This window comes from Cyprinus carpio, chromosome B16, assembly GCF_018340385.1.
Source record: "Cyprinus carpio isolate SPL01 chromosome B16, ASM1834038v1, whole genome shotgun sequence".
NCBI lineage: Eukaryota > Metazoa > Chordata > Actinopteri > Cypriniformes > Cyprinidae > Cyprinus > Cyprinus carpio.
The window spans coordinates 28,518,580-28,579,873 of NC_056612.1; the positions used below are offsets into that span (position 1 = coordinate 28,518,580).

At 31.7% G+C, this 61,294-nt stretch overlaps 4 protein-coding genes across 6 annotated transcripts; all 4 read left to right on the forward strand.

Moving 5' to 3' along the window:
- The first annotated feature begins 1,899 nt into the window (after nt 1-1,899).
- On the forward strand, nt 1,900-6,181 carry LOC109053976 (membrane-spanning 4-domains subfamily A member 4A). 2 transcript variants are annotated; one of them, XM_042741788.1, is made up of 10 exons: nt 1,900-2,031; nt 3,285-3,328; nt 3,551-3,733; nt 4,892-4,993; nt 5,182-5,238; nt 5,340-5,432; nt 5,524-5,550; nt 5,644-5,766; nt 5,858-5,895; nt 6,006-6,181. In XM_042741788.1, exons 3-9 carry the CDS (start codon nt 3,575-3,577, stop codon nt 5,885-5,887), a joined length of 591 nt encoding a protein of 196 aa, XP_042597722.1. In that variant the 5' UTR covers nt 1,900-2,031; nt 3,285-3,328; nt 3,551-3,574; the 3' UTR covers nt 5,888-5,895; nt 6,006-6,181. The 2 variants fall into 2 exon arrangements, with proteins under 2 accessions (XP_042597722.1, XP_042597724.1); XM_042741790.1 differs by lacking the exon at nt 3,285-3,328 and having other exon boundaries at nt 1,933-2,031.
- An 812-nt stretch (nt 6,182-6,993) lies between these two features.
- Nucleotides 6,994-22,827, forward strand: ptdss1a (phosphatidylserine synthase 1a). Its single transcript, XM_019071279.2, has 13 exons — nt 6,994-7,557; nt 9,104-9,195; nt 10,280-10,324; nt 10,476-10,600; nt 11,908-12,066; nt 13,489-13,640; nt 13,714-13,855; nt 16,442-16,554; nt 17,902-17,967; nt 19,816-19,915; nt 19,997-20,065; nt 20,413-20,476; nt 22,219-22,827. The coding sequence occupies exons 1-13, from the start codon at nt 7,379-7,381 to the stop codon at nt 22,308-22,310; spliced, it is 1,398 nt and encodes a 465-aa protein (XP_018926824.1). The 5' UTR covers nt 6,994-7,378; the 3' UTR covers nt 22,311-22,827.
- Nucleotides 22,828-27,573: 4,746 nt separating this feature from the next.
- On the forward strand, nt 27,574-29,622 carry LOC109054012 (E3 ubiquitin-protein ligase NHLRC1). The gene has a single exon (XM_019071329.2). The coding sequence runs from the start codon at nt 27,674-27,676 to the stop codon at nt 28,847-28,849; it is 1,176 nt and encodes a 391-aa protein (XP_018926874.2). The 5' UTR covers nt 27,574-27,673; the 3' UTR covers nt 28,850-29,622.
- A 2,522-nt stretch (nt 29,623-32,144) lies between these two features.
- Nucleotides 32,145-59,143, forward strand: LOC109053971 (kinesin-like protein KIF13A). 2 transcript variants are annotated; one of them, XM_042741793.1, is made up of 5 exons: nt 32,145-32,575; nt 32,765-32,855; nt 49,839-49,851; nt 55,629-55,689; nt 58,929-59,132. In XM_042741793.1, exons 1-5 carry the CDS (start codon nt 32,521-32,523, stop codon nt 59,030-59,032), a joined length of 324 nt encoding a protein of 107 aa, XP_042597727.1. In that variant the 5' UTR covers nt 32,145-32,520; the 3' UTR covers nt 59,033-59,132. The 2 variants fall into 2 exon arrangements, with proteins under 2 accessions (XP_042597727.1, XP_042597728.1); XM_042741794.1 differs by lacking the exons at nt 32,145-32,575; nt 32,765-32,855 and adding an exon at nt 34,220-35,772 and having other exon boundaries at nt 58,929-59,143.
- The last annotated feature ends 2,151 nt before the right edge of the window (nt 59,144-61,294 follow it).

A 61,294-nucleotide genomic window follows, 5' to 3' on the forward strand; every position in this document is an offset into this window, starting at 1 on the left:
TCATTGAATTACAGTAATTTTTATATGCTTATGCATTTCCTAAACCAGAACACAATGGACAGCAGAATTCAAAATACAGCTAAGAAAAATACAGCACATTGTGGTTTAAAAATGGTATTATCTATGATAACTGGTTTTACTCAAGTCAAAAATATTAATAATGCTGAATGAACCTAAATGCATTAATTTATCCCAACAAAACTAACTTTTATCAGTTATATTAAGCTCTTTAAGAATACAGTTGCAGGTCACTAGTTTACAAACTGGGTACTCTTTTTATTTCTCACCAAATATTTTTGACTGTAACAGTCAGCCTTCAGCCTGTTCTCACTTTGTGCACCTAAAATAAAACACTTTTAATGAAACCAAAGCGCCTAGCAATGCCCTAGCAGCCAATGATTGGCCAAACCTTCACTGGCTATCACTCGAGGGCTCATATAATGTCAGTGAGTGTGTGTGAGTCTCACGGCGCAGGTGGACGGTTCCTTCCTGAGGAGCCGCTGCAGAGCCGGCACGGGGCCCGGCAGAACCTCTTTGGCCCGGTAGTACTTGATGAGCGGCCCTTCATCATCGCGTCTTCCTCCCTCCGAGTCCTCGTGTCTCTGAATGTCCATCTCAATATCTGCCTTGGCCATATTCTGACAATAAACACACACACGAGCCAGAAAACACACGAGAAACCGATAATAAATACACACAACAAAATAAATCATTAAACATACTAATGAAAACATCAAAAATAAAAAAATACAACTCAAAAAAAAAAAGTTCAACTTTTTTAAGTTATCAAGATACAAGAAACAAGACGGTTGATTTTCAGTTTAATATAATTTAACGTGCACAGCCAGTTTGATTCAACTTAAAAATGTTAAAAAAGTCAATGCATTCAAAAAAATTTCTTCATACCCATATAACAAAACTTCATTATCACCTAAATATTGTAATCCAATAAAAAAAAATTAGTAACAAAAGAAATCAAATGTGGAGCAAAGGCATGAAATTAATTTAAGTTTAAGTTTTTCAGTTTAAGTTTGTTTGTAAATATGCATTAAATCCTCATTAAAATGTACTGTAAAAATTATAGAATTAATAGGTCAGCATATGTTTTACTATAACTTTAATTCATAAAATAAAATTTCAGTATAAAAAAATCAGTTTAATTTAACTTGCGGTGACCTTTTGATTCAACTTAAAAATGTGAAAAAAGTTGCACATTTTAAAAATTTTAAAAACTTTAAAAGTTATACGGTTAAAAAGTTGCAATTTTTTTTTTTTTAAATTACATACATATATTACAAGAAAAAAAAGAAAAAATTCAATTTCCAACTGCTTTCTTTTTTTAATTTAAACCAAGAAACACACATTTCCACAACACTAATAAAAAAGTTTCTGTTTAATAAAAAGTCAGTCTAATATAATGTAAGTTGTAATGACTTGTACAGCCAATTTGATTCAACTTAAATTAACCCGCAACTGATTTAATTTACAGTGCCAAAGAGATTTCACAAAATAGAAAGTAAATTTGGTTCTGCTTTTTGTTGGATATTTCATAAATACTGTAATCCAAGAAATGAAATGTTGGGCAAAAGCAAATAAAACACCATATGAATTGAATATAATAAACAAAAACCAAAATCACACTATTACAAACATATTCCCTTTAATCACCAACCAACAACAATTTTAAATAAACAAACACTTCCTTCAATAATCAGTCATTCTTATCTTTAGAACACAATCCTACGTATTCTGAATACATTCTAAAATATTTCTATAAAATATATATAAATGCAAAGTTACCGAGCGGCTTACCGAGTTGAGTCTGTCTTCCGTGTTATAGTGGAGAGTAGATCTTTTTTTTTTTGATACCCAAAACCTACTTTCATGTGGTTGGCCAAAAAAAAAGGGAACTGTGATGTGAGAAAGTGATGAAGTGAGCATTTGAGCTGCGCTTCTCAAAGAAACTTCTGCTATCTGAACAGACAAACCTGCAGAAGCTCTTCGTCTGGACTTCAGTTCACTCTCCAGCTGGTAAGACATTTTAACACTAAAAGACTCGATTTAAAACAACAGAACCTTACGCTTATAGATGAACAGAGTGAGATTCAGAGATTCAGACAGAATTTGGCTGCTGGTTCGCTATCCAGATCTCAGGATCTGCGTGTGTGTTATTAAATCTTTCAGATAAATCAGTCTCTGTTTATTTAGTGTTTTATAAGTTGCTGGATTTACCCCAGACTTCCTGTACACACAGATAAAACACTCTCTCTCTGGGCATTGTGGGTGGGATTTATACTTTTTTTAACAATATTCATACTTATTAAAAAAAAAATGACCAAAAAAATAGATTTGCACAGTCGTATGGAATAGAATGAAACAGTCAAAAAAAATTAATAGCATTTAATCATACTAATTAACATCTTTTAACCTCTTTAATGATGGTTTTTTTACTCTTTAAACGAACATTTGAACTGCAGAATATTGGGAAATTAATCAGAGAGAAATAGAGTGTTTTAAAAACATTCCCATTATTTATTAATTCTTAATGCTACATTCAAAAATCAAAAACTAAAAAAAAATGATAAATTATTAAAGTAAAAGTAAAATTTTAAAATTATAACAAAGCAAACGTTATCGCAACTCTTAAATTTGAATGTTCTCTGAACATTCCGAAACAAGTAAATAGTAACATTTGACTAACGGTAAAGTTTGAAAAAGTAGCAACATTTTAAAAAGTTAGATGAGTAAAAACATTTAAGAAAAAAGTTCCATGGATGATAATTAAATAACATTTTTATGTTGACATTTTGAGAACGTTATTAAAGGCCAGATAACTTGGAACGAACGTTTTGTTAACGTTACTGGAAGAACATTTGTTTAGAACTTTGACTTGAGCTCTTCTTTTTCATTTACAGGAAACATCTCATTAAAAATAAAAGTAGTAAATAGTAACGTTTAAAAAACATTAGAATAACGTAAAAAAAAAACATGTAAGAAAAAACATTTGCTGAATAATGTGTTTTGAGACCATAATTAACATTACTGGAAGAATGTTTGTTCATACTTTACTTTTCTTTTCTTTTCAGTTACAGACAGCATTTTCTTTCTCTTTTCTTGTTGTTCCATTTCTTCCCCTTCTCTTTTCATTTTTCTTTTTTCTGGTAAGCCTTGTTTTTCCCCTTCCCCTCCTCCCTTTTTTCTTTTCAGTTACAGACATCATTTACAGAAAAAATATTATGAAAAAAAATAATAAAAAAAAACATTAACTTTTCTTTTCTTTTCAGTTATACAGACAGCATTTGGTGAACAACTAGTAGGAAAACAAGTAGTAAGTAATAACTTTAAAAAAATGTAGCATGCGTTTAAGTAACATTTAAAAAGCGGATGAGTATACAACTTTTAAGAAAAAAAACCTTCCATGAATAATTGTAGTGTTTTTGTGCTAATGTTGAGAATGTTATTAAAGACCAGATCACTTGGATTGAACAATCTTTTCATAGCATTGAGAGAACCTTGCCGTAATGTTCTGACATGTGTGTTGTTTTGACAGACACAGACAGCGTCTGGTGGAGAGATGCGCTACACATTTAAGCCGGATGACTGTATGGTCATCAGCATTCCTCTGGGAAACCTCAGGAACACGGGAGACGGCCAGCTGATGCCCGAGAAATTCACCTGCGTCTTCAAAGACGCTTACAAGGTCTTTCTTAAAGGACGGCCAAAGGAACTCGGGGTGCGTGCAACATTTAAATGCATCATACTATCCATGTGTTGTTCAGTTTCAGTTTAATATCTGCAGAAAGAAAAGTGTCTGTAGACACACATCAAATCAGAAGGGGGATTTTTATCTGGGTCATTGGTAATATTCACCTGAATTCTTGTTCCCCAACACATTATACCATCACATGAGAATTTCTGTGTTATCATTTATCATTCTGTGATAGATTTATATCAAATATATGCATACTACTGACTCTGTTTGTTATATAAACTCAATGAGGGCCGAAAGTCCGAGAGCAGATGTGAAAATGCTTCTTTCAGTTTCAGTTTCAGATGAAAAATTTTTTTCATTCCATATTAATATTAGAATGACTGGAATAAAAAGCTGAATTTAAAATAATGAGAAGCTCTCAGTATTTAGTGTGTGTCTGCTTTTCTGCCGCTGCATGAACTAAACCTGATGATTCTGTTCTACACTCTCAGACAAAAAGGTACAAAACACTGGTAGCTACTGGTACTAAGCTAATAACAAGTATTAATATACTTCTAAAATACTTTTAAAATAATTCATATGAATTGTTAAGGTACTAATATGTGGCATTTAGGGGTAAAAAAGGTACAAAGATGAATGCATTACCACTCCACTGACTGCTTTGTACCTTTTTTTCTGAGAGTGTATGATTTGAGGAGCTTGAGTTTCAAAGGAAGATCCGAGCGTCTGTACAGAGTCACATGATCAATGACATTCATTTATTTACATTTCATTAGTCACTAATGCAGAATCAGAAATGTTTTTGTTTTACCTCATTTTTTTTTCCTGGCCAAAATCTATTTTAAAATCTATTTTAAAAAATATTCTAAATATGCGTCATGAGAAGATCAATAAAATATATTAAGTTTCAACCTTCATACACCCAAAATACATTTCATAATGTATTACTTTTTTTCTTCAAATGTGACTGAATGAATGTATTTTCTTGAGCTGACATATATGGAGGGCAATATATATATATATATTACATATAAAATACATATAAAATACACATATAAAATACATATAAAATACATATTTTTGCCATATGGAACAATTTATCCAGGTTTATCATGGAAAACATATCGTGATCTCAGACTGTTTTGTCATTACTGATATGGCTGTTATTTGTCGTTTCAGGCGGTTCAGCTCAGCATCGGAGTGTTTATCATTTGCATCGGCAGCCTCATTACTCTTGAATATGATACATCTCATCTAGTGTACACCCTACCTAGTGCCCTGGTGAGAACAGAGATTTATCACAGCTCGTTCTTCAGCTTTCATTGGTGTAAACACACACACACACACACACACACACACACACACACAGAACATTCAAGATGATACTACACACACACACACACATCTCGCAGACAGTCTCTGAACATTCAAGATGATACTATATCTGTGTTTTAACTATTTATTTTCAGTTCATTGCAAGTGGCATTCTGACATTTGCAGCTGGAAATTCTCCATTCATGCCTGTGGTGAGTGACCAAATATTGTTCATAATCTTTTTTTAATTTTTTTTTTTTATCATGACTGATACTGAATTAAATGATTTATCTTCTTGTTCTTGTTCTGAAAGGTGAAGCTATCCTTCATATTCAACATTATCAGCCTTTTCTGGTCAATCGCAGCTATAGTTCTCTGTTCATTGTTAGAAGAAGGAAGGGGTTGGGTAATTTGTGATTTTTCATAACTTCATTAACTTATTGAAGCCAGAGTTGCAGCAATGTCCATACATCTCATTCATTTATTTGATTTTACAGTATATCAGCCCAGATAACAACACAAGGGTAAGTTATAGCAAACAGGTATTTGGACACACTTCTGAACTGATGTTGTCATTGTCGATATTATTGTCGATTGATTGCCATGTTTTTCTCCAGAGAAACATGTTTGTGGGGCTGAAGGCGGTGATCGGTGTGTTGTGTGGGTTGGAGTTGATTCTGGCTCTGATTCTGATCTTCTGGGAGAGTAAAGCCGTGTGCAGATCTCACTTCAACACTCTGGTAATTTAACATTCAGTTTGAAAACAACAAAACATGCTGAACAATGTTCAAACACACTGATATCTCTTTATTTGTCTTTGTTTCAACACAGCCCTTGATCACCATTAAGCAAGAGGCTTGATGGGACAGGTGAGCTTGAAAACAAACATACCCAAACTTAAACTTAACTACAACTAAATCATTAACTTGAATGTGTATTAATGTGTATATAAATGCTTGTTTACTGCCTTTTTCTGTATCTCATCTGGTGCTGCAGTGTCAGGGCAATGGGTTTGATTCCCTGGGTGTGAATAGATCAAATGTTTAGCATGAATGTACTGTAAATTGCTGTATGTTTGCCAAATGCATAAATGTAAATGTGCCACAAGTTTTACATTTGCTCACTATTAAAGTACTGAGTTCTGTTTACCTCTCATCATCTGTTTGTGCAATACTGGATAGCAATCAGTCAAACTAAGGTATTTATATATATATATATATATATATATATATATATATATATCAAACGATTAATCGTGATTAATCGCATCCAAACTAAAGTTTTTGTTTACATAATGTGTGTTCTGTGTATATTTATTATCTGGGCTATACATAAATACAAACACATGCATGTATATATTTAAGAATGTTATGTTTATATAATAAATATAATTATATATCATTATCATAATTATATATAAACGTAAATATTTTCAAAATATATACTTTATGTGTATTTATATATACACATAATAAATGTGACAGCACTAATATATATATATATATATATATAAGAGAGAAAGAGACCAGTTAGTTTTAATTGCAAATTAATGATTTATTATTTTTGTTGGTTTAGTGATAAGTTTAACATCATCATACTGTACAAGAACACATAACATGTTGCAGTGAAACACATTTGCTGGCATGATTCCGGTTTGTGAGTTCTTTAGTAAAAACTGCAGCTGCTGCTGACCATGAAGACGTGTGATGTTCAGGAGGTGTTAAAATACAAAAACGAACCACAACGGATGAACAGTTCATTTGCAAAAACAGATTCTCATGGCATTTGAGAAAAAGATAGTTGGTTTGAAATTAGAGATATTGCTGCAACCCTTTCCGGTCAAAATAAAACACTCAAGCAACTGGAGATAATTGTAACGATATTTTTCCAAAAAGTGCTGATTTTATGTGCAAACTTTTTTAAAAATCGAGTGTCTACTTTTTGGGGCCACTGTTTGACTGAGGAAAGCGCAATACCACGTCTGTCACTGCGGGTGTAAATGACACTCAACACAACAGAGTGACCTTCAGCGCGTGAGAAACTCGAGCGCCGCTGCCCGTTTTGACCCTTTCGGCTTGCCATACCGGTTGCACGCCTAGCACTGCATGCAAACCAATGAAAATGCAGGAAATGTCTGTTTTCCCCCAAAGCGTGTGCCATCTTTACGTTCCGTGCATGCATGCATCTCTTTCCCCGAGCAGCTGATTGTGTTGTGCATGCGTTAGGAGCCAGATTGCACACATGCATGGCCGTCATCCGGGTTGCATTCGTGTCGCAGATGCCAGAGAGAGAGAGAGAGCCGCTAACATCACGGTAAATCAAAGGTGAAGCCAGGACAGAGAGAAAAAAAGAATGGCGTCCGCGCTCGGCTCCAGGACCCTGAGTAAAGATGATGTGAACTACTGGATGCATTTCCGCATGATCAACGAGCAGCAGGTGGAGGACATCACCATCGACTTCTTCTACAAGCCTCACACCATCAGCCTGCTCACATGCACCGTGCTCAGCCTCATGTACTTCGCGTTCACGCGGTGAGTGACGCACAACGCCAATGTCACACAAAAAACAACAACAATGACATCATACTACAACAACAACAAATCATCATCATACCAAAAAAACAGTTGTTGTCTGGCGTTTAGTGCGTGTTTGTTGTGCTGGGATCACCAGTGTGCTATTAGGCGTAAACTCTACGATCTTCTACGGTCTTTCACTTCCGGGAAAACGAATAAAAAATGTCGATGACGTCACCGCTTATGTAGGGGCGTGTTCAATTTTATTCGATGCAACGACCAGCGATTTCTGTAATCTAAAGTAGAGCTGGCTCGATTCCACTTTTTTTTTTTTAGAACGGATCCCGATCCGATATCATAAATTCTGAGTATCGGCCGATACCAGCGCAGTTTTTGTTTTTAAAACAGTGTAGAATTACTATACCTCAATGTGTTGACCTGGTCATCACTCTTTTGTGTGTTAAACACAATCTACCACATATAGACAACTTCACTGTAAAGAAAAACAACAAATTCATAAATATATAATCATAATCTATGATAAAAAAATACTAGGTTAGTGGATAATGCAGTAGCAAAAGTTACTCTAGAAAAATCATGAGTGCACGATAATTGTATAACATCTAAATATTTTGTGGGGGGAAAAAATAACATTATTTAGTGGGGAACAAATAAAAGTGAATAAGTATAGGTCTAAATCTGGCAAAATGTTAAACATTGCTTTTTGTATTGTTTGTAAAACACATTCATGAAAAACAGTTATCCTAATATATTTATATATTATTTAATATACTATAAAATTAAAAGGCAGTTCTTTTAAATAGTAGCACAGTAATGAGACAACAACATATGATAGATAAGACAACCAGAATGGCTTAAAAAAATCTCACATAGAAAAAAAGTTAAAACATAAAACAATAAAAGAATCCTCATACACAGACCACAATACCCGCACAACATATAAAAAAGCATCTCATTTTTTACCCATGAAGAAAAAACTAGCTTAATTTGTGTTTTTGTTTTTTTGCAGTTTCTTAAAACATTTCTCATTTCTGTTTATTTCTTTAAGTAGAAACTTTCTTATTTTCTATTTTTATCAATCAGTTTGTATCATTCTAATTTTATCGGTTTATTTTTTTCTTCTAATTTTATCGGTTTTTCATATTTAATTTTTTTCTATTTTTATTTTGTGTATATTTTTTTTTTTATTTTGCATGCACATTTGTTTTAACAATCCAGTGAAGAGCAGATATCAAGTCAGTCTTACAGTTACAGTTTAAAATACAGTAATAAAATTAGTCCATTTTATGATTATCGTCATCAGCCAATGATGTGTTTGCTTGGGTGAAAACAAAAATAGTAGTTCCCATGCTGTCACTTCCAGACTCTTACAGCATCATCGTCAATAGGAAATAAATTATTTATCTTTTGAAAATGTCAAGAACCTATTTTTGTGCTGTGCATTCATCTTCTGACTACGTCTTCTGGTCTGAGTGTGTATGTAGTGAATTGTGAAACAATTGTGCAGGGTTTTTCAGTGTGTGACCGCATGTTTCCGTTGCAGAGATGATGGAAACCCTGACAGTAACCTGTGGGTGGGTCTCATCCTGGTCATCTCCTTCTTCTTGATCATCAGCGTTCTCGCCTTCCCCAACGGTAAGAGTCTTGAAATCGTGCTGAAGATCTCAGTATCCTTTGCTTTTGGCCATATGATTTTTTTTTAACTTTTTTTTGATGATCATGGGTCACGCATGTGTTCAGATTCATAATAGGACTGCAACAAATGATTAGTTTTATAATCAGTTAATCTAATGATTATTTAAACAATTGATGGTCAATCTGTAACAGATTTCTAAATGAATGGAAATCTTAAAAACTGCGCTATGAACTCACAATTAAATTACGTATTTCAAATAAGCAACAAAATCTGAAATGAACTGCCCAATGAATATTGTTTCTTATGCTCAAATATCGCTAAAAAAGCATAGTATGTTGAAAAGAGTATGCTAAAGATTCCCGGATGGCCTACTACTTGAGATTAAAATTTCTTAATCTTATTAAAATTCGTTAATTCGATTAAAAAGTGCACTCTAACGGCTTATATTGCTCACAACACATTCCATTAGAACTACAAACACGCATGAAAAGCGTTTAAAAACTACAAACATGGCAGATATGCGAGACAGGCCGAGAAAGGGGTTTGCGTGATAAATAATCAATGTCTAATTTGTTAAAAAAAAATATGTTGTGCACATTATATTTAATCTGCAGCAACATTGTGGACTTTTATAATGAAACAACATTTCGAAAACTTATAAATACACCATTCAAAGTAAAAAATAAAATTCACCACACAAAAAAATAAAGAGAGTTCACGGCATGATAGACCTGCGACTGGCAGATCAACGTGCCTCTTAATTTCTCTCCAATATGGTTTAAATTAAACGAAATGTAGAGTTTGACGCAGTTATGACGAAGTAGTATGTACCAAAACTTGCCTACCATTCTGCTGCATACTCAAAAGTATGTAGTTTTTCTTCACAAAAAGAGTACATACTTTTAGGGCTAGTAATTGGGATGCAGCATTTGTTTACATTCAGTCTTGCTCTACAGCGCCACTCTGGTCAAACCGCGTCATTGCAGGCCCTTACATTTGGTCATATAAGATGATAAAAATACTTGTCAATGCTTTTTTTATTGTCTATGATGTCAACTGATAACCCTCTTTGTCTTTTTTCAGGTCCGTTCACAAGACCCCATCCAGCAATATGGCGTATAGTGTTCGGTGAGTGGATCTGACGCTTGTTTTGGAAGCCTGGTAATACAGATGATCTTTAAACATGAATAATAAATGATGAAAGGGCAGATCTGAGCGGTTGGGTTAGTAGGTTGGTGTTTTTCTCGTTTCTGAATTGTGTGTTTGTGTGGTTGTGCAGGGTTGAGTGTGCTGTACTTCCTCTTCCTGGTTTTTATCATCTTCCTGAACTGGGAGCAGGTCAAGTCTCTCATGTTCTGGCTGGATCCCAATCTGCGCTACGCCAAACGGGAAGCCGACATCATGGTCAGTGACGGTCAGCGAGATCTGACCCACTTCTGTTGTTAAAGGATTACCTCACGAATGCATTGTGTTAAAAAAAAACTCCTCTGCCAGAGCTCATAAATCAGGGTCAGTGTAGTTAGCTAAAAGAAAACCCCCCAAAAAACTGTGACTTAAAATAAACATTAACCGAAATAAAGTGTTTGTAAAAATGAAACTTATTTTATTTCAACTAGTTGCCATTTCTCATTTTTAACTTGATATGCTAAAATAACTCAGTTTTTAACTAAACTGTTTAATTAATTTGAATTAAATAATTTTTATTTTTAATTAATAAAAATATTTTTTTTTATTTTAAATATTTTAATTAATAAAAAAAATATTTTAAAATTAATTAAATTGAAAATTAAAACAGACTACACTTGATTAAAAAATGTATATTTCATTGTGCCTTATTGTTGAATATTAATATCTTTTATTGTTTTTTGCTAAAGGTTTATAAATTTAAAATTAAGTCAAACCATTGAAATGTTTCAGTGGATATGGGTGCAGTAATAAGACACATTTTAGAAAAATAATTTAAGATGCAGGAAAATGTTATAAAATATTTTTATAATTGAATATTTAATAAAATATTTTTACAATTTAATAAAATAATAATGTAGTCATTTTTAATAAAAGACATTGTTTTTAAAATTAAATCCTTTTTTATTTTAGTAAAATACAGAATCCAGTTAAATTAAAATATGAGAAATTTTAGAAAAATTATTTTTAGATGTAGAAAAATTAAATAAAATATTTTTAATATTGAATAAAATACGAATTTAATAAAATATTTTACAACTTAATATTTAATAAAATAATAATGTAGGAATTTTAATAAAAGACATGCTTTTTAAAATGAAATCAAACTATTTAATTTTTTTATTAAATACAGAATCCATTTAATTAATTAAAATATGGCAAATTTTAGAAAAATCATTTAAAAAATATTACATTTAAATTTTATTATTTTAAATTGATTATACGTGGTTTTTGATCATTAAAGTTACATCAAACCATTTGATTATTCAAATTAGATTAAAGGCATCAGGTCTCACTCTTGAAATGACTAAACTAAAACTGAAATCAAAATTAATAAATGCGATACAGACACATTAAATAAGACAAAAGCATGCATAATTACTAAAACTTTTAAAATGAAAACAGAAAATATAAAAATCTTGATGATACTAAAATAACGCCATCACAAATCTCAAACTGATGCACAGTGTTCAGTTTAACACTCTTATGTCCTCGTGTTAAACTCTTACTGCGCTGATGATTGACAGGAGTATGCCATCAACTGTCATGTGATCACCTGGGAGCGAATCCTCAGCCACTTCGACATCTTCGCCTTCAGTCATTTCTGGGGCTGGGGCATGAAGGCTCTGCTGATCCGCAGCTATGGGCTGTGCTGGACCATCAGCATCACCTGGGAGCTGACCGAGGTAAAGAACACACATTACCTCACCTACAGCACGAGCCCGATTACACTGAAGACTGTATCTGATGCTTCACAGCTAGTGACTATTTCATTATGTTTGCCGGAAAATAAGAGCAATTGTCACATTTCATTTGATTGCATTTAAAAAGATTTAATAAATTGTTAAACGTTTCATGCATTCTTTTGATTATACCTTTTTTTTGATAATAAATGTAAATTAAATACTAAAACACGGAATCCAGATAAATTAAAAAGACAACAAAAAATTTACTTGAAATGAAATAATTATCAAAAATACAAAAAAATTTAAATAAAATAAAAAAAATCAACTAAAATAACTAAAAACTAAAACTGAAATAAAACTGAACTGAAATAAAATAATAAAGGGAACTATATAGACATATTTAAAAAAGACAAAAACACAACAAAATTATTAAAACCTTTTAAATTAAATTAATTAAATTTATTTTTTAAATTAATTCAATTAAATATTAAAACCAACAACAGAATTTCTAAATATACATATAAATATATAAATCTAATAATCTCTCTCTCTCTATTCTAAAATAATGCATTTATTTATCACTATTATTATTATTATTATTGTAATAATAATATTACATTCTTAAAGTTCGTGAAATAAATTAAAAACGTATAAAAATTTAATCATTATTTTTGATTTTTAAAATTAAATCAAACTATTAAAACTAAATACAGAAAATGGAAATTTGGGATAAAATCAAATTTGAAATTGTTCAGCATCTGGCTCCAAATTTTTTTTAATTTAGTGTTGGTTCAAAACCTAGTTAGTTTGTCAATCCCAGAATGCACTGTGACAAAAAAAGCAAAACACACACACAAAACAATGATTTTAAAATGTAGGACAAAGTCAGAATTCATCTTTCCTTTAGATGTTTCTTTTTATATTGAGTCTGTTTTCAAATGTAGTGAGAAATATTGATAAAATAATAAACTAAATACTAATAATTCATATTAAATAAGTTATTAATTACATAAATTAAATACAGTTAAATAGTCAAAACTACTTGCGTTAACTCCTTAAAAGCTACTTTTATAAAACAGATAATTCCGACTCTATACTCATATTCTCAGACACATCTTAAGAAGCTTAAAAAACTACACAAAAAAACAAAAAAACACCTTTTACTACTTTGTTTTGCTCCTCAACAACCACTTTTTTGCAACCAAAACTGTTTCTGAGGAACTAAATTGTTTGGTGGAAGAATACTGTTTTTATTAATATCATTACATTTTATTCGCTATGTTGTTATTTTGTGAAACCTAACTACGTATGTGGAATAACCGTTTTATAAAAGCAGTAAGCCCCGGGAATTTATAACAACTAAGAGGTTTATTGCTTTAATTCCAGCGTCACATTGTTTATTAGAAACATGTCTCCTTGCAGCTGTTCTTCATGCATCTTCTTCCGAATTTCGCGGAGTGCTGGTGGGACCAGGTGATCCTGGATATCCTGCTGTGTAACGGAGGAGGGATCTGGCTGGGAATGACGGTCTGCCGCTTCCTGGAGATGCGCACGTATCACTGGGCCAGCATCAAGTAAGAAAGCCCTGGAACACTGGCTTCTGAGAGTGTGTGTCAGAGACTGAACGAGTGTGTTTGTGCTGCACAGAGACATCCACAGCACCACGGGGAAGATCAAGCGCGCCGCGCTACAGTTCACGCCGGCCAGCTGGACATACGTGCGCTGGCTCGACCCCAAGTCCTCCTTACAGAGAGTGACGGGAGTCTATCTGTTCATGATCATCTGGCAGGTCGGTCCTCCACGTCTCTAGAAATAAAACACTTCACTAGGCTTTTACTGAAAACACAAAACAGGGAATTTGGGGAAAAATAAATTGGATTTAATAGTGCAATTCCATTGGTTTTTAATGAGAGTGACCTATATAATAATTGCTCTTATTTTAGTTTTTTGGTTCAAAATCCAGTTTGTTTAGCAATCCCAGAATGCACTGTGGAAAACAAAACAGTCATAAAAAATGGCAGATAATAATAATAATACAAAAAACTTTTCATATCGAGCCTGTCTTTAAATTATAAAGTGTGAAATATTAATAAATATATTTAATTAAATACAAATTTATCAGACTTTGTCACTTCATCTTTAATATTTTTTTTAGTTTTTCTCCAAATGATATAGTAAGAAATATTAAAAATATATATTTAATTAAATACCAGTTTATCAGTATTTCTCACTTCATCTTTTTTTCCTCCAAATTCCTGTAGTAACTTTTCTCTAAAAATATATATTTAATTAAATACCAGTTTATCAGTATTTCTCACTTCATCTTTAAAAAAATTTTTCTCCAAATGATATAGTAAGAAAAATTAACAAATATATTGAATTAAATACCAATTTATCAGTATTTCTCACTTCATTTTTAATTTTTTGGTTTTTCTCCAAATGATATAGTAAGAAATATTAATAAATATATTTAATTAAATACCAATTTATCTGTATTTCTCACTTTATTATTTTTTTTCCAAAATGATATAGTAAGAAATATTAATAAATATATTTAATTAAATACCAATTTATCCGTATTTCTCACTTTATAATTTTTTTTTTTCCAAATGATATAGTAAGAAAAATAATAAATATATTTAATTAAATACCAATTTATCTGTATTTCTCACTTTATTAATTTTTTGTTTTTCTCCAAATGATATAGTAAGAAATATTAATAAATATATTTAATTAAATACTAATTTATCAGTATTCCTCACTTTGTTTCCATGAGTTAACTACATTAGTTAAAATGAACCAACAATGAAAAATACTTCTAAAGCATTTATTAATCTTAGTTAATATTAATTTCAACATTTACTAAAATGATCAAAATCAAAAGTATTATTTAATGGAACTGAACTAACATGAACTAACAATGAGCTATTTTTAATTTTTTTATTAATGACATAAACAAAGGTTAATAAATCCTGTAACACATTTGTCACTCAGTGTTAGTTAATGCATCACCTTAAATTAACTTACTATTAACCATAAAGCAAATTAATAAACAATAATAATAAAACAGTTAAAACAAAATAATTAAAAAAATTTCATACTCAATTAGCCTAAATTAATTACAAAAAATAAAATACCCCTTCGCTCATTGTCAGGATAAAAAAGTAACTAGTGCGGGTCACATGAGTTCTCCTTTGAGAATAGGCTCCGCCCCCGAGCCGTTTCCACGGCGATGAAAGGCCTTCATTCTCTATTGTGTGCAAGAGGAGGCCGGTCCCTTCACTCCCTACTGAGGGCCCTTTAAACAGTAATTAAATGTCTTTGAGATGGGAAATGGAGGAGGAGGACGAGGAGGCGCTATATATACACTGTTTTTTTTTTTTTTTAGCAAATCAGCTGACAATACTGTAACTCTCAACCAGTGTCAGTGGATTTTGAGGCAAAATATGAGATTTCACACAAACGTGGTTGAAAAAGTTGTCATATCTCCATTCTGCTTTTTAAATCATTTGGCTTATTTTAAATAGGTCAGATTATAAAAATAGAGCAACTTGCATGTGTGATGTGCAAAATATAATTTTTTTTATATTTGTTATTTTCTGAATCTCGACTGCTTGATTGTTTATATTATTGCAAAATGTGAACTATTTTATTGCACAGCTCTAATTTGATAATTGCAAGAAAGGCATGAAGATATTAATATAATAATATATTATCATGATTTTCTGTAAAGCTGTGTACTGTAAAAACCTCTAAACAAATAATATTTGTAGGTCTAAAGAGTCATTTAAAAAGGTTTTCGTTACTTGAAATTAAATAAATTGTAACTTCAATTAAAATATATATATTCTATATATTTTTTTAGTTTACCTTGATGAACTCAAATAACCAAAACCAAAACTTAAATAATAAAAAACAAATCATAAAAACATATTTATTTTAAAACTAATAAAAATGCTAAGTAAAATCCACAAAAACTACAGTAGTTAACATTTGAAGAGGATCGAAACATTTCATCAAAGCTGACCTAAAACTGAATGTTTTTCGATCCACTTCAAATGTTGACTACTGTAAAATTAATATGAAAGCAGGAAACAATAGTAAAAGTAAAATCTAATTCAACATATTATTGGTTGAACTGGTTAAACACTGGTTGAAATTGTAATAAAGTATTAAATTGTTACAGTTTTACAAATTCAGTTGATTTGTTAGAGTTTAATCAAACCATTAAAACAGAATTATCAATGTTAAAATCTCGATTTCTCAATATTTGACATGAAAGTTGCACCAAAGTGCATCAGACTTGATTAAATCAGTGTTTTATCTTGAGTGTGTTGTTCTGGTTGCCTGGTTTATTTGCTCTGTCTCTGACTGACTGACGGAGCTGAACACCTTCTTCCTGAAGCACATCTTCGTCTTCCCAGCATGCCACGCTCTCAGCTGGTGCCGGATCCTCTTCATCGGGATCATCACTGCTCCTACTGTACGGTAAGAGACCAAGTTCATCTTCCTTCCATAATCTGATGTATTTTAGAGGAAAAATGTAGGATGGGACTTGATTTTTATCCACTGGAAAGCTATATCTTCATTAAACTAGAGTTTGTGAGCTGATGAAAAGCTAATAATTAATTACATCTTAAAAATCTGATTTAAAATTGAGTAAAAAAAATGAAATATAAATGAATATAAAAACAATATATAATAAAACAAAATGTAATGCCCACACACCTGAATAATTAAATAATAAAAATATAAAATTAAAATTGATTAAATATGGAACAAAATGTATAATATGAATATAAAAACAATATATAATTAAAAAAGTAATGCCTGCTCACCTGAATCATTAATTAAATAATACAAATGTGAAATTAAGATTTAAAAATGGATACAAATAAATAATATTAATATAAAAACAATCTAATACAAATGTAACCTGATTAATTTTAATGTAAACAATCAAATAAAAATAATGTCCATACACCTGAATCATTAATTAAATCTGAAAAATATAAAATTAAAATTGAAATCTGAAAAATGTATCATTAATTAAATCTTAAAATTGTGATTAAAATTGAGTAATAAATTAAAATGTGTAATATTAATTTAAAAGCAATACGATAAAAATGTAATGTCTGCTCACCTGAATTATTAATTAAATCTTAAAACTGTGATTAAAGTTGAGTAAAAAAATAAATAAAATTAATTTTTTTTTAAAAACAATATGATAATAAAAGAAAATAATGCCAACACAACCCTGAATTATTAATTAAAATAATATAAAATCTGTAATTAAGATTTAAAATTTAAAAAAAAAATATATTAATATAAAAACAATCTAATACAAATGTAACCTGATTAATTAAATCATAAAAATCTGAAATTAAGATTTACTAAGAAGTAACATAAAAATTGATAAAAAATAAATAATATTAATATAAAAACAATCCAATAAAAATGTGATGCCTGATCACCTGAATCATTAATTAAATCATAAAAATATAAAATTAAAAATGTAACGTAAAAACTGATAAAAAATTTAAATTTGTAATATTAATTTAAAAACAATAGAATAAAAATGTTATGTCTGCTCACCTGAATTATTAATTAAATCATAAAAAGTAACATTTAAAATCGATTTAAAAAAAAAAGATAAAATAACATATTAACATATTAGACATATTACGTCATGTGACCATTGAATAGTATCAGAGGAATGTAAAGATGCAAATGTGTTGTTAAATGTTAAGATCTCGGGGTGTTCAGGGAAGTGTTTTTGACGGACGGACATGCGCTGATGAAGTGACTGATCATGTGATCTGCTCTGATGTTTAGGCAGTATTACGCGTATCTGACGGACACTCAGTGCAAGCGGGTCGGGACTCAGTGCTGGGTGTTTGGGTGAGTCTGAGCGTATCATAATATTTGAGATATCTCGTGCCAGACATCATCTAGACTCTATCTCACATCCTTCTGCTTCACGTTGTAAAGTCCAGAGCTGCACGATATATTGAAATAAAACTGATAGTGCTTCATGCATTTCTCAAATGCATGTGAGATTTAATGAAATGAATATATGCGGCTTCTCTTCATGATTATAATTAAATAAATTATTATTAGTGCTGTCAATCGATTAATCGATTAATCGCATCTAAAATAAAAGTTTTTGTTTGCATAATATATGTTTATATAAATACACACATACAGTATATATTTAGAAACTGTATTTACATGCATATTTATATTCATATAATTTAATTTATATAGAAATATTTAATATATAAACAACATATTTCATGCATCTGTGTCTATTTATATATACACAACACACACACACATTATGCAAAGAAATACTTTTATTTGAGATGCGATTAATCACGATTAATCATTTGACAGCACTTATTATTATATATTAAAGATTTATTAATTTGTCATGCAAGTTTGGACACTGCAGTATTCACACACACACATATTTAATATATTATATATATATATATATATATATATTTAATATAAAATAAAATTAAAATATTCACAATAAAACTAAAAAAAATATACATTTTTTTTAGTGATCATTGAATTAAAAATATAGAACTGTAAACATGCAAATGTGTTGTTAAATTATTGAAAGATAAATTTAAAATAATCTAGACTTCGTCTATCATCATTTGGCTTTGTGTTGCACAATTAATGTCTAATTAAAAATAGGGTTACACTACATATCAAAATAAAATCAATATTGCTTAGTTCAGTTGTTAAATCACACAGTCTGTGGTTTAATGTAATAAATATGTGCTAATGTTTTCACTCTGAAACTGGCAGCACATATTTATTTTGCTTGCAACCCTTCAAAATAAAAGCTTGATGCTTTAGGGTTCAACAATTAAGAAATTAAATATTTTTGCAGTATTAAGTTCTTTTTTTGTAATTTTACAGTAAAATAAATTTTTACAGTATTATTTTAATATATATATATATATATAAGTGCTGATTAATCGCAATCAATCGCATCCAAAATAAAAGTTTTTGTTTACATAATATTTATGTATATATAAATACAAACACATGCATTTATATATTTAAGAAAAATATGTTGTTTATATATTACATTTATTTATATAAAATATAATAATATAAATAGGTAAATACATGTAAATATTTTCGAAATATATATTGAATGTTTGTGTATTTATATATATATATATATATATATATATATATATATATATATATATATATATATATATATATATATTATATATATATATATATATATTTTTTTTTTTTTTTTCATAATAATACCCAAACACAGCACACATACATATATTATGTAAACAAAAACTATGGATGCGATTAATCGTGATTAATCATTTGAAAGCACTAATATATATTTAACATGTTATGTTTATACATTTAAAAATTATATTTGTATATAATATCAATTATATTAATATACATATATACATATACATTTTCTAAATATATACTGTATGTGTTTGGATTTATATTATTAGTATTATTTTATAAAAGAGTATTTTTTTCAGCATTTTTGTTAATCATTATTTTTATGTTTTATGCAGATGCACTCTGTGACAGATTAACTCCACTGACTCCAGAATGATTCACTCTTTCTAAATATAGATATTCAAGTCATCTGCTGAAATTTCATTGCGTTATATATATATATATATACTGCAGAAAAAAGAGAGATGGTGATGTCAGTTTCTTCTCTGGTTTTCTGTCCTGCAGTGCGATCGCGTTCCTGGAGGCCTTGGCGTGCATTAAATTCGGACAAGACTTGTTTTCCAAGACGCAGGTTTTGTATGTGATCTTGTGGCTCTTGTGTTTGGTGAGTTCCTGCGGTCTGTCTGTCTCTGTGAAGTGTTTGCGTGAGTGTTTAAGTGCAGAAGTGACGTGTGTTTGTGTCTGAGCTTTCACCACGTTCCTGTGTCTGTATGGGATGGTCTGGTTCGCTGAGAACTACGGGCCTCGACAGAAGGTGCGTCATCACTTCCTGATCCGTCACACTCTCACACATCACTGGAAAACTAAAGCACGTTCGGTTAAAAATATAACATAAATGTTTAAGGAGACATGATTCAGTATGACTAGGTTTATGCTGTCTGTTTACACTTCCACTATTGGACTTTCTCAAGCGCTTTGAAGAATTGCTGTTTGTTTTAAGAGTGTAAGAAAGATTTTGGACCGGTTTATCTGTATTGTGCAAAAGCCTTCAGCAAACAGTTGAAACGTGAAGGAAGACCCGAGTCAACTCTTTGCTGGAGAGCATCATAAGGGATGTGAATATCTTAGAATATAAAATGTTGTGATGTTTTGACTCTGTAGAGCTTCTCGGAGTGTGAGGACAGTATTTACGCGGAGTCTGGAGACGCTGCGTCTGAATGCAGAGGTACAGAAACATGCTGTTGATTATTAATGCTTGGTTATGGTGAGGATGGCTTACAGAAACACTGAATCTGTGCTGTAGTGTTCTGACCTCTTGTGGTGAACCAGCAGAAACACGACTAACAAGAAGACATGAGTTGTTTCTAATGCTAGAGCACTGCTTACTGCATAATATATATACTGTACTGCATACTATTTTATTTTATTTATTTATTTTATATATATATAATAAGTGAAACTGGAAGGTCAAGTCATGCATATTATTGTTGCACATTTTGGCAAATTTATTAGATAATCCAGGTAGTTTTATTATGCTTTTATGGTTAGAGAGTCGGACTCCCAATCGAAGGGTTGTGAGTTCGAGTCTCGGGGCCGGCAGGAATTGTAGGTGGGGGGAGTGCATGTACAGTTCTCTCTCACCCTTTAATACCATGACTTAGGTGCCCCTGAGCAAGGCACTGAACCCCCAACTGCTCCCCGGGCGCCGCAGCATAAATGATACCCACTGCTCTGGGTGTGTGTTCACAGTGTGTGTGTGTGTTCACTGCTCTGTGTGTGTGCACTTCGGATGGGTTAAATGCAGAGCACGAATTCTGAGTATGGGTCACCATACTTGGCTGAATGTCACGTCACTAGTCACTAGTCACTTTTTATTTATTTATTATGTTTTATTATTATTATTATTATTATTATTATTATTATTATGAAATAGGTTTTTGTCATTAGATATCTTTTTTTTATTATTTTGAATAAATTTTTGTTATTTAAAGTTGAAAGTTTTAGTAACTTTTTTTTTTTTAAATTTTCATTAGATATCTTATATATATATGTGTGTGTGTGTATGTGTTTTGTAATTAGATATCTTTTTATTATTTTGAATTCATTTGTGTTTTATTTTCTATTTTTCATTTTAATTTGAAAGTTTTCATAATTTTGTTGGTATTGTTCATCATTATTAATATATATTTTTTTTTATATATATAATTAATTTTATTACACTACACTAATAAAAAATAATGCTTTTTGATTTTTTTTTTGCATTAGTTTTTATTTTAGTATTTTCCATTTTTCAATTTAAGTTGAAAGTTTTAGTAACTTTGTTGTTCTATTTTGTTGTCATTTTCATTAGATATCTTATATATATATATATATTGAATTAGTTTTTATTTTTGCATTTTTTCATTTTAATTACAGTTAAAGATTTAGTGATTTTGTTTGGCAATTTCTGTCATTTTTATCATCTTTTTTATATTCTAAATTAGTGTTTATTTTTGTATTTTCAATGCAAAAATACTTTCAGTAGTTTTTTCTGTCATTTTTAGTAGATGTCATTTAAAATATTTTGAATTAGTTTTTATTTTTGTATTTTCCATTATAATTTTAAAGTTTTATTTATTTATTTATTTTTGCTTTGCTGACTAGATTTTTTTTTTATTTTTTCATTTAATTAAAAATTTTTTTCATTTAATGTAATTTTTTATGTTTTTATGGTTGTGGTTTTAGTGCATGCATAAAGATAATAACACCTTATAGTCAATGCATCCTGTACGCATTTATGGTAAAACATCATAAAAAATATAAATGAAGTAAAATATCATTATGCAGTTGTCAAATATCCAGTCAAGTTGATTTGTTTCCTTCTAGATCTTTCCAAACATGCATGCATTCTACATTATGCATTCTGTGCATGAACTCAAACATGCGTGCCAGTGTTTTCGGTCACATTGTAATGTGTTTGTGCTGTAGGGGAGTTTGAGGCGGACAGCACCACTTCCTCTTCCACCAGGAAACGGAGGGACTCTGGTAATAACAGAAGCATCAACGGCGTGGAGAAATAAGGCCGACTCTGAAAGGCTTTTGCACAGCTGTCACTCCTGTTAGCGGAGGGAACATCAGATGACTGTGATGATGATGATGATGATGATGCAAGACTCTTTGAAAAGGCAATACTGTGTGTCTGGTGTTTAGTTAGCGAGCTCACTTTACCCGTTGAACTACAGAGACTGGTTAACCAGGTTAGATCCAAGCAGTGCTGGTGTTTTCAGTCGCATGCGTGACTCGTATCAGTGCTGGATTTGATGTCACAGCTGTATTTACTGTATGCTGACGATTTCAGAGTATGTTATTCATATCATAATGTGTTTACAACTGATCACATTATCACATTGATATCAGAAGTTACCTTCTTAAAACACGTTCTTGTTGTGCATTTTGCTGGTGCATGTTCTTTCAAATGATTTTCTTTTAGTGATAAATATTAATGTAGAGTTTTGGGTTAAATATTTTTTTTTGTTTTTTTTTTTAATATATAAAAGAAGTGTCTTCTGCTCACCGAGGCTGCATTTATTTGATCAAAAATAAAGTTAAAAAATGTGAAATATTATTGAAATTTAAAATAGCTGTTTTCTCTGTGAATATCTGTTAGACTGTAATTTATTTCTGTGATGCGCAGCTGAATTTTCAGCATCATTACTCATGATTCACAGATGGATAGAAAGTTCAAAAGAGCAGTATTTATTTGAAACGGAAACCTTTTATAATGTTATAAATGTCTTTAATGGCACTTTTGATCAATTGAATGCATCCTTGATGAAGAAAAGCATTTCTTTCTTCCAAATAAAATCGTACTGACCCCAAACATCTGAATGCTAAAGTACATCAGATTCTGGAGGTAAAAGGGTTTGTGTGTTTGATCCAGACTGACTTCATCTGTTCAGGAGCCGAATGTTTCCAGGTTAAGCTGCTTTAAAGGAATCATGTTAGAGATGAATGCAGGTTCTCACTGCACTTTCACAGTTCGCAGGATGTTTTCTGGTGTGATGTTTGTTTCTAGTGCATCTCTGCTTCTCCAGATGCTGCTGTTTTCTCGTGGAAGCTTATTTCAGCCACGGGATAAACATGAAAGATATTCTGAACTAATCTCTTGCAATGCTGGCTTTTTTCACTCACAATTCTGAGTTTACATCTTGTAATTCTGACTTTTCTTTTTTTTAGAATTAAAAGATGCATTCAGTTCTGAGAATAACAATCACATTGGAAGTTTAAAGCTGACAAATGTGAGACAAACTTGCAAATGCAAGAAAAAAGTCAGAAATATGAGAGAGAGAAAAAACTGAATTGTGAGAAAATGTGTCAGAAATGTGAGATATGAAGTCACAATTACTACACTTTTTTTTTTTTATTCCTTGGTTTTTTTTTTTTTTTTTTTTTTTTTTAAAAGGACACATTTCTGACTCTTTTTTTTTATTTTTATTTTTGTCTCAAATTTCTGACTTTTTGTCACCGTTCTGATTTTTTTAATCTCACGTATGACAATTTTAAAATAAAATTACAATTTAATTGCATTAAAAAAAACTCAAAAGTTTTCATCTTTTAAATCTTGCAATTAATTTTTTTTTCTTCTCACAATTTTTATTTTACAAAATTAGATTTCGTTTATTCTCACCTTTCACTTATCTTATCAAATTTGAGACTTTTTTTTTCTTGCAATTCAAATCATCTCGCATTTGACCTTTCCCTCAATTCAGACTTTTTGTCACAGTTGAGATTTTATCTCGTATTTCTTGTATTTGCAATTGCACGGTTCAGAATGTAATTGCAGACACAGAAATACAGTTTATATACTGTGAGAAAGGCCAAAACGAAACCATAAACATTACATTTTCACAAATTATAATGTACCTATTTATGAAAAAAGTGAGGAAAAACTCAGAATAGTGAGGGTTTTTTTAATGATTTTGTTCCTCGGTGGAAATAAGCTTCTGTAGTTTTTAGTTTTGCATGTTTGCTAGAATCATCCCATTAATATGATCCAGATCATCACACCCTTACAGCAGTATTCAAGCCTTCACAGACTTCTGTGTGCTGTGTAACACAGATAGCGTGTGCCTGCATGCGTGTTTCAATGACTCTCACCTGTTCCCTGTTTGTGTGTGTTGTGCAGTAGTGTTTTTCCTGATATGATAACTCGAGCGCGGCGTGGCTGATGTAAATCTGGTCTTGTTTTAATTGCGGTATCCTCAGACTGAAATGTTTTGCACTCACTGTTTTCTCATTTCACACAGGATCTACTCCGTTTCAGTGGTTTGTTACTCGCACTAACGCCTCTGTTAAGTGTTGATGCATCACTAGTGTTGTCCTGTGAATTAATTATGTTCCTATATTAATGTGACGGTCTGCTGATGATCCGAGCGTCACGTGAAGCTTCACACCCATTTGCCAAACTCTTGTGTTGTGTCTGTTTGGCCTCTGTGAAACATTTCAATGCCTTTTTGTCCTGATTTTTGCATTTCACGTTAATTGTAAAGGATTAAGCATCTCTCAGTGATATTAAACGACTGAATGGAACAGTTTGACTGAACTTTGCAGCTTTTCAATATATGACATTTGTTTATGTGTTTGTTTGATCACAATTTACATGCAACTATTTGGGATGTAACTGAATCTTGTGATTAAATTTCATGTTTCTTGTGATTTGTATTTTTCTGTATTTTTTTATTATTAATATTATTATTATTTTGTTTTTAGGCTTTTCTGCCTTTTCTTAACCAGCACAAACAACAAAAATGTTCCATTTGTAAAAAAAAAAAAATAATTTTGATTGATTTTATAAAAAAAATTTATAAATTATAATATAATGATGAAAATAAATATAAGTTATTATTCTATTAATACTGCATTTTTAATAATTTACATTTAGTCATTTAGCAGACAAAGCGATTGACATGATAATAATTATTTATAAATATTATTATTCTATTAAAAACCATATATATATATATATATATATATACACACACACACTACCGGTCAAAAGTTTGGGATCAGAACAATTTTTTATGTTTTTTACAGGAGTCTCTTCTGCTCATCAAGGCTGCATTTATTTGATCAAAAATACAGGAAAAAGTTTAATATTGTGAAATATTACTACAGTATGATGTAAAATAACATTTTTCTATTTTGATATACATTAAAATCTAATTTATTTCTGTGATGCGCAGCTGTATTTTCAGCATCATTACTCAGTTTTCAGGATTCTTTGATTAATAAAAAGTTAAAAAGAAGAGCATTTATTTTAAATAGAAATCTTTTCTAACAATATACACTACCGTTCAAAAGTTTGGAGTCAGTAAATTTTCACTCTTTCTTTTTTTGAAAGAAATTAAAACTTTTATTCAGCAAGGATGTGTTAAATTGATAGGAAGTGATAGATTTATAATGTTAGAAAATATTCATATTTTGAATAAATGCTGTTCTTTTAAACTTTTTATTCATCAAAGAGTTCTGAAAAAAGTATCGCCGTTTCCAAAAAAATATTTGTTGATAATTCTAATAATAAATCAGCATAACAGAATAATTTCTGAAGGATCATGTGAAACTTTATACTGGAGTAATGGCTGATGGAAATTCAATTTTGCATCACAGAAATAAATTATATTTTAAAGGATATTAAAACAGAAACCGTTATTTTATATTGTAATAACATTTTGCAAGATTACTGTTTTTTTTTCCCTGTATTTTTTAGCAAATAAATGCAGCCTTGATGAGCAGAACCCAAACTTTTGAATGGTAGTGTGTGTGTGTGTGTGTGTGTGTGTGTGTGTGTGTGTGTGTGTGTGTGTGTGTGTGTGTGTGTGTGTGTGTGTGTATGTGTGTGGTATGTGTGTGTGTGTGTATATATATATATATATAACAGGAGTAGTTATAACCAATAAAATATTGATAATCAGCTGACCTAATAGACATAGTAGAGTGTGCTTTGACATTCAGTCACAATCATATTTGGATTAAATGCCTCTTATGACAGAACTGCTGGAGGATACTGTGGAAATAACTGATGTGACTGTATGAGTGTTTTTGGCGCAGGAAAGTATTCTGGCCGCTCCTCAGCTGTGATCTGCATCGGTGGACGCTGAGCTCATCTGACCAGTGGAGTCAGATGTCAGACAGAAATAGACTCATATAGAGCTCTGAGCTTCTCTCAAGCTCACAAAACCAAACAAATACTTCACAAAGACCACTCTAGTACCATGCAATGCTTAACAACTATTAAAAATACTAACACTTTAAATTCAACAATAAAAAAAAAAAATTAATAATAAAAAAATAATATTAAAGATTTTATTTTCTGTCATTTAAATTTAATTGTATGATTTAAAAGCATCTGTTATTAATAATAATAATATAGTTTTAATTGCTATTATGCAGTTCTAACTTTTGTAATGCTTTATTAATGATAATATAGATTATTTTATTGCTATTATAAATTTTTTGATTATAGTAAATTATGTCATAGTGAATATATGGACTATTTTTGTATGCAGAATAAAAAAAATTACTTTTGTAACACTTCATATTACTAATGTTAAGAATATTAAAGATTTTAATTGCTATTATCGAATTTTAGGATTATAGTGATTATATATACACAGTTTTCTTTATGCAAAATATGAAATTCTCATATTATTAACGCTTATTATTAATGATAATACAGACTTTAATTGCTGTTATACAATTTTATGATTACAGTAAATAATGTCACAATGAATATATAGACAATTTTCTTTATGCAAAATATCAGATTCTCATTTTAGTAATGCTTAATGGTTAAAAAATAGATTTTTTATTGCTTTTATGCAGTTTTATGATTGTAGTGAATATATAGACTATAGCAAAAATTTTCCACTTTTGTATTGTTTATTGATTATTATTATTATAAATAATAAAAATACAGATTTGAATTGATTTTACACAATTGTACGATTATAGTGATTTATAGTAAATTGTCACATTATAGTGTATATACACCATTTTTTAATGCAAAATATGTTTTTTTTTTCCTTTTAATTTTGTGGTAAAACAGAATCCAGACATTTCTTTTCTCAAGTACTTTTACTTCAAACCCCTATTAAAGTGAAAAATATGTATTTTTGTGGTATCATTCAAACAGCCAATGCTTATTATAGATGATATTTGTATATGCATATTAATAGTAAAAATGTCTTCAACTGAACATGTTGAGAGGTTTGTCTGCTGTTCAAATGTAAAGTGATTTTGCGTCTCACCACACGAGGCCAGTACAGACTCTCAGCTCATGTTTATACAGTCACATGATCATGTTTGCTGTCGTAAAGCTCTCTCTCATCCCCTCAACCCATTTTTGCCAGACATTAGGCCAGTATTTTTTTATATAAAGCACAAGATGTCCGAGACGCCCGTCCCATCATGTATGAGAGCCGAAGACGTCCTGACAGAGATCGAGTCGAACCTGCTGGAGTGTAAAGTGTGTTTTGAAAGGTTCTCCCTGCAGAAGAAAGACCAAACGGCACAAAATCTTCCCTGCGGCCATGTGCTCTGTCTCAAATGCGTCTGTGCCTTGTCTCACCACGTCCAGAAGAAACTACAGTGTCCGTTTTGTAGGAAACCGTGGGACGTTGGCAGCACCTCTGAATGCCGTGCGCTTGCAGATCTCCAAGAGCTCCTGCTGAGTGAATCTCGTCCCAAATCGTCCTCTGGTCATCAAGAATGGAGTGAAAGCATGGGTTGGGGGACATTGTGTCTCCATTCGGCTTTCGGAGGATGGGGGACGATGGTCAACCCTACTGGAATGGCTGTGGACGAAACATCAGGACACATCCTAGTGGTGCACGATGCTGAGAAGCGAGTCGTTGTTTTTGATGCACAAGGAACTCTTTTAAACGTCTTTGGACGGTTGTCCAACATCTGTTACTCACTAGATGTTGCGTTGACTAAAACCGGACACATTCACCTAACCTATTCACCAAACAAACAAATCAAACACTTCAAAACCAAATCCCCTCCCCACCCTACCGTTCGAGGTTTTCGATTGCCGTGGGGTGTAGATGTAGACAACGGTGGACGGGTTTTAGTGACCGACGCTGAGTTGGGAACCCTAAACCAAGTCGTATTGGACTTTTCTCATGGCGTGGTTTTAGCTAAGCGAGTCGTTTTGAAAGAACTGATGCATCCGCGTTCGGTTGCTTCTTGTAGGGCTTCGGGAAACATCGCAATCGTGGAGCGACATCGGAGCAGCTTCACGCTGAGGATATTCAATAGTGACTTCGTTCCTTTGACGCAGATGGACAGTTTCAGTCTTCACTTGAAGAACTCTTTGAGTTTGGTTATATCTGCGGTGGCTTTTGATAGAAATGGAGATGTTATTGTTGGGGACGTGCAGAATGGCATGGTTTGGAGTTTGGGAAATCCACAGAAAAACCCTGCGCTGATCCCACTAGTGAGTGGACTGATGCGTCCAGCGGCGTTGGCTGCGACGGCGTTGAACGTGCTTGTTGTCTTGGACGGTGGAGACCATGCGGTCAAGTTCTACGCTGTGGACACTGAAGACTTGTTTTTTTGATCAAAAATGAGCATTGCTGAGTGGATTACTTACAAATTGTAATCCGTTACTTATTCCAAATTACATGACAAAAACTGTAGTTATTAGTGTAATCTACTACATTACACATCTTAGTTAATATAATCAGATTACTTTTGATTACTTTCAGATTACTTTTTAACTGTGTATATGCAAATGTGCTACTTATTGACTTATTAAAAAGAGCATTGCTGGGTAGAGTTACTTACTGACTCAAAATTGGTTAGTAATGTAATAAATTGCATTACACATCTTAGGTAATTGAATCAGACTTGGTTACTTTTAGATTACTTCTGAACCGTGAATATTCAAATGTGTTACTTATTAACTTATTAAAATGAGCATTGCTGAATACTTACAAATTGTAATCTGTTACAGATTCTGAAATTGTAGTTTGTAACGTAATGCATTACATTACGTGTCTTAGGTTATATAATCAGATTACTTTTTGATTACTTTTCAACCGTGAATATGCAAGTTACTTAATTATTAACTTATTAAAATGAGCATTGCTGGGTAAATTACTTACAAATTGTAATCCATTACTGATTCCAAATTAAATGACACAAATTGTGGTTACTAATGTAATCCATTACACATTTTAGGTAATTTAATCAGACTACTTTAGATTACTTTTGAACGTTGAGTATGCACACGTTACTTAATTATTAACTTATTACCTTATTATCTTAGAGGGGCTTCAAATAAATGTATTAGGTGAAAGAAGTTTGGCTGACAAAAAAAAAAAAAAAAAACCGTGCACGGCATCAGGTGAAAATAAGTTAACATGAACTTGTGCATTTTAAAAAAAAAAAAACAAAAAAAGACCGTGCAGGTGATCACGAGACAAAAACCTTCAAAAAAAAAAAAATAAAAAAAGAAAAGAAAAATTAAAATGAAAATTAAAAAAAATAAAAAAAAAAATTAAAAAAACAAAACAAAAAATGAAAAGGAAAAAAAAAATAAGAAAAAAAAAAAAAATGAAGAATAAAAAATAAAAAATAAACTGTAGCCATATTACAAATAATATAAAATCAAATAATTTGTTGCTATTGTGTAAATAATATGTCATCATTTAATCAATAAATAAGTAACTGTAGTCTGATTACAAGTATTTTAAAATGTAATTTAATCTAATTACAAGCGCTTCATTTTTGGAAACGGATTACGTAATCCAGATTACATGCAACCAGTTCCTACCCAGCACTGAAAAAGAGAAGTGTAAATGCACAACTAATTACAATCCATGCATATTTTTAGGTGGATTAATTGTGGTGTGTTTGTGAGTTTAGGTTTGGTGGGTTAGTAGCTAAAGCTCTATGCTAATAAATGGAAGGTTTCCAGAGTTTATGTTTATTGGTCAAATTGTGAATTTGACTTGTTAGCCTGCCTTAAGTACTCATGATATTACACACAATTTATGCATGAGTATAGAGTGTACGAAATGCAATGCAATGCATTTTGTGCAAAACGCAATGCATTTGTGTATATATTGTATAATGTATGTATTGATCCATGCACTCAATTCCAGGTTTCTCCAGTGGGATTGTCCTTGAATTTTAACTCTATAAGTAGTCATTTTGGATAATTAAGTGTATGTTAAAACTACAATTCACTTCCAAAGCCTACTTTATTTTCTTTTTAAGTTTACCCTGTGATTTATAAACAAAAAAACATTTTCTAATTTCAACGATTTGTATCTCAATCACCCCTGATATTCACTGTTGAAGAAATTCAAGCACTGGTTCACATTATATATAAACTGGCATGTCATTCACGGGATCCTGGAACCTAAAATTGGTGAAATTGTTTGGGAGCCACTTGGCAGTCATTGACACAAATTATGTTACAAAGCAACATTTAATCAAAAATCATTTTAAATTAATACACGCCCAGCGTAGCTCTTATACTGGGCATATGCTTATTTAAAATTGCATGCATTAAATAATTTGACAAATTCTTAATGTTTAATCCACCGTGATTAAAGCAACCCTAGGGGAATCCCATAATCTGCTCCGCTCCATTTCCCCTGATCGTACCAGACTGCTGTCCTCGTCACAGCATGTTATAAAGCACTTCTAACTATAACTCACATCTCAGTGAAAACGACCCGCACTTTCTCTAGAAAAAAACAAAAAAACTGTGCATTAGTATCACTAAGTGTTTGCATTTGAGCTGCATACAATGAGAATAGTGCAAAAAGATGTACAGAATAATATTTTACTGTCAATACCATATAATATATTTAGTTAAAAAAAATAAAATATTTCAGGGCACTCATGGTTCTGCTAAAAGGCATTAGATTGGGCTAAAATATATATAATATTATAATATCAATGTCATTAAAAAATATAGTGCAAATGTCATTACAAATAGATGTAAATGTAAATTTTATATATTGCCAATAAAAACAAAAAACAATATTGTTAAAAATATATTAAGTACAATAAAATGCAAATGTTATCACAAATAGATGTTAATTGATGTTTTTATTTACTGTCAATACCATAGTACAGTGTAAACTGAATAATCATTACCTCAATATTACACTGTAAACACAATAATACAAATACCAAACTGAAAAACAAAAAACTCATTTAATAAATTGGGCTAAAATTATATAATATAAAATGATACAAAAATATATAAAGTACAGTGCAAATTTATTGCAAATAGATGTGTGTGTGTGTGTGTGGTGCAAATATCGATTATGTGTGTGTATATATATATTATATATTTTATATGCATGCATTTATATATATATAGTTTTTCATTTGCATTTAATATTTATGTAATTACACATCAGTAAAAAATATATAAGAGGCATATCTATTTTTTTTATTTGCATTTAATATTTATGTAATTACACATCAGTTGTCTTAATTTTCTTTAAAGATGCTGCTTCTGTAATTTGTTTATTTTATTAAATTTGGCAATTCTCATAATGTCAATAACATAATACAGTTTCAAGTGTAAAACTGATTAAACAGTACCTTTAGAAGCAATCTGACACTTAAAGCTGACTTTTATTTATGGAGTCATTCATATTAAATCATATTTTTGATTAAAAGTTTTAATTTAGATGTTTTTGCATGCCAGTACTTTTTCGAATGGAGAGATCAACACATGCAAGTACAGAAGAAACATTTATTTTACATCAAGTGCTAAACAGAAGGTAACGAGCATAAGTTTATTGCTTTGAGACACAATGAAAGGCTGTTTCTCCTCTTCTTCTAACATGACCGATCATTTTATATCTCCGTGTAGGAGTTAGACAGGTCGCTGTGGCCCATCTGCTCTCTTTTAAACTCATTTCTTTCATGCATATTCATGCACACTGCACATTTGTGTGTGTTTTTGGGGTCAGTCGGCGGAAGATGGCGGTCTGGATGCTGCTGGAGCTGCTCTCTCCGCGGCGGAGGATCCTTTATAAACACACACACTGAACTCTAACACAACACAAGTCTCATCTGGATTAATATTCACGGCTCTTTCCGCTCGGGTATGGACTGTTGGAGTGTTTTAGCAGGGTACAAGCACCTCAGACGCTTCTGTGGGAGACTTTGCGGGGAGTTTGATGTTATTATTCTGCTAGCCGTGCGGAGCAGCTAGCGGCTTTCTCCTTCACTTTAAAGCCTTCAGATTGTATAAAAATGTCGGATACGAAGGTAAAAGTAGCGGTTCGAGTCCGACCAATGAACAGGAGAGGTAAGAGACGGTTTAAAAAGTAAAACCGAGCATTAATATGTGTTTTTTTGCTGGTCATAAGTTGCTGTAGCTCAGGTATGGTTGTTGCATATTCACATGAAGTGTTGCGTTTCAATGCATTTCAGACTTTGTTTTTTTTCCCACAAAAATCGAACTTTTAGTCGAGTTTTAACAACTTTTGGCTTGCAGAGATTGAGCTCAAAACAAAATGCGTGGTTGAGATGGAAGAAAACCAGACTATTCTTCACCCTCCGCCCTCCAATGCAAAAGGAGAAAGCAGGTACAGTCATACAATCACTGCATGCTTTTGAACATTAAATGTGCTTTTTTTATTGAAGTGACATGTTTGAGCCGTGTTTCTCCTCGTTATAGGTGAAAGCTGGCTGCATGTGTTTTTGCTGAGATTTTAAACAGGGCAGGAGCGTGCACAGAGGAGTTCGATGGCCCTCGGCGGTCAAATGCATGCTCACAGAAACTCTGCTCGGGGTTGTGTTCATGCGAGAGTAGCCCAAGTGAGAGCGGGGCCCGTTCTGGGCGTGACATTCCTGGACGGGCCTCATGTTTGCAGCACTGCTGAAGTTCGAGAGACTGTACTGTAGATGACATTGTGCCAATGTATGCTCTTATGCGACACTGATAACTAGAGAGTGCAGAGACATATATTTGCTGACTAGTGGAGCAGCTCAGACATCGACATGCATATGTTACACTGAGCACAAAAGCAGTCTTAAGTAGCACATGGATATTTGTAGCAGTAGCCAATAATACATTGTATGGGTCAAAATTATCGGTTTTTCTTTTATGCCAGAAATCATTAGGATATTAAGTAAAGATCATGTTCCATGAAGATATTTTGTAAATTTCCTACCGTAAATGCATGAAAACTTAATTTTTGATTAGTAATATGCATTGCTAAGAACTTCATTTGAACAACTTTAAAGATGATTTTCTCAATATTTAGATTTTATTGCAGCCTCAGATTCCAGATTTTCAAATAGTTGTATCTCAGACAAATATTGTCAGATCCTAACAAACCACACATCAATGGAAATATTATTTATTCAGCTTTCAGCTGATGGATAAAGACCCTTATGACTGGTTTTGTGCTCCAGGGTCACATATTTGAATTAATGCATACATAAAGCCAGGAATACTTGGAGTAGCACTTTCATTCCATGGAAAAATACCACACCTCTATTTATGATACATGTAAAAATGAAAACCATAGAAAGTTTGAAGCAACATGCAGCGGATTAAGACATTTTTCTGTTTTTAATTCTTGTCTTTTTTTACCATGGTTTACAGAAGACGCTCACTAAAATCTCACTCAGTGTAAATGGTTCTATAACAAAAAATACAATAAAAATATAACAAAAAACCTTAACAGGCGTATATTAAACCAAGAATCATTAGATGACATAAAAAAACCATCATTAACAATATCAAAAAATTTAAATTAAAATAAAACAAATAAAAAACACTACTTACTCGTAAAACCCCATTCGTCAGTAAGAAGTTTTAATTGTTTAAATTACAATAAAATTGAGTATGAACACTTTTTTTTTCTTTTATATATTTGAATAAGTATGTTTAATTTTTACATGAACATATTTGTTACGCTGAACATTTTTTTCACACATATTTTGACATTTTATTTTCACAAAAGTTATTTGAAAGAGTAGACACTGTACTTGAGTTTAATATATGCATATGCAGTGCTATAATATGTATATCTACTGTAAAACTGCATATATACAATATTTACAGTATATATATATATACTGTATGTATGTGCATGTGTAAAAATTAGTTTACAAAAAAAAAAATATTAAGCTGTTAACGTTTAGAGCTGATAGAAGCGAGAGCAGTGCTTCTGTTAATTAGCAAATCAGTCATGATTATCGGCTGATGCAATTTTGTCTTTTCATTTTCGTGTTCTGTCACTAATTCAAATTAAATTATGGACAAATGCGCTTACAGTATATGATTTGTGATAGCAGAACAAGGCAGGTGCTTAAGGCTTGGCTTTATGTCCTCAGAATAACTAACATGAATCAAAACAGTGTAAATATAACCAGTCAGTGCGGTCCACTTTTCTCTTCCACCGCTGTAAGTGATTTTTTAATTAGTCAGCACAAGTCATTAGTTTTGTTTTGAATCTGGTGGTTTAATGCTAAATAGCACACGTAGTTTAAGCAGTGATGAGAATATGATCTTCGGGTTTGTGAACTGAAGTATGCATGAAATGTTTCACTGGTGTGATGTTCATTTAACACCTACAGACATGTGACATACTAAAGCCACGTCGAATGTTGGTTATTACAGAATCAGGTTCACATGGAATCTGAGCTTAATTTGATTGCTTATAATCTCTGCAAATCTCCATCCTTAGATTGGCTGTTTATTAAGTATTTAAACTACCACATGAATGCAGTCTCAGCTTCATAAATCACACTTTACTGTGTTTGAATCAGTTGTTTACCATAAAAATATATATAATATATTATATAATATTGCATTTATAGACTACTTTTAGTCACGCTTCATATTTACTAACAGCTTGCAAATCAAATTTTTTTGGCGTTAAAAAAAAGGTCAGGATTTACTGAAGACACACGATGAGACATTAGCAATGAAAACAGTTAATTTTGAGGCTGATCTTTTGCATATGCATTTGTAAAAGTTTCGCTTTCACATGCAAAATTTATGAGAGGAGAATATTTGATTTACTGAGGTTTGCAATCGAAAATGTAACCTATTTAGTGCCTTTGTTGTTAGTAGGTTAAATGCACCTGAGTATCATCGACTCTGCGTTCATTTGGCTGCTGGTGGATTGTGTTGGTCGTTATGGAAATTATCTAATTTGTGCATTCTCAGTAGCACTTTCCACTCCCATTTGCGCTTTTATATGATTGCGATCTGATGCTAATTTGTCCCGTTTAGTAAACCTGGCTGTTAGTTGCATGCACTGTAATGCAGCACCATTTATTTGCATTGCATTGCTCATTTAGTCAAGTTTAGTGTCGTAGTTTGCATTTCCTTCAGTAAGTGATTTGCTGTTGCATTGACCCGAGGGCTTTGGATCACAAGCTATTGGATCTCATGATCTCCTGAACTTGCCTCAAGGTGAGACAATCTGCAAGAATGATAGCAGATGGTTTAATGCAGTCCAGCATGCGTCACGTCTGCATGGTCAGGTAAGCATCATCTCGTCTTACACTCGGGATGTGAAATGGAAAACAATCAGAGCCTTGATGAAGCTGGAAAAGGAAACGCTTATGTTCAATTTCACGCAGTTTGAGGAAGCAAGGAATCACAAATCTGAAAAAATACAGAAACCCTTTACACAAAAAACAAAAAATATTTATATTCAGGCTTTTGTTCGCCAAAAAAGAATGTTTTGTCATCATCTGCTCATGCTGCTCCAAACTTTCTTTCTTCCATGGATCATAAATAGAGGTGTTTCCATGCGATGAAAGTGTTAGTTCAAGTATCCCTGGCCCTATTCATGCAACGATTAACTCAAATGTAGGTAATTAAAAGTCCATATTTCAGCTCCAGTCCATTAGTCAGCACGTTTCCATTTGTAGTCAAGCATTAGTTGCACTGCTGCCATTAACTTTTTTTTAAAGCACATATTTTTATTTACCCAGAACTATACACAAGTCAATGCAATTATGCAAATTCCAAAACATGTGATGCATAACTAACATCATGAAACAAAAACATCATAAAACAAATGATGATAAATGCAAACAATACAATTAACTAAATAATCTTGCATATTTGGGATAACAACACTTAAAAGGGAGGAAAAAACATGTCAGTTTGTTGTTGTTGACATTGAATTGGCGTCTCAGATCCTTAAAAATCATTAATAAGTATGCAATAAAATGTTTAGTAATATTATGTCAGATGAGAACAATTTAATACATTTTTAATATATAATTTATTAAATTGTTCTTGTGTAAATTGTCACAAAAAATGGTTTTGGATTTACAATTTTCACTCAGAAGTTGCTAGTAAAAATTCACAAATAATTAAAGAAACGGCAAGGAACCGGTTGAATTAAATGTGAAATTCTGAAGTAGTGAGACTGAAATAAAATTTTCTTGTAATTTACATCTCCAAAAAATAACTTTTAACACTACTGTACAAAAAAAAAAGAAAAGAAAAAATGATTGGTGAAAAAGTTTACTATGATAATAACTAGTAAATGTTTACAAATAATTATAACGAAACGGTGAGTAACACATTGAATTAAACATAAAATTTTGAAGAAGGAAGACTGAAATGGTATTTTCTTGTAAAACTATTTACATCTTTAACAAACAATTTTTATTCATACACTGAAATAAATTTGGTGATAAAACTATTTTCTCTCAGAAGTTAGTATAGTAAACAACAAAAATAAATAAAAATAAAATGAAAGAAACATTGAATAAATAAAATGAATTATAAAATACAATTATGAGAAAATACTATTTTCTTGTAAAATAAACTGTAATCTTTAGTTAACACTTTGAAAAATCATTTTTACAGTGATATTAGGTGTTGCATAAATGCAACTATGTACCTAAGAATAATTTACATATTGTGTTTCTTAAACGAGACCCACACTGTAAAAAATAAGTGGAATTTTAAATGTAGAATTTTGTAAAAACGTTACGGAAAAAAAAACTGTTAATAGGTTAACAGTAAGTTCCCGTACTTACGGAAGAGGATTAGGGCCAAGCAATAATAAAAAAAATAAAACCATCTCGAGATTAAAGTCATTATATTGCGAGATTAAACTCGTTAAATTTCGAGAAAAAAGTGAAATACAATTTGAGAATTAAACTCATTACATTACACGCCATGCAATGGCAATGCCGTACGGTTTTAATTTATCATAGTGCCAGAGTGCATTTTGGTGAAGCCAGCGATAAACCTGTAATTTCATTTTGGACACAAAGCGAGTAAACCTACTTTGAATTTTTTCTTTCTAAAAAAGACCTATGCTTGCAAAATTCTCTTTAAAGTTCGTGTGCTAATTATTATTGTGTCATAATTAGCTAAGTTGATTTAGTTTTCTTTGTTACCTGAAAGATATAGGCTATGCAATGAACACTGAATCGAATGCGTTATTCTCTACATTTCATTTCGAATTTTTTCTCGAAACATTATCGACTTGTTTCTCGAAATTAAATGAGTTTTACTTCTCAAAAAATAGTCGACTTTTTTTCTTGAAATTTAACGAATTTTGTTCTTGAAAAACAACGTTTATTCTCAAAATTTTATGGTTTATTCTCAAGATTGTTATTTTCGAAAATTTAACGAGTTTAATCTGTTAAGTATGACTTTAATCTCGAGATGGTTTTATTATTGCTTGGCCCTAATCCTCTTCCGTACGTACTATATACAGGGAAAAACTGTAAAAGGTCTAACCAGACATTTCATGTAATTGTACAGTAAAATGTAGTTTTTGGAAGTAATCTAAAACTCAAAAACTGTAAACTGATATTCCCAGAATTCCCTGCGTGATGCTCCACATTTGAAAGTATTTTGTTTAAATTATTATGTTTTTTAATAGGTTTTTGTTTTCAGTTTTGTACATTTGGGCTTTGTTACATCTTCTGTTGTTTAATGAAAGTTTATTGCATTATTAGGTATCATGTGTGTCACCATGATATTGTTTTTGTGTTTGCTTGAATGTGCACTTTCTGTATATTAATATATACTTCTGTTTGTGGCGAAGCTACTTGCGATGAGCTTCGATTCTTCACATGGCTTTCTCTTTTACCACATGCATTATTATGGTGGTCGTCAGTATGTTAAAGGTACAAAACGGTGTGCATTATTGAGTTTACTGGTTTACATTCAAATTTTCTTGTTTGTAAATTACAGTTTTGGGCTGTAAATGTGTTTACAGTTTTCCTGTATTTTTCACAAAATTATTCTGGCAACCACAGCTGCCAAAACTATTTTGTAAAAACTACACAATTGTTTTTTTGTTTTTTTGTTTGTTTTTTACAGTGCATTAATACTTACGCATACAGAATGTTTTTAATATTCTCAGCTGCTCTCTGTAGTTTGCTTACTGTAAATCACTCGAGTTAATTATTCTATTTAAGTGCGGTAATAAAGCTGGTCTGCGATCCAGCAGAACGTTATTCCTCCCAGACTGTGATTACATCAGTGTAGAAAACCCCAGACTTTCCCCTGCGGTCGTATGGCACCTGTTCAGGGTGATGCATGTCATATTTCATGCTTTATATGTCAGCAGCACCCGAAAAAACCTACAGGGCATGAAGCCGATTAGACCTTTGAGCTCTTAAGTGACGTGTTGTGTGGGCTGAATCTGCAGTAATGCCTTCTAGTTTAGATTTACAAGTGGATGTCAGTGAATTAAAAGCTTGTCTTTTCAGTGGTTGCATTGAAAGCATATAATGCATTTTTTTGTTGCGTAAAATTGCCTTTTTTGGTGCAAAAAAGAAGCTAGATTTGCAGTGAACTTCTTTTTAGTTCACGCAAATCCCACCAGGATTAATAGTCTTTTTAAGCTCTCACGAGATGTTTGCATTGAACTCATTTGATAACCGCGCTGAGACGTGACTTCAGGGCATTTTTGGAGTCAAGTTTCCATTCTTTGAGCCTCTTGAAGTCTGAAACATGAATCTGTGAAAGTATTCGAAGAGGGAGAGATGGTGACAGAGAAAAGACGTAGGACCCGAGGGTGTAGTGTTGAAATACCTGGGAATACCCCAGTGCTCTTCTAGTGGACGCTTTATTTACAGGAGCTGAAACAAATCCAGCATTAAGACATTTTTAACTCAAATCCATAATAACACTTCCTCCAGTGAAGAAGTGTTCTGGTCTGAACCAGGAGAGAAATCTGCACAGTTGAAGCTGCTTTGAAACTAACTGTATTGTATAAAGTGCTGTAGAAATAGATGTGACTTGACTTGCATTGAGGACGAACAGAGTTTATTTCGACTGCAGTGTGTATTGTGTGGTGAATCATTGACTTCTCAGAGCATGAATCCATTGAAATATCATTGGAGATTGGGTTTGGCTGCCATGATCGCAGGATAGAGGAAGTAGTTAAGTTTTCCCTCTTGGTTTCCCAGCTCTACTTCCTGTATGCCGCCTCTTCTTAGTGTAACGTGCTGATGAGTGAGAGTGTGTTTTCATCTGATAATTCCTGCTGAAACTCGTAACCTTGTAATTTTCATCTTATCTCTCGCATTCAATCACATGTAAAGTCATTTCCTTTGCCTCGGGGGAGTGACGGTATCTGAGCGCTGCAGAGGATGATGGGATATTTGCGGCTAAAGCATGTTTGTGCACGTATCAGTGATGTGTAATAACACATTGCATCTGTTGTCATTAATGCTCCAACTTCCCATGTAAACGTCTTCGGTTAATACCTGGAACTCAGTTGTTGTTGTTTTCAATTCAAAATAATTTTTGTTAATTGAAATAAAGTTAAAATAAAACAAATATTGGAAGTAAAGCTTCTTAAAATTTAACGTGGCCTGTGCAAATAACTGAAATGAGTTTGTTAAAGCACAAAAATTAACTGAAATTCAAATTAAATAATAGTGTTTTGAAGAACTGAAAAAAGTGGCAAAAGGATAAAAAATACTACTGATTTTTAAATAAATAAAAATGAAAACTGAAAATATAAAAATAAACAAGTTTAAGTTGAAATACTAAAATAAAAATAAACTAAAACTGAAAAAAAAAGGAATATTTTGTAAACAAAACAAAAAAAAAACTAATAAAATGACAAAAGCACATAACAATATAAAAGAATGAAACTAAAATTAAAATGAAAAGTGAAAATATAAAAATAAGTTTTGGTCTCACACTTAATTAAAACTGAAATAAAAACAAATAAACTATACACATAACAGTATTACTAAAAACTAAAATTAAAACTGAAAATATAAAATCAAGTTTAAGTACTGAAATGAACTGGAACTAAACTAAAACTGAAATAAATTCTAAATAATAGTATTGTTTAAAAATAATAAAAATGACAAAAGCACATAAACTGAAAATATAGAAATAAGAGGTAATTCAAACTGTTAATAATAACTATAATAGTATATACAGTAAATAATACTAAAATAACACTGGGCTGAATAATTTTTTGAACGTTGGCTTTTATTATCTTGCAGTTTTATTAAAAACAATAAGCTGCTGGTTTAACCTGAATTCCTGACTAAAGCCTCTGTTTCCTTGTAATTCATAAGAGCGAGCGATGATTGAAATGTGTCATAAAACAAGAGCGCTGAGCCTCTGTTTATCATTCAGACTGGTCTGTGTTTTTCTCCTCAAAGACAATGCAGGCTTCGCTGGTCAACCTCTGGAATGCATCCTTTTGTCTCTGCGTGTTTTCTAGTGTACTGTGTGTGAAAACTCAGCCACGTACACACTGCAGAGCCTCAGAGCTTCAGTGATGAACACATTTAAATGTGGAAGTGAGTCCGCTAGAGTCCCGATCCGTGTGAATTTGTAAAACAGGAGTCACTCCTCAAGTGCATTGGTTGAAAGCAGTTTCTGAACAAAGTAATATTAGGGACCAGAGACACATTACCAACTGCTTTCAGCAGAGGCACCAGGTTTTGTTAAATTTTATAAACTGTTGTCACTGATTTTTTTTTTTTTTAAGGGAATTAATTCACTTGTTTAATGCATTTGTCACTCTTTTAAATTCATAAACACTCTGTGAAACCAGGGTTATTATTGGTAACTAAAAACATAAAAAAACATTTTATTTTAGTTTAGTTTTTGTTTTTCCTGTTTTTTGCCCTGTTTTTTTTTTTTTTTTTTTTTTTTTTTGCCAAAACATTAATTTCTAAAAAAAAAAAAAAATATTGACAATTTTTCCGTACCAAACATTTTTTTTTTTTTATTGAGAAAACTAAAAAAAGAAGAACATAGAAAAACATTATTGACATCAATTTGTGCTAGCACAAAAATTATTAAGAAAACATTAATTTCTTGGAAAACATTGACAAAAAATGTTTGTGCCAAATATTTTTTTTTTTTTGAGAAAACATTAATTTCTAGAAAAACATTATTGACATAATTTTGTGCTAAAAAATGTATTAAGAAAACATATTTTTTTTTGGAAAACATAAAAAAAAAAAAATATACCCAAAATATATCTTATCACAAAAAAAACAATAATTCCAAAAAAAAAAATAATTGAGACATAATTTTTGTACCAATGATTTTAATATTTTTATTAGTAATAAACAAACAAGCAAACAAAAACAGAAAGTGGAGTTTTTCATTTGCATGGAAACCAGGGTTATTATTGGTAACTAAAAGAATAAAAAAAGCATATTTTTTTAGGTTAGGTTTTTTCCCTTTTTTTGTTTTTTTTTTTTTTGCCAAAATTAATTTCTAAAAAACAATATTGAATGACACAAAATTTTTTTTTAGATATAGAAAACATTTTGTGCTAAAAAATGTATTAAGAAAACATTTTTTTTTTTGGAAAACATTGACACAAAATATTTTTTAAGAAAACATTAATTACTAGAAAAACATTATTGACATAATTTTTCTGTACCAAACATTTTTTTTTATTATTGAGAAAGCATTAATTTCTAGAAAAACATTACTGACATAATTTTATGCTAAAAAAATGTATTAAGAAAACATGCATTTTTTTGATAAACATTAATGACACAAATTGTTTGTGACAAATATTTTTTGTTAAGAAAGCATTCATTTCTAGAAAAACATTATTGACATAATTTGTGTGCCGAAGATTTTTATTATTATTTTTTATTATTAATAAACAAACAAGCAAACAAAAACAGAAAGTGGAGTTTTTCATTTGCATGCGATATTGATCAGCATTATTATGATCAAAATAATGGTTTTAACTTAAAAGTGATGCAATAGTAGAACATTTTGGTTCTTCAAAAACCTTTCAGTTTTGAAATTTTGAAAAACATTTTAATGATCTAAAGAACCATTTTTTCCACTATATAGGACCTTTTGTTGAATGGAAAGATTGAGTGGATGTTAAAGGCTCTTCATGGAACCCTCGAAGAGTGTAGAGTGTCGTTTCAGTTGTCTTTAAACGTAGTTGCCTATGTAGGCAGCAAAGCAGCTCTCTAGGGTTGGTTTTGTGAGGAGCTTGGATCTCAGTTGTGTGTTTCGGAGCTTTGGCGAGTGATTGTGATGATTTTAATGTTGATGTTGCTCAGTGACAGCGGCTGCCAGAGTCCAGCAGCGCTCTCATACGATCATCTTCAATAGCAGACGCCCTCGTTATGTTTCATGATTTCAGGAGGTTATGAAAACATCTGCTGCGACAGTTCTTCCATCCCATCTGACTCACTGTTGCTGAATGAGTCGGTGTGATGAACTGGAGCAGCTGACGGTGATTCCTCTGCACTATTTGGATTGTACTGTGCATGAGTACTAGATATAAACCGCTTTCTCACAAACGAAATAAACTCAGGTCAAAGCCTAAAGCTGTAGTATGAAATCATCCTATTAGTGACATGAACAGTGATGTTTATTCACAACTCATGGTAAACGCTATATTATACAGCAGCAGAACTATATCTATCTATCTGTGAAATTATGGCAAATGAAGTAGTTTTTTGTTGGTAAATACTGAGAAGTTCACTACCATTCAAAAGTTTTGGGTCGGTGAGATTTCTGCTCAACAAGTCTGCATTTATTTGATCAAACATACAGTAAAAATTTTAAATATTATTACAATTTCAAACAGCTGTTTTCTATGTGAATATCTGTTAAACTGTAATTTATTTCTGTGATGTGCAGCTGTATTTTCAGCATCATTACTCCAGTCTTCAGTGTCACATGATCTTCAGAAATCATTCTAATATGATGATTTGCCGCTCAAGAAACATTTCTGATTATTATCAATGTTGAAAACTGGTGTGCTGCCACAAGAAAACTTTTGAAACTTTTGATCCATTTAATGCATCCTTGATGAATAAAAGTATTCATTTCTTTAGAAGCGTTGGGCGGGACGCTGTAGTTTAGCTTTGTTTGAGCTGTGAGACTGATTGCTCAATGGGAAGGGCAAGTTTCTTCCTTCCTGATGTGGGTTATGTCATGTCCTCTCCTTTGCACTGATGAATAAAAATAGAGTGCGAAACATATGGTTTCCATACCAGCGTGGATTTGGTTTGCATGCAGTTTCTCAGTAAACAACCAATAATTCATCTCAGAGATTTTAGTCAGTGCTGGAAAGCAACATAAATTTGATGTTGCGACATTTATATATTTTCTGGTCCGTTTCCAAAGTGACGAACGTTCTGTCAGTCGCGGCTGGAAACATTGTTGCAGGCGTTTCTTTTTTGGAACGTTCCGAAAGTTTGAATTCTTGAACATTTCAAACGTTTGTGTGTGATTTCCTGCAGGTTCGGCATCTGCTGCGAGTCTGAAGCGGATTCATTCTTCTGTCTTTGTGTATGTTTGGCTGCAGGAGTGAGAGAGTCAGGGACGGGGATTGGAAGGAATTTTAAGATTCTGGTTTTGATTGCGAACAAGTCGTTTTCAGGAGCCTTAAAGGGACAGTTCACCCAAAAATGAAAATGCTGTTAATTTTCTCACCCTCAGGTCATCGAAGATGTAGGTGACTTTTTTCTTCAGTAGAACAGTAGAGAAGAGTTTTAGCTGAAACCGTGATCATCGCTGATTCAGAAAATGCAAGTCAATGGCTGCCGGCACTTTTGAGAGTCAAAAAAACACATCAGGCAACACAAAATTATTACAAGTGACTCCTGATGATATATCGAGGTCTTATAAAGCGAAACGATCGGTCTGTGCAAGAAACTGAACATTATTTACAGCATGATCACCTGTAATCCAGAGCCTCAGATTCAGAATCAGATACGCCACTATTTTGATTCACCAAATCAGATTGAATCATCTGAAACAGTTCTCGGCTCGAGGAGCACAAATCTTTAAGTTATTCAATCAAAACTCACTTTCAGGTGTCTGACAGACTCTCCTGACGTCTGAAAGTGAGTTTTGGTTGAGTAAATTGTAGATTTGTGCTCCTCGAGCCGAGAACTGTTTCAGATGATTCAGTCCAATTTGGTGAACCGGTTCAAAAGAATGATTCGTTCGTGAACCGAACATCACTCCAGGACCATTTGTCTAAGGCTCTGTATTACAAGTAATAATATCTTAAATAATGTATAGTTTCTTGCACAGACCGATCATTTGCGCTTCATAAGACCTCAATATATCATCAGGAGTCACTTGTATTAATTTTGTGTTGCCTGATGTGTTTTTTTGACTCTTAAAGTGCCGGCAGCCATTGACTTGCATTTTCCGAATCACCAAGTACCACGGTTTCAGCTAAAAATCTTCTTTACTGTTCTGCTGAAGAAATAAACTCATCTTAGATGACCTGAGGGTGAGTAAATGAACAGCACATTTTTATTTTTTGGGTGAACTGTCCCTTTAAATACAATATATCACACATTAACAAGTTAAGATCTGCTCCGATTAATTCAGCGAGAGGTTGATTCAGAGCTGTAACTGAGGAGAGTCATCTGTGCACTACACTGATCTGGATGTTTGTTGTGTGACCGGTGAGATCTGTGCAGTAGTAAGAACAGGTCAGGACATGAAGATCGCTCTCTTCTGATTCTGTGGTCTGCTGGGTGATGATTCAGTCGACTGGATCGTGAACTGACCCACTTCTCATTAATCTGACTCCTGATGGAGGGAACCTCCTGAAAATATTCCTCTCCTTTCCACTCCAGTAAGCGTTGAGTGAATCTAGTCTGCTATTTACTCCAGATGTTTCTGTGATTGTGTAATTCTCTTGCTCTCAGAATGTTTATGTAAGAAATGTTCACCTTGAAAGAATCATTTTATATATATATGAAGTGCCAGAAGATCTGCTCAGCTTTCTGTGTCAGTGTGCACACGCTAAAGGCACATGTTATAAATGGTTAAATCTTTTTCACTGTTCCAGCTCTGTGTGTCGTATGTGAGTAGTTTCTCCCACAAAATCAGTGCAGAGCATGTGAAGTCTGTGGAATCATTCTGGATCTTCTAGTTAGTCATGAGTGTTGTCTAAGCTCATGCTTTCACTGCAGCCCTGAGTTGACTTTACTGTGTTCTGATGTGTGCATGCCCTTATATCTGAAGCTCAAACAGTAGATTATAGTGCATGCAATGCCAAGATTATGGGTTTGATTGCCAAGCAATGCATGAACTGATCGAATGCAACATTTGAATGCAATGTAAGTTGTTTTGGATAAAAGAGTATGGTAATGCAATAGAGGAATTGCAATTTATTGGTTTTGATAATACCAAATGCATACATTAGTTTACTGGATAAGCATGCTCTGACATTAATCATGTATTTTAAGATAAGCATTTGAAAAGCTTTTTTAAAAATCTAAAATATTTAAAAATGTTTTAATGTGTGTAATCAGTGACTAAGTGTATTCTGAAATTTAAGCTTAAAGGGTTAGTTCACCCAAATATTAAAATTATGTCATTAATGACTCACCCTCAGTCGTTCCAAACCCGTAAGACCTCCGTTTCATCTTTCGAACACAGTTAAGATATTTAGTTTTAGTCCGAGAGCTTTCAGTCCCTCCATTGAGAATGTATGTACGGTATACTGTCCCCGTCCAGAAAGGTAATAAAAAAATCTTCAAAGTAGTCCATGTGACATCAGATGGGTCCGTTAGAATTTTTTGAAGCATCGAAAATACATTTTGGTCCAAAAATAGCAAAAACTACGACTTTATTCAGCATTGACTTATCTCCCGGGTCTGTTATGAGCGCGTTCACAATACTGCAGTTTACCGGTTCGGGAACGAATTCAGCGATGTAACCGGATCTTCTTGACCAGTTCACCATGAACTGATCGTTTTTTAACGATTCGTTCATAAGCATTAATCCACAAATGAGTTAAGCTGTTAGCTTTTTTAATGTGGCTGACACTCCCTCTGAGTCAAAATAAACCAATATCCCGGAGTAATTCATTTACTCAAACAGTACACTGACTGAACTGATGACCGAGCCAGATAACGAACGAAACATTGACTCGTTCTCCGAGTCAAGAACCGTTTCTGTCGGACGCGTCCGGTTGCGAGAACCGAGGGGAGCTGATGATACTAGCGCAGCTGAAGCAGACTGAACACAGGCCGTCTGAACCGAACTGGTTCTTTTGTGATTGATTTCTGAAACTGATTCTGTGCTAATGTTATGAGCTTTGAATCAAGGGCAGTCATTCGCAATGAAGTCATTACGTTGAGCGCAAAAGAACTGGGTGAACCGTTTCTTCAACCAGTTTATTGATCGAACTCTTTGAAAGAAACCGGGTCGCGGAATAAAGAACATTTCACTCACTACCGGTGATCACCGAAAACCTATGCAACCCGGTTCTTGACTTCGAGAACGAGTCAAGTTCGTTTCGTTTGTTATCTGGCTCGGTTCAGTCAGTGTACTGTTTGAGTAAATGGAATTACTCCGGGATATTGGTTTATTTGAACCCCTCGAGAGGAAGTGTCAGCCACACCCATTAAAAACAAGTTAACAGCTTAAGTCAAATCTGTGGATTTACATACTTATTGTAGGACGCGAACCGTTTCATGAATCAGTTATTTGGTTGAACTGGTGACCACAAGATAATAACATCGAGTCGCAGATGATCGTTCGCGAACCGGATTAAAACTGGCAGTATTGTGAACGCGCTCAAACAGTACACGGAAGAGATGAGAATAAAGTACTATATTGACCACCAAAATTTAATAATTTTAAATTAAAATATCAGAACAGAATATAATATCATTAACAAAAAAAAATGATAAATGACAATAATCAATAATAAATATTAATTAAATTATTAAAATAAGAAATCAATATCAAATACAAAAAAAATAAACAAAATATGATATCAGGATTTTTTTTTTTCCCTATATCATTGTCTTTGTGCAAAACAAAATTTAATATTACAGTTCAATTTTATGAACAATACTTTGAGAAAATAATAATTTTAAATGATTAATAAATAATGTGATTTTGAAGAAATAATACATTATTTTAATTGAAAAACTGAAAATAATATAAAATAATGATATATTTCACTTGAGTCAATGATTGCTGTTTAAACACAAATTCATAACAACTAATACATTAGAAAGCATTTTTGACAAATTAAAATCACTGAAAACAAAAAAAATGGGAACGAAACATTTTAATAAGTTAACTGAAACCTTTTTTAAAACAAAATTAAACAAAACATTTTTAACAAAACTAAATATAAAAATAAGTTAACTGAAACCTTTTTTAAAACAAAATTAAACATTTTCAAACAAAAACTTGTTAAAAATTAGAGAAACAGAAAATATATAAATAAATTAACAAAAAAATGAAAGAAAACTAAATCTAAAAGCAAGTTATCACAAATGTAGCTTTTTTAAACATTAAATATTTAAAAACATTTTTAGCAATAAAATTAACAAAAACATTAAAGAAAACAAAAATATAAAAATGAAATGATAGTATATTAATGCTTAAATAAAACAACACTTCTTTAAGACTGACCTCATGTGTTTGCTCAGAATTTACTTTTGTAAAGATCTGATCTCTTCTTTTGGTTTTTATATTTAGAAATCAAATCGAACATGCATGGGAAAGTAATGTGAGAGATTTTTTTGGGATAACATTTGTGGTGACCGGAGGAGTATTTTAGTCTCTTGTTGGTAATACTAGCGATCCCTTCCAAAACTAGTGAGCTAAGTAAAGGCCAAAATCTTATTTTCTTGTAAGATTCTTGATGCATGCAACAATTCTAATGCAGCAATGCTTTTAGCTATGTTTACATTCATGCACTCTTTTTTTGTGCAAGTGTTTCATGCGTGCAAGAAAGTTGCATGCATTTCCCCCCAGTTCTCATTGCATTTAGAAGAGGGAGGAAGGTTTGGGAGCTGTAAAGTCCACAGGCTTGCCTGAAGTTTACACAGCAGATCTGTTGCGACATTCAGGCCTAAATCTGTGTGCTTTACGAGTGCATTCACAGGCTGATCAGTCAGGAAATACCAGTGAACAGCTCAGTGAACAGCAGCGTAATGCAAGGAGACACTAAAGACCTGCGTTAATCGAGTCAAGAAAGGAGCAGTGTCACGCAATCATGAAAGAGCTGGTTACATGCCAGTTTTAATACAGTATCTTACTTTTTTATGTGCAACAAACAATATTAAAAAGTGACTGGGTGTTTGACAATATTATGCATGCAGATTTTATCTACTTGGATTATTTTGGCTTTTGAAAATTAATGTTTCACACCGTAAGACCATTTAAAAAGAGCTTACGGCATTGAAATGATAGGATTGTTGTTTGCTGACTGTATTTATGTTGTTTTGTTTTATTTTTGTCATGTTTGATTTGTTGTGATGGTATAAGCTCATCTTTTTATGATATTGGTTGACTGTCGATGTTTTTGAGGTTTGTGTGTGAAGTCTTGAGATCCGCGTGATATTAAATATTAAATATTTTAATTGCTGTATTATCACACATGATGTTTTTCAGAAGCAAAGATTGCGGAGTTATCTTACACATTTGTGAATGAAATTATGGAAAATTACATTTATTTTAGTTGGTAATTGATTATTTGATGAACAAGTTTGGGGTTGCAGTTTTTGTCGTTTTTAAAAGAAGTCTTTTCTGCTCACCAAGGCTGCATTTATTTGATGAAAAATACAGTAAAAACTGAAATTTTTCTTTTTTTATATTACTGTAATTTTAAAAAACTGTTGCTTATGTGAATATGTGTTAAACTGTAATTTATTTCTGTGATGCGCAGCTGTATTTTCAGCATCATTACTCCAGTCTTCAGTGTCACATGATCTTCAGAAATCATTCTAAAATGCTGATTTGCTGATTGAGAAACATTTCTAATAATAATCAATGTAAAAAACAGTTGTGCTGCACAATATTTTTGTGGAAACTGTGTTACATTTTATTTTTCAGGATTCACAGATGAACAGAAAGTTCAAAAGAGCAGCATTAAGGCTATTTGAGATCTTTTGCAACGTCTTTACTGATACTTTTGATCAATTTAATGCATCCTTGAAGAATAAGTATTAATTTAATTTAAAAACAACATTTTTACTGACCCCAAGCATTTAAACAGTAGTTTATAGTTTCCTTGAGAGTCATTTATTGTCTGTTGACTCTGTCTTTTGTTCTTTTTTTGGGAACTCTCTCCTGTCCTGATGTGCTGCCGTCGTCTCTCTACGCTCAGGAAACAGCCGAAGGTAAGACGAAGGTTACCTTCTGTTTATCTCACATCTCTGTGTGCATATTAATATTTAAGCGAATGTCATATTACATCCATATGGTTGTGCATCACTTGATATTCCAGTGCATGTTTTACATCTCACCTGAATGCTGAAGTAGACTGAAGCAGCTCAGCTTCAATCATGTTTTAGAGTCTCAAATCTGATCATCAGGATCTTTTGAGGAGCGTTTGTTTCCAGAAGCTTTACTTTCACTGTTCCTCACTGGAGGAATGATCTTCACAAGCCTCCAGAACATCTCACATCTTCTGAGGAGCCTTTATTTCTTCATCTCTCAATCACTGCATTATATGTTTGGATCATTTACATCTCATCTCACTGAGACACATTACTGCAGATATAGAGCACAGACTCATATTCAGAGCATTTTATGTATCTGCTACTAGTATAAAGATCTCAGTGATTTACATCATAAGCAGCAGAATTTCATCATATTAATATCAGCATCTGCAGCACATTGCATGTTATTACTTCGGTGTTACTTTAGCATCATTTAATATTTTGAATCAGATTTAATTTGTATGTACAATTTTTAGTATTAGTCATTTTGGTTTATTTTTTTAAATAAATTATTATTTCAGTTTTAGTTATTTTAGTGCATCAGCTAGCTGAAATAAAAATAAATGTAAAAATTAGTTTTTTTATTAACATATATAATTTTAGTTATTTTAGTTACTTTTTTTGTATAGTTTTAATTTTAGTTTCAGTTTTAGTTAACTACACTCTTAAAAATAAAGGTGCTTCACAGCGATGCCACAGAAGAACCGTTTTTGGTTCCACAAAGAACCATTCAGTCCAAAAACCATCTCTTTCTTACCTTTTTATAATCTGAAGAACCTTCTTTCACCACAAAGAAGCTTTTGTGAAACAGAAAGGTTCTTAAAGCTTCTTTATGGAAGCATTTAGACAAAAAAGGTTCGTGAAGCACCTTTATTTTTAAGAGTGTATAATAACCCTGATGAAACTGAGCCATAAAAGCCTTTATAAAATAAAGTATATCAGTATATCTCTCTGTATCAGACTATATGAGCCATAAAAGCCTGATGCATCAAATACAACACTCAACATATGCATCATATACAAACTTGATTCACTAAACTGTTGCATTTCCAGCATTTCACATGAAAGTGTTTCCTCATGCGCTCAGATTCATCTTCCGGCGAGCGTCTGTGTGAATGTGTCAGGCCTCTGAGATCTCGTGAACGTCCACAAAGAGCTGCAGACACACACAGGCCCAGTGTACAGCAGTCAAAGCTGCATTGTTGCTGCAGTTGTGCTTGCGGTGCAGACTAATGCTGAGAGACCAGAAACTCATGCACATGCAACTTTACCACAAAAACCTATCACATATTAAAAAACGACTCAAAATCACAAAAAACCCAAAATGCTGTTAAATCCCGCTTTATCTGTCATGCATGTTAAAAGTAAGCCATCAGCATTCATTTTAATGCAAATACGGTTACTTTCTGTGTAAATGAGATTTATTAGAGATCGCACTTTATTTATAGAAGTCAGTGATACAGTATTTCTCATCTGTCTTAATGTAGTTTATCGGCTAAACAGAAATGATTATTGGCCTAAACCTTTCATGTATTTAAAAAAAATACAATAAATGAATGCTTTTCTTAGTCAAGGATGCATTAAATTGATCAAAAGTGTCAGTAAAGACGTTTATAATGTTGCAAAAGATTTCTGTTTCAAATAAACGCTGCTCTTTTGAACTTTCTATTTCTATCTGTGAATCCTGAAAAATAAAATGCATCAGTTTCCACAGAAATATATCGTGCAGCACAACTGTTTTCAACATTTATAATAATCGGAAATGTTTCTCAGCATATTAGAATGATTTCTGAAGATCATGTGACACTGAAGACTGGAGTAATGATGCTGAAAATACAGCTGCGCATCACAGAAAATAAATTACAGTCTTTAACAGAGATTCACATAGAAAACAGCTGTTTTAAATTGTAATAATATTTCACAATTGTTTACTGTACTCTTGATCAAACAAATGCAGCTTTTGTGACTTGAGAACCTTAAAAACATCCCAAACTTTTAAACGATTATATTCAACACTGTCTGAGATCATTTAGAATCATCTAACTGAATTATTAAATAATTGCAGAATTACTCTTGAAACGAGGAAAGTGTATCTGCAGTTAATTTGATGAACTCTTTGTCATGGTTTCAGACTGAGCGTTTTCACTCTCTGTTCTTAATCAGAGCACATTTGGGTCAGTCTGATTTCACAGATGAGAGCAACACAGCTCTGTCTGTTGCCCAGTGATCTCTAGAGACGGTGAGAAAACTCAACGCTCATAAAACACGTCGCACCGCAGAGCTGCACGAGTGCCGCCGACACAACACGCAGTAATACAGAAAACAGCTCCTTCTGCAGCACAATCAGTCCTGTTTTCATCTGTTCAACATGGAAATGAGATCAGTTTTTAAAAAGTTAGGGGAAAGTAAGACTTGTTTTCATGCAATCTTGAATATATAATAATTTCATATTAAATTTATTCTCAAATGTAGTTCCATGCTGAACATTCATTTCTATAAGAAAAGTAAAAAGTAGTATTTATACTGTATGCATGCATAGACGCATTAATACTCACCCATGTATTTACCAGTATGTGTGTTATACTGATATTAATAATAACATTATACCAGTTCATATGCGCACATAAGGTAATAAGAAATCAAAAAATAATAAAATAAATAAAGTGGATACTATTTTATATATAAATTATATATAAATTGATCTCGCTTTTATGCAATCTTAAATATATATGTATTTTTATTAGTAGTTTTTTAATGCAAATCTAATTCTGACCATTAATTTTCAGAAGCTATGTGTGTGTGTGTATATATATATATATATATAAAAATAAAAAAATATATATATATATATATATATATATATATATGCACGCACCCAAGATAAGAAATTAAAATAGATAAATTAATATTAGAAATAAAATCATAAAATAAATAAAAATCAATATAAATAAAAATAGTTATATTAATTAATTTAAAAATTAACTAAAATTAATTGCATATTATTATTATTATTATTATTATTATTATTATTATTATTACGTGTATACCAATATATGCACAAACACAATATAAGAAATAAAAATAGATCAATACAAAAATTAATTAAAATATTAATAAATAAAATAAATATTATAAATATTATTAAATTATAAAATAAATAAACATCAATAACATTAAATAAAAAAATGAAAACATTAATTTAAAAATTGTATTAAATTAATTGCATATTATTATTATTATTATTATTATTATTATTATTACGTATATATCAATATATACACAAACACTATATAAGAAGAAATAAAAAACAGATAAATAAATAAAAAAATCAATAAATAAAAATTAGTTATTTAAATGTAATAATAATAATTTAAAAAACACCAGTTTGGCATCCATTTAGGCTTTAAAAGGGAACAATTCAGTCAATAATAGGGCATTACATAGAACGATCAAAATAATTAATCGAGTGGCGCCAGATCTTTAAAAAAAAAAAAAATGTTTTTCCGATCCTCTTTAGAAGTACCCGATATTTTCAAAGTGAAGGTGAGACATTATACCTCTGATCCATGATGGAATATAATTGCACTGGTAGATTTCACTGATTTTGGAACAAGACTAGACTATAAAACACACAGAGTCTGAGACTATAAAACACATCTGATTCTTAATATCTTATGCAACCCTGCCTCTCAGGGAAATGTGTCTTGTTTTAAGAGCATTCAGATATTTTATTGCAAAACTAGGCGCACATTTCCTCATGCATTAACAGTTGTGTGTTGTTTGGGATGTGAGATGAGTCTGTCGCTCAGGAAACACGGGTCACCAAAGCAGGAATTCATTCCTCCGTCTCCAGATTTATGTATCTAATTAACGGCGTCTCACAAAGACCCTTGCTGTACACCAGCACCGTAAGAATGTCTCTCAGGAGAAACCGCATCGCATCGCTCTCATGCTGCTCTTTTACAGCTCAGGACACCAGAGCTTTTGGTTTGTTTCTTACCAGAAATGAAAACAGACTCAAGTGAGTCAATATCTGTCATGCATTATGAGTCTAGAGCTATAAAACGAATGCAGAGCAGCTCAGAATTGACTTGAGGAATGTGTGAGTTCACATCGAGATCTCTGACTTGTGATTGCAGAAGAGAAAGTACAGATTGTTGAGAAATAGTTGAGATCTCTTCTGAATCTCTGAAGGAGACGTGTAAGGCTTGTAACAGCTGAGATGCAGGAGACTTGAGCAAACCTTTGCTCTCCATTTAATCTCATTCTGTCTTGAATTAAAAAGTCTTTTATTTGGCAGATGCTTTTATCCAAAGCGACTTACATTGCATTCAGGATTTGCTTTTGACCAGTTCGTGCATTCCCTCGGAAACGAACCCGTGACCTTTGCGTTGCAAGCGTAAAAAAGTCAATGCATTTTGCAACCCATTTATTATTATTTAGTGATAAAAGAGAGGATAGGAATTGTAAGAATCTTGAAATAATGATTCTTACAACATTCATATTAATATTAGGTGAAAAACTTAAAATTGTTGCATTGGCTACTAACTGAAAAAAAATAATAATAATTTAAAGTACTAGAATTTCTAAGACTAAAAAAAAAAAAATAAAAAAAAACTAAAAAAAAAAACAAAAAAAAAAAAATGCCAATTCAGAATATTAATAAATACTAAGTAATACAAATAACAAAAATATTTAAATGCCAATTCAGAATATTAATAAATACTAATATTTTAGAAATAATATTAAAATAACACTGGTTCTGCTGGTGAATATCTAGTTTACTTCTTGTCAGTATGAAATGCATTTTGCGATCTGTTTTTCTTCCATAATGAGATGTACTGATAAAACAGAGAAAAGCACTAGATCTTGTCCATCGGGAATTGTAAAATGTTAAATATAAAATATAAAATAATAAATGTGAGTGGGTGAATTTGCATTTTATATTGACTCTAAAAAGATCTAATTTGTGTGTGCATTTATTTATTTTTTTACAATGTTTTAGTCATTTTTATAAACTTCTCAAGTTTTTAATAATCTTTTGAATTAGTTATTTGAATTTTTGTTTTTCATTTTAATTTTTGTTTAATTTAGTTTTTTCATTTTTAATATTTGAATAGTTTTCAAGTACTACAATACACTAGTTTTTTTTTTTTTTTTTTTTATTTAAGGTTCCACTGCTTACACACATTTTCAAGACCTTGCCTCTTTTTTTTTTACTTTACACAAAAATCCAAGAATTGCACACACAAAATGCCTCACATCCCTTGTAAAATGAAGCACAGCATTCGAAATATCACAAACACGTCAAACATTTTTGGATATATCATATACACACAGTTATTCAAAACCTAAAGCGCTTCTTTCATGAGCTCCTGTGTACATTTCTGTACAAGATTGAAAGTAATTGCAACATTTATAATCTTCATTTAGTCTTAGTTTTCCATCTAATATTTAAATAAATATTTTTTAAATCATACAAAACCCTTTATAAACTGATGCTCTGATATGAGCCTGATGCTCTGCTGTGCTCTGAGTGTGTTCAGGACATGCAGCATCATGTTCTGTGTTTGTGTGTGTGTGTGTGTGTGTGTGTTGTTAAACAGTAGATCTTCCTTTTTCCTTTTTAAGCCGGAATGCCGTGTGCTAACATGCGTGTGTTTGTGTGTCTGCAGGTGTTCGCCTTCGACCACTGTTTCTGGTCCATGGATGAGTCCAACATCCCGAAGTACGCCGGTGAGTCACACCTGAGCCATGATTATGGATTATATTGTTATATGGAAAGATCTGCCAGATTTTTACTTTGGAAGTCTAAAGTCTCAGACAACATGCACTGACCATCTGATGCATACAGAACTGTAAAGTCTCAGACAACATGCACTGACCATCTGATGCATACAGAACTGGAAATTCTATTAATATACACATATATATATATATATATTAAAAAATGATAAATGCACATAAAAAATCTACTAAAACTTGAACTAAAATTAAAATGACAACTATAAGAAATAGTTAGCAATCCACAGTTTTCATTTTTTTAAAAAAGTGAAAAAATCAGACCATAAAAAAATCTTAACTAAATTAAACACAAAACTAAAATTAACATAAAATCATAATAAATATTAAAAAGCATTATATCCTTAAAACATGCTTTTCCGGTCCTCATTAAATAGTTATTCTTACAATATTAATATTGTGTGAAAAACTTTACGTTTGTGTTGCCAACTGGCGGAAATAAAAGAAGTTTAAGTTGACATACTAAAATTACTAAAACTGAAGTAAAAATATATTAAAGCTAAGTAGAAATATAAAAAAAAAACAAAATGACAAAAGCTCATAACAAAATTACTTAAACTAAAACTGAAATTAAAGTATTAAAGCTAAATAGAAATATTAAAACAATTAAAATAATAAACATAAATCAACTAAAACTTAAATTAAAATAAAGTAGCTAAATGTAAATCAGTTAAAGCTAAATAGAAATATTTAAATACAAATAAACTAAATCTAAATCTGAAATAAAAATCAGTTAAAGCTAAATAGAAATATTTAAATACAAATAAATAAAATTACAAAAGCACATAAAATTACAAAAACTAAAATGAAAACTAAAAATATATATATATATAAAAAGCTAATTAAAAATCCATAGTTTATAAATAATATATAAAAATTGTTTTTCTTCAGACTGTAATCAGAAAAAAAAAATTTAAAACATCAAACTCATCAAAACCATCTAATCAGATGTAAGTGATGATTGCAGCAGTTTTTGTGATTTCTGTACTGACATTCTCCATACTCTAATCATAATAACAGTCTAACGGATATAACGGCTGATGAACAGTTGTCTGGTGAACATGTTCTCACACGGACAGTTTCTTCATCTGTCATTCTTACAGTCTAACGGATATAAAGGTGTTTTATGAGTCTTATATTGACTCGTGCAGACAGAGCGGTCATTAAAGGCTTTTAGGAAGGATGATGTGCCGTTATAAGGTTTATACAGGCCTGTACAGAAGCGTACAAACTCATTAAAACATTCAGTAAAGTTAATGATGGATGCGTTGGGAAATTCCACATTTTTGTCCACTTTACTTTTTTGATGCTAAAAGTTTTGGATGCTGTATATAGTTAGATTTTACAGCTATTATTTTGTTAAAAAATAAAATAATATATATATATAATATCTATATGAGATTATATATATATAGATGTAGATTATGTGCTGACAGTACCTTATATGAATTCTTTTTGTCTTGTTGATAGGTGGCTTATAATTATTTTTGATAGGTGGCTTATAATTTTGTTTATTGGAGTTAATATGTGAATATGAATGTTTAGTTAACAATAATAACCCTGGTCTGCCTAGCAACAACTCACATGAATGTTATGAATTCTCTGTGATGGAAAAAGTAATTGCTTGTCGCCCAATTACTGGTTGCTCAAACAGGGTTAATGATTTGTGACAGCAACAAAAGATCTCCGGTCTGAAGGCTTTCTGTGCAACTAAACTCTGATTATCAAACGCTGCACTTCCGTCTCAATCTATCCATTCACACAGCTGAAAGATTCACATCTTCAACAAAATAATACAGAAAACTTAACAGAATATTCACAGAACATACCGCTAATTTCACATCACAAAATCGTAGCGTTTTCTCTGAAATAATGCAGAAAACTGAGTGGAATATTCACTCAACACCTCCACCACGACGCGCTAGCACAATCACACTTCATTCTAGTCACGCCACATTGTTTTAATTCTTAACTAAAGCTATTAATTTCTGCATTTTTTTTTTTAAAAATATAATATAAAAAAAATTTTAAAAAAAAATAAAAAAAAAAAAAAAAAAAAAAACTAGAATTAGTTTTTAATTTATATATTTTCAAAAATTTATATTTTTGTTATTTTTATTATTTTTCCATATTTCTGTTTAATTTCATTTTCATTATTATTCTTTGTTATATTTATTATTTTTTTGTCATTTTTATTATTTTTTATGTCTATATAGTTTTTTATTATTTTAATTTTAATTTTAGTTATTTCAGTACATGAAGCTAATTTAAATGAAAATGAGAAATGTTGCCTTGGCAACTATCTGAACAAAAAAAGTAAATATTTTATTTTATATTAATATTTTAATATTAATAACACACTAGTGAACATTTGAAGTGGATCAAAACCTTTTCATCAAACTTACACTTCAATGCAACTTTTTTGTTCCACTTCAAAGTTGACTGGTGTTCATTTTACTAAGTTTAGTTTTGTTTTCAATTAATGTCCAATGTTTTGTTTTTGTTATTATTATTTTGTTTTTAGTTACTTTAAATAATCCGCTCCTGCTAACTGGAGAAAAAAAAATGTTAAGTACATTACTAAAATCCAAGGAAATGTAGAGCTGCCCCCTAACAGTCACTCACTTGCTCTTAAAATACCCCCTTATTATTTTTCATACATATAGGAGTAATACATCCTTCGAATCTGTAAAGACTTTACATTTATTTGTGTGCACACACATACCAACCACGAAACTTGGTGCTTTTTTAAAATAATGAAAGCAAACGCTTTCAAAGGATGCGCTTTCTTGCCGTCTCGGTCTCCGTGAACTTGGAGCGTTGAAACCTTCTGTTGTATTACTCGCTTACGATTGAAAAAAAATATCTATAAGATACGAAATGTCTACTTTCAAATGACGCAAATTCAGATTATGTAATCGTGATGAAGAGTCGCCGACTTCATGTCTTGATGCTGCAGAGACGACGAGTCAGAGTCGCCGACTTCATGTCTTGAGCTAACAAAGAAAGCACTAGTGTATCAAATGATTGAAATGTTAATAATTCGTTTTCCCTGACATTCATAATCATTACTTCTGCCGGTGCGCTGTGCGCCAGACGAAGCTTTATGCGCAGTGCACGGTTCTGCGCGGCTAAAGCTGTGTTTGTGATGATTGCATGTGTTTGTCCTGCAGGTCAGGAGGTCGTCTTCGCGCCTCCGGGGAGGGAATACTGGAAAACGCCTTTCAAGGATACAACGCCTGCATCTTTGCCTACGGACAGACAGGTGCAGTTATAGTGTGCTCTTTTGTGACAGTGACATCCGTTTGACTGAAAGACGTCAATAGATGCTCATTCTTTGTCATAAGAGCACTGGTAATTTCTCTAAATGGGCCTGCGAGACGTTAACAAGCACACTAGGCCCCATTTATACTGCATGGTTCAAGTGGCCCAATTCCGATTTTTTTCCGCTCATGTGGCACAGATCGGATATGACCGGTGAACGTGTAAGCAGGAAAAAACCGCATGGATTCCGATTTTCTCAGATCGGATTCAGGCCTCATTCATATGTGGTAATAAATCGGATATGAATCGGATAATGCAGCATTTTATGCGCAGCCATGTAAGCAGACAAATCGGATATTCCCCAGTAAATGCGAAGTCGTCGACGGGCCATTAAAAAAGTGACGCAACTAAGGTGGAGACCGCCAACTGAGATCACATGACTTATTATAGGCGCGATGGAGGACGAAGGATACACACAATGGAGCAATGCGGAGGTTTCATGTCTTTAAGTCTTTTGGGGCGAAGAGACAGTGCAGGCAAAAATGCAGGGTTATTTGCAGAAATAAATCCGTGTTTGAAGACATTTCCACGGATCATGGGAGAGCACGGTTTAAGCGCTTTTTCTCCGCCCGTCTGAGATGTTTTTGTTGATTTTTTTTTTTTTTTTGTTGACTTTTCAAAATATTGCAGGAGAAACAAAACACTGTATAATTTTTATTTGCATCTGCATCCATTGTATTTCGTGCTTAAGTTTACTTCCCATTTTCCGGTCAGAACGTCTCGTTTGGTAGTTTCAGCAATGTATAGTGTAAATGCAAAATCGGATACGGGTCACTTTTAAAAGATGATGTAAGCAGGTCGCAAAAAAATCGGATATAGTCAGAAAATCGGATTTGGGTATCAAGACCTGCAGTGTAAATGCAGCCTAACATATCGAGTTCACACAAGAAAAACACAGCAGGAATTTCCTCTCTTTAACCTGGATTTACAGCAGACATGAATCTCACCAAAACACGTCCAGATCACGTTTCACCGCAAGAAAATAAAGAAATCCAAACATTACGATAAGAAATCAAACATTACTTATTTTTTTTGTCTTTTTATGACACTTAATGCACATCCGTCCCCTCAAATTCTCACATTGGTTAGATTTGTCCAGATGTTTTTTTTTTTGTCATTGTTCTCAATGATAAATCTTCCTGAACAAGTAAAAAGTTATCATTAAAATCATAAAACCAGATTCAACCTGATTTTATGTTTTTTTTGTCTTAAATGTTAAGACTATGAGTTGAAAAAGATAAATTGTGCATTTTATTTTTTTCTTTAAAAAGTAAAATAAATATTAAAGACCTGAAACATAGGAAAAACGTGTACATTTTTATTTTTATTTAATATTTATTTGTATTAAACCTGTTTTTTATTGATTCTTGTCTCAAATGTTTAAACTAAGAGTTTGAAAATAAAGATAAATTGTATTTTGTTTTTTTCTTTACATAAAAATAACTTAAAAATAACAGATATACGTACATTAAAGATCTGAAACATAAAGTGTATTTATTTTATATTTATTTATTTTTATATGAAGATAATTACATTTTATCTTTGTTCTCATTTTAGTTATCGTAAAATATTCAAATTAAACTTGAAATTTCTTTGATTGGATTTTTTTTTGTTGCATAAAAACAGTTTAAAAATAAAAAGAAAAAATAAGATACATCAAAGATGTGAAACAGTATAAACGATATTTATTTTTTTTTTTTTTTATTAATTATTTGTATTCAAAGAAAAAATGTATCTTGTCTGATTTTAATCTAAACATTAAAAAAAAACAATAAACAGAGAATAGGATAAAATCTTATTTTTTATTACTTAATAATTAAAATGAAAATAATTAAAAAACATTAATAATTAATAAGCATTGTTTTGCTGTTTCATACTTTTTATGTATCTTTAAATTCTTATTTTATTAATTATTTACTTTTAATTATTTTTTTAAAGGCGATTTTCTCAATATTTATATTGTTTTTTGCACCCTCAGATTCCAGATTTTCAAATAGTTGTATCTCAGACAAATATTGTCCTCCTAACAAACCATACATCAATGAAAAACTTATTTATTCAGCTTATAGATGATGTATAAATGTTAAATTCAGAATATTGACCCTTATGACTGGTTTTGTGCTCCAGGGCTACAAATATGAATCTGATATATTTCTCCGTACATGAACAGGAAGCGTCTGTAAGCTCAATCAAAGTCTTTCCTCCGCAGACGTAG

Bases quoted from the DNA above. Each gene is read 5' to 3' on its own strand.
- LOC109053976 (XM_042741788.1), top strand. From the start codon at position 3,575: ATGCGCTACACATTTAAGCCGGATGACTGTATGGTCATCAGCATTCCT. The intron at 4,994-5,181 runs GTGAGAACAGAG...ATTTATTTTCAG, and splicing joins ACACCCTACCTAGTGCCCTG to TTCATTGCAAGTGGCATTCT. The intron at 5,433-5,523 runs GTAATTTGTGAT...TTGATTTTACAG, and splicing joins TAGAAGAAGGAAGGGGTTGG to TATATCAGCCCAGATAACAA.
- ptdss1a (XM_019071279.2), top strand. From the start codon at position 7,379: ATGGCGTCCGCGCTCGGCTCCAGGACCCTGAGTAAAGATGATGTGAAC. The intron at 10,325-10,475 runs GTGAGTGGATCT...GTGGTTGTGCAG, and splicing joins AATATGGCGTATAGTGTTCG to GGTTGAGTGTGCTGTACTTC. The intron at 17,968-19,815 runs GTGAGTCTGAGC...TCTGTCCTGCAG, and splicing joins ACTCAGTGCTGGGTGTTTGG to TGCGATCGCGTTCCTGGAGG.
- LOC109054012 (XM_019071329.2), top strand. From the start codon at position 27,674: ATGTCCGAGACGCCCGTCCCATCATGTATGAGAGCCGAAGACGTCCTG.
- LOC109053971 (XM_042741793.1), top strand. From the start codon at position 32,521: ATGTCGGATACGAAGGTAAAAGTAGCGGTTCGAGTCCGACCAATGAAC. The intron at 32,576-32,764 runs GTAAGAGACGGT...TTTGGCTTGCAG, and splicing joins CCGACCAATGAACAGGAGAG to AGATTGAGCTCAAAACAAAA. The intron at 55,690-58,928 runs GTGAGTCACACC...TTTGTCCTGCAG, and splicing joins CAACATCCCGAAGTACGCCG to GTCAGGAGGTCGTCTTCGCG.